At 33.0% G+C, this 70,096-nt stretch overlaps 12 protein-coding genes and 2 long non-coding RNA genes across 16 annotated transcripts in view; 10 read left to right on the top strand and 4 right to left on the bottom strand.

Annotated features, from left to right (window-relative positions):
- Positions 1–1,219, bottom strand: part of LOC125576550 — a 1,874-nt gene extending 655 nt beyond the window's left edge. The window contains exons 1-3 of one of the 2 annotated variants that reach the window (XR_007314984.1): positions 615–1,195; positions 158–383; positions 1–80 (exon numbers count right to left, since the gene is read on the bottom strand). The exon at positions 1–80 is cut by the window's left edge and continues 655 nt beyond it. This is a non-coding gene — a long non-coding RNA (uncharacterized LOC125576550). Of the gene's footprint in view, positions 384–614 lie in introns of both variants that reach the window. The other variant, XR_007314985.1, reaches the window with a different exon arrangement.
- A 10,009-nt stretch (positions 1,220–11,228) lies between these two features.
- On the top strand, positions 11,229–13,177 carry LOC106356593 (LOB domain-containing protein 11-like). Its single transcript, XM_013796329.3, has 2 exons — positions 11,229–11,758; positions 12,511–13,177. Exons 1-2 carry the CDS (start codon positions 11,444–11,446, stop codon positions 12,895–12,897), a joined length of 702 nt encoding a protein of 233 aa, XP_013651783.1. The 5' UTR covers positions 11,229–11,443; the 3' UTR covers positions 12,898–13,177.
- A 10,278-nt stretch (positions 13,178–23,455) lies between these two features.
- On the top strand, positions 23,456–25,622 carry LOC106352587 (vicilin-like seed storage protein At2g28490). Its single transcript, XM_013792210.2, has 5 exons — positions 23,456–23,832; positions 23,915–24,096; positions 24,205–24,279; positions 24,541–24,942; positions 25,078–25,622. The coding sequence occupies exons 1-5, from the start codon at positions 23,523–23,525 to the stop codon at positions 25,507–25,509; spliced, it is 1,401 nt and encodes a 466-aa protein (XP_013647664.1). The 5' UTR covers positions 23,456–23,522; the 3' UTR covers positions 25,510–25,622.
- A 567-nt stretch (positions 25,623–26,189) lies between these two features.
- On the top strand, positions 26,190–27,808 carry LOC106356618 (aspartic proteinase CDR1-like). The gene has a single exon (XM_013796349.2). It carries the CDS (start codon positions 26,300–26,302, stop codon positions 27,548–27,550), a length of 1,251 nt encoding a protein of 416 aa, XP_013651803.2. The 5' UTR covers positions 26,190–26,299; the 3' UTR covers positions 27,551–27,808.
- A 1,503-nt stretch (positions 27,809–29,311) lies between these two features.
- LOC106356620 lies at positions 29,312–31,311 on the top strand. 2 transcript variants are annotated; one of them, XR_002653175.2, is made up of 6 exons: positions 29,316–29,670; positions 29,759–30,004; positions 30,121–30,343; positions 30,421–30,575; positions 30,714–30,983; positions 31,058–31,311. It is a non-coding gene; the product is annotated as an uncharacterized LOC106356620 (long non-coding RNA). The 2 variants fall into 2 exon arrangements; XR_001272125.3 differs by having other exon boundaries at positions 29,312–29,670; positions 30,421–30,983.
- Positions 31,312–32,928: 1,617 nt separating this feature from the next.
- Positions 32,929–33,856, top strand: LOC106355423 (uncharacterized CRM domain-containing protein At3g25440, chloroplastic). Its single transcript, XM_013795376.2, is given in 2 exon segments — positions 32,929–33,405; positions 33,482–33,856. Coding segments are annotated over 2 exon segments (762 nt in total). The 3' UTR covers positions 33,767–33,856.
- An 8,043-nt stretch (positions 33,857–41,899) lies between these two features.
- LOC106352588 (beta-galactosidase 8) lies at positions 41,900–46,752 on the top strand. The gene is made up of 20 exons (XM_013792211.3): positions 41,900–42,072; positions 42,164–42,535; positions 42,655–42,750; positions 42,839–42,951; positions 43,065–43,131; positions 43,208–43,300; positions 43,399–43,542; positions 43,625–43,713; positions 43,793–43,898; positions 44,022–44,109; positions 44,213–44,331; positions 44,426–44,590; positions 44,663–44,865; positions 44,946–45,055; positions 45,152–45,252; positions 45,335–45,448; positions 45,531–45,632; positions 45,716–45,927; positions 46,021–46,363; positions 46,445–46,752. The coding sequence occupies exons 2-20, from the start codon at positions 42,350–42,352 to the stop codon at positions 46,550–46,552; spliced, it is 2,559 nt and encodes an 852-aa protein (XP_013647665.1). The 5' UTR covers positions 41,900–42,072; positions 42,164–42,349; the 3' UTR covers positions 46,553–46,752.
- Positions 46,753–47,107: 355 nt separating this feature from the next.
- LOC106352589 (zinc finger CCCH domain-containing protein 24) lies at positions 47,108–51,083 on the top strand. Its single transcript, XM_013792212.3, has 12 exons — positions 47,108–47,701; positions 48,200–48,292; positions 48,375–48,575; positions 48,678–48,750; positions 48,824–48,956; positions 49,052–49,205; positions 49,290–49,496; positions 49,584–49,763; positions 49,858–49,992; positions 50,075–50,170; positions 50,272–50,558; positions 50,656–51,083. Exons 1-12 carry the CDS (start codon positions 47,183–47,185, stop codon positions 50,900–50,902), a joined length of 2,325 nt encoding a protein of 774 aa, XP_013647666.2. The 5' UTR covers positions 47,108–47,182; the 3' UTR covers positions 50,903–51,083.
- LOC106352590 (putative uncharacterized protein DDB_G0290521) lies at positions 51,031–51,818 on the bottom strand. Its single transcript, XM_013792213.3, has one exon. It carries the CDS (start codon positions 51,801–51,803, stop codon positions 51,060–51,062), a length of 744 nt encoding a protein of 247 aa, XP_013647667.3. The 5' UTR covers positions 51,804–51,818; the 3' UTR covers positions 51,031–51,059.
- A 3,300-nt stretch (positions 51,819–55,118) lies between these two features.
- Positions 55,119–56,075, top strand: BNAC04G15780D. The gene is made up of 3 exons (XM_013796350.3): positions 55,119–55,297; positions 55,410–55,529; positions 55,716–56,075. The coding sequence occupies exons 1-3, from the start codon at positions 55,277–55,279 to the stop codon at positions 55,830–55,832; spliced, it is 258 nt and encodes an 85-aa protein (XP_013651804.1). The 5' UTR covers positions 55,119–55,276; the 3' UTR covers positions 55,833–56,075.
- Positions 56,076–56,393: 318 nt separating this feature from the next.
- Positions 56,394–57,278, bottom strand: LOC106356622 (glyoxylase I 4). The gene has a single exon (XM_013796351.3). The coding sequence runs from the start codon at positions 57,048–57,050 to the stop codon at positions 56,493–56,495; it is 558 nt and encodes a 185-aa protein (XP_013651805.2). The 5' UTR covers positions 57,051–57,278; the 3' UTR covers positions 56,394–56,492.
- Positions 57,279–57,387: 109 nt separating this feature from the next.
- Positions 57,388–57,895, bottom strand: LOC125576548. The gene has a single exon (XM_048736878.1). The coding sequence runs from the start codon at positions 57,893–57,895 to the stop codon at positions 57,548–57,550; it is 348 nt and encodes a 115-aa protein (XP_048592835.1). The 3' UTR covers positions 57,388–57,547.
- Positions 57,896–63,178: 5,283 nt separating this feature from the next.
- LOC106352591 (vacuolar fusion protein MON1 homolog) lies at positions 63,179–66,656 on the top strand. Its single transcript, XM_013792214.3, has 14 exons — positions 63,179–63,686; positions 63,793–63,872; positions 63,956–64,027; positions 64,098–64,137; positions 64,406–64,507; positions 64,593–64,714; positions 64,907–65,039; positions 65,120–65,211; positions 65,295–65,376; positions 65,463–65,527; positions 65,596–65,871; positions 65,962–66,053; positions 66,136–66,200; positions 66,327–66,656. Exons 1-14 carry the CDS (start codon positions 63,285–63,287, stop codon positions 66,420–66,422), a joined length of 1,719 nt encoding a protein of 572 aa, XP_013647668.2. The 5' UTR covers positions 63,179–63,284; the 3' UTR covers positions 66,423–66,656.
- A 3,206-nt stretch (positions 66,657–69,862) lies between these two features.
- The window catches only part of LOC106352593 (double-stranded RNA-binding protein 2), a 1,881-nt gene continuing 1,647 nt past the window's right edge, over positions 69,863–70,096 (top strand). The window contains exon 1 of the mRNA XM_013792215.3: positions 69,863–70,096. This exon is cut by the window's right edge and continues 257 nt beyond it. The gene's annotated coding sequence lies outside the window, so the exon portion shown is untranslated.

Here is a 70,096-nt window from a genome sequence, read left to right as displayed (position 1 = left end):
ATGCAGATTTGTGACTTACCGAGACCAAGAATTGTAAAGAGGTAAGCATAAGGATTGAAACTGTGATAAGCGCCACCCTTCTGCAATAAAGAAGATGACCTGTTACACTGTTTTCAAGATTTAACATAAGGATTCGTAACAGATGGGTTGTTCTTACACGGAATTGAGAACGTCTCTTATGTCATTGGAGCTATAGAAGAATTCAGTATCTCTCCAATCTGCTCGATTTCAGTTTGGACATTTGCAGGTAGAGACACCTGAAGAACCTCCAAATGCTTTGCTGAAGCAAGTTGCTCTGAAATAGCTTTAAGCTGAGAAACCGTGCTATCCGCTTGTCATATGACATTTGCTAAATTTAACCGCAGAGCTGAAGAGAAATCAAACTGAAATCAAGAAAAGAAAACAAAAACTGTAAAAATGTTGAAACTTATTGATCATTTCTCAGATTTTTTTTTTTATTTTGGAATCAAACTTGGGGTTTATCATTTTCATGAAAATTAACAAAAAGAGAATGTAGGTGAAGAAGAAATAGATAAAATGTCGAAGTTTCACTTTGCTTTCCCAGAAAAAAAAAGCCTACTCAAGAACCAAAAAGTAGAAGAAAGAAAGTTAACCTGTGGGAGGCTGAGTAGGTGCGAGTTGGTGACTACGAAGTAAGCTGTGCGGCTTCTTTGTGGATATAGAGCGGATCTAGATAGCATGCTTCTGAGAGGATTGGATTGAACTGATGAAAGAGTTACCTATTTATACTTGAAGATTCACGCAATAGAAGTAATGGGGATGCATTCAATGACAGATCGTGTTGAGAAGTGGAAAGTTGTTGTTAATGATGGCGTGAATTCAACCGACTTTGATCGTGTTGAGAAGTGGAAAGTTGTTGTTAATGATGGCGTGAATTCAACCGACTTGCTGTAACGTATCCAAATTTTTCTGACGGCAGTAGAGAGAATTCAATAAAATACCGGTTTGCGTTCAATTAGGGTACGCTGGTACTCAATCGACTAACAGAACACGACTGTGAATCCATGGCGGTAGCATGACCATGATTAGGACGACGGTGAGAACCTTGACTTCGAGACCATAAGAGAGACAACTTTAGGTTTAGAGATGCAAGGCCCAATACATTTTCTATTCAGGCCCTTTAAGCATATAGAAAACGTGCCATAAAACGTGAATTAAAAAGCCCATCAGAAGAGGAATAAATGAAACGGTGAGTTTCAGTCGTCTGGGACAGGTGTCGCGCGTATAGCATTTGAATATGTGACCTGTCAGCTGATGTGGATAGCCTGGGAGGGATACAAACCCTTCTTTATATATAAAGATTCCTCATATTACCTTCAGACGATTCCAACGTGCTTGTTATTACTTTCTTTTCTTTTACCGTGCATGCATATTACCTTCACATGGTTCCAATATGCAATCCCAGTTTTTTCTTACAATTAACTCATTTATTAAAATAAAAATAAATAGAAAACAAGTGTTTTCTCCTTTGGAAGTATCACAAAGGTCCACGCGCATTAGATTTGTGAGTGACAACACACACAGTGACAGAGATACACATCTATATGTGTATATTTTTTGTTTGACATACACTTGTGTTTTTCTACATGTGTGTGGAAAATATCAGCATATATGCAAAATATAAATGGGTGGTAATATAGTGGGGGTAGATGGAGACTATGGTCTATGGTATATAGTACATCTAATTAACTACTGCCACCTGAATCCTACATTTGACAAAAAGAAAGTTTCTGCTGTTTCTTCTCTTATTATAAAATGATCTAACAACTAAGAAAATGGAGAAATAAAGATTTCATTCTTTACCTTTGAAGAAGCCAATAAACTAATTTGACACCGATTAAAAATCAAGTTACGCAATCAATCAACTTTAGTTTTGGATTCTACAAATAAGAAACAAAGTTTCTGGTGATTTTATCATCAATTCTAAACATCTTCTTTATATTATATAATTTTGATATATAAATCAATAGAAAATAAGATCAACAACACTAACTCATAATTCCTAAATATAAATCGTATTTCGATGTGGATTGTGAATATATATAGATATTGTGTTGAATTAGTTAATTAGTTAAGTTATAGGCATTTGAGAACTTATGTTGATTTTGATGGTACTAGATTTTGCATGCGCTTGGCAAACAACCTTGGCATGGTCTGTTTCAAAACATTCAATCTATAAACTGTACTAATCACGAAAACATCAAAGCTTTATGCACTTTCGGTTTATCTAATTTTTGGTTACTTTTATATAAACAAGAGACTTGCATGTTATACGAAGAAATCTAATTTTCTACTAGTTAGAAACTTGGGAGTTTTTGGATTGGAAGACTCGAAATGATTGGATAAGTGTTTCAATTCTTCTAAATATATGTCTTAGGTAAAAGTTAGTAGTTTGACAATATCGACTCATGTCTATATTTAGTCAAATATCAATTTTAAATGATGCATAATGCATGGGAAACATATAATACACTATGCTTATTGTTAATCTTAAATTTCAAGGCAGTGACACCTACATGACATCTATATAATATACTTCTAATTTGATAATAATTTCGTAAATTACCTAACTAAGTTGCGTTAATTTTTTTTTGCTAAAGATTACAATGCATGTTGACTCCTAATTAATGAGTTATTCCCCCGTAATTATATTAATTTTTTCAGATATATAAATACAGCGTATTAATTAGTTCAGGAAGAACTATAACTATGTGAGTGTGGCCCATGGAATATGGTTCTCAAATTATTAAGAAGAAAATTCATTTGTGAATGGGTAAAGGCAAACCAAAAGATACTTATTCGTTACCAGAAAAAAACTTTAGTTAGTACCTAAAAAATCAAAGAAGCCTTTTTTCTTACTCAATATGTCCAATGAGCTGACCAATTTCCACCAAACTTATCCCTACTATGTCCCCCAATTAAGTAATTAATTAACTTCTGCTAAAATATGAGCTAACATTATCCTTCAAGTCTTTGACAAAAAAAAAATGAGCTAAAACCAAATAATAAACATCTTTACAAGAACATGAAGAAATTGGAGTTAATTTCATTATGGGACACAATTTTCTCTTTTTTGACATTTTAAGACACAGTGTGCTGGAGGCACACTTTCACAGTGTACGAAACATCTTTTTGACTCATATGCCCTTTGCTCAACGATAGAAAAGAGTGATATAATTGTTTTAGCTAAGCATCTGAAAAGTCAATTTGTTATATAGTTAGAAAAAGTAACTTGCAGATGTACTTAAGTACGTGTATATAAGAAAGTGTCCACCATTTTATTTTTTATTTTATGCTATCGTTGTTTCTTTTATTTCACTTTTGTTTTCTTTTACTCTTATCTCAAAAATTAAAATATATAAAATAAATATAGTTAACATAATAAATTATACATAAGATTCTTTATCTTTCAACATCCATTTCATATATATATAAACATTTATATAAAAATGTGTGGACATGGACATGAACCTAAATTTTTTAAAAGCAGACGTTCTCAATCATAAAAAATAAATTTGTGGATAAAAAATGGTGGACAAAGATCTCAATAAATATGATAAATGTAGGATATATAATTTGTTGTATAGAACGAAGAATTCAAAAATTGTAAACATAATAATTTATTGTTGTGGAGAGAGAGACGTGACTAAATCTGTGGACATGGACATGGATTAAATTTGTGGATATGGACGGAATCTGTTGATAAAAATTTGTAGACAAAAACGTTTTCATTACTTCACAATAAAGAGATTCGTCTAAAGGAGAACCACAGAACCAGACTGTCGTACATATATATTTCGGTGGAGGATTCTCGAGAGTTCCCAAGTCGTGTAGATGAGATTACACAATCAAACTCGCGGCGGACCTCTGGTTTCATGGTGTTCTATGGAGAAATTGAAGATGAAGAAGAAGAGGGTTCACGGAATTAGGGTTAGTAAACGAAGGGACCATCAAATTGGGGAAAGTAAATCTGAATCTGAAAAAATAAAGTTGGAGAGAGAATATAGATTGGTTTTTGAAAACTCAAAAATCAGAAACTGATCAATCGTTTTTTTAAGAAGAAAAAGTGACAGCTTAGTTAAGAAGGATTGTGGTAGATTGAGGACATATAGGACATTGCATAAAGAGAAAGTGTGCCTCCAGCAACAAGTGATCTATTGTGTAATTTGAAAGACAAAAAGTGTCTTAAAGAGTAAAAAATTCAAGAAATTGATATGGTTGCGAGAAGTAGAAAGATAGCCTTGTCTTTATTGTCGCAGCAGATATGGACTTCCTCACTCGATCACTTATCACGTGTCGTTCTAAGCCTCTCGGACGACTGGTGGTTGCAACGTGCATTTCGTGATTTTTCTTACGTAGTTGACGTGTAACTATTATCTATATTTACCAAATTAGATTTTTTTTTTCCATCTACTAATTTATTAAGGGACTAAGCCTAAACGGATCCAACAATAAAACAAAAGCCCAAACGAAAAGGGCCAAACTAAAAAAAGAAACAATGGGCGAAGCCCAGCCCGTTAACAAAACGGCTCCAACCTCCTCCACGCGTCCAGAAAACGCGTGTGGACGTCCACGTGTTGAAGCCCACCCCTTCCGAGAACACGCGTCACCTGGTCACACCACCGCGACCGACACCGAGAAGACATCGCCGGCGAAGACGAAACCACCTATAGTTTCGACGGAGCACGCCGGAATCTGAGACCATCTCACCCATCTGTTTCGCCTGGACTCTTCAACGGAGAGCTACATCGAGACTAACTCGAGATCTCCTATAGAGCCATCGAAACCACCGCTAATCGAAGAACCACATCCAACTCATCCTCCTTCACCACTTGGAACCAAGGGTATCAAATCGACATCAATCGAATCACAACTGCGAGATTCAAGAGTCAATTGAGCCAAAGAAGTACAGAAGGTCTTGATCGGACATAATCGGAATAAGCCGGAGAAGGCGAAAACAACCGCCTCCCGGAAAAACAAAAAGCCGGCGAAGAAGAACTGGAGAAGCTTCTTCTTCCCAGAGACAGAACCCGATGACCGGAAAACAACTATACCGGAGAAAATCCGGCTAACCAAACCCATAGCTTCTCTCTCCTCTGTGTCGGATATGAACGAGAGAACAAAGCTGAGAGAGAAAGTTTTTATATAAATTCATGTTTATTCAGTATTCGTTTTTTTAAGTTTCTTTTCTATTTATGTCCATACATATGATATATAAGAAATTGGGCTGTATGAATATGAAAAAAAACACTAATTAATTATATACCAATTTTCCTAGTACGTTTATACCCGGCTTCATTTTGATATAATAATTCTATTTTACCCCTTAACGTAACTGAGGAAACTTGAAGAAAATAAAAACTAAAACTTTCTAATAATTACCTGTCAAAAGTTATTTGTGGCTCTTTGATATTCATCCATCTTTTGCAAATATTTTTCTTTTATTTTGAGAAAGGTGAATCTGTTCCTTCTTAGATTTGTAGGATTGTTGATGAAATTATCTATGTAGGATTTTTGGAAATATTTTATGATCGAAAAGTTTCTCCCAAAATTCTAACTTTTCTGTTTCCAAAACCGTCCGTCGCAGTTACAGCCGATGCGGCGAGGAGCATCACCTAGGCCAACGACTTTGCGGCTCTGTGCATCCATCTTCTCAATTTGAAATTTTTCATTGAGTGAAGACGAAACGTGAAAATTTGTAAATTTTGATTTTGCGTTCGAAGACGAGGAAAGAGATGTACAAAGAATGTATTTCTATACTATTTTATGAAATGGACTAGATTGTCTTTTCTTCAAATTTGACTATTCTCTTATTTTTCATGTTTATTAATATATAATGTATTATTTACTATGTTATATTTCATTCGATGCTTGAAAAAGAGGATTCAATTTTCTTCGTTGTTGTTTCATGTTCTAATAATATGAGCTTTGTATTGATGCATGTACGTGTTTTATATTGATGTGTAAAGAGAAATATCATACTAAACATAAATGGAATAGAATTTATTATAACATCAAATAAAACATAATACTATGTGATGTTGAATATAATTATATTCATACAATATTGTCTTTTCCATCTCTTTTCTCTAATGTCGTTAATTTTCATTTATTTTTCTACAGTCAATCTTAATTTGTGGTCATCATTAACTTCTTCTGTGCAATCATAGACATTTTATCATTTCACAAATATGTATTATTTTATATTGATTTTGTTCCATTCTATTTGAGTTTAAGATTTATACTTGAATTTGAGGTTTATAACTGGGTTTAGTGGTTAAGATTTAGGGTTTAGTATTTGGAAGTTGGAAGTTGATATTGAGGTTATCATTAACTTATTTCATGTAATTATAGTCATTTCATCATTTCACCAATATGTACTATGCTACTATTTATTTTGTTCCATTTAATTTGGGTTTAAGGTTTATATTTTAGTAATGCTTCATATCATGTACTATTCATATTTTGATATTTGGGTTAGGGTTTATATTTCCTTTTGAGATTAGTGATTAGTTTTTTGGGTTTAGTTTATGTAAGGTTTGAGATGAAGTTTAGAGTAAGCACTAACTCATTCCATGTAATCATGGACATTTCAAAATTTGAATAATATATGCTATGTTCTTTCGTTTGTTACTATTCTATTTTAATAGTGATTCATATATACAATATGCATATTTTGATATTATAGACGAATGGGGTTGACATTTGGGGCCAACATTACCACAATTCATGAAACCATAACCATATCAAAATTTGAGGTAGATGATAGATTGTCTGTAGATTGCAACTACATTTTTAAGTTTTCTATTCTACATGCATCATGTAAAATAGAAATGTATCTACCTAGTATTTTGCAATTTGAGTTTAGTTTATAGAATATTTGAATTGACATAAGATGAGAGTTTATATTTTCATGTAGAGTATAATGATTATTAAATATGGTTTAGTTTATGGAAGATTGAGATTGCAGTTGTATTATGGTTCATATGGTTTATTGATCAGTTGATAGAGTTTTGTTCATATTCAAAGAAATTGGGGTTTCTATTGATGTTGGCGGTTTAGGGAGTTGTGTATGCTTAATTTAAGGAAGTTTTGGGTTTACATTGTATTAGGGTTTACATTTCTGTGTGGTGTTTAGTTCTTAGTTGATGGGGTTTAATTTATTTCGGGATCTATACTGTTTTTTCATATAGAATAGCAAGTAACTTCTCTTGTCCGTTATGTTAACATAAGTTATGTAACGCATATAACTATATCTACTCGTGTTGCATCATTTTCTTACATCTTGTGTGTTAATCAAAGTTGGACTACGCGCACGTATAGTTATATGTCACAAAAATAACCACGTCACATATTTTAGGAACTTCAACTGGCAACCCTTAACATGAAAGGACATAACCGGAGAGAATGTGATCAAAAACTGACATTTAATTATGTAAAAATCAGTGCTACTCACTTAATTTTACACTGAAATATGGTTGTTTCGCTAATAAACCCATATACATTGTATTCATTTGGACTGCGGGGAAGTCACGGCCTATAGGTGGATACTAACGTATTTTGCAAATAGAACATCAGTGTATTTTTATACAAGCATCGGAAAAAAGAAACGAGAATTTTTATACAAGTATCAGAAAAAAATATAACTACAGTAACCAAGAAGGGACACATAGCCTTAACTAATTATTACAATTAAAATTTTTATAGTCACAAAATCATATATCAAGGCAGATATTAATTACAATTAAACTATGTTACGAATTATATAGACACATATATAGAAATAGACGCATAGATATTAAGGTTCTAGTTTAACGAAGTGGTAGTATTCTAGTGGCAGTTTTTTAGGCTTTGGTATATATTCACATCAGTTTTAGATTTGATTTCCTAGTAGAAACTAAATTATCATTACTTAACCAGTCTAAATTTGAGGTTCAGCCCAAGTAGTTAAATTATCATTACTTGACCAGTCTGGACTTGAGGTTCAGTCCAAGTAGTTAACAAGATGGATCGTAACAGATGATTTGTTCATCCACTGACATTAGTCGGAAGGTTCCAAACTTGAATCATGTAGTGTGGTAGCCGATCCATTCTATAGCAGCACTAAATGTGTTTCTTCCGAATCAGGTTAACCAATGGAGTATATAAAAAAATATTAGTCATCAATGATTACAAATAAACTATTTCATATTTTCCATACCCAAAATATATATAGGACCATAAATGACCAAGTTGTAGTAAACAGAATGTAGCCACGTATAAATATCAAGGTATATGAGTTGTCCAAAATCATGAATAACTATTCATACTCATTAATTTGATCATGCACAGACCATTTATGGACGTGTTGTTACAATAAGGTTAATGTAGCCACATTTAATCCAAGAAAAATAGTTATTTAACAAAAAAAATGTAGCCACGATTTATAAAGTCACTTTGATATAAGTATTCTAAAGCTACGAGCCTAATTAAGACTAAGCTAAGCTGAAGTCTTTCCTAAATACTTCAATTAAATATGTTGTATCTCAATGAAAAGAAAAACGTTCAAAGAAGTGGAGATAGGTCTATAATTCACATAGTAAAGAGAAGATCACTGTATGCAAAAATTCTTTTCTTTCTTTTTCTTTGTCAACTTAGTCCAAAATTCTTAAATTATAAAAGAAAAAGGGTTATAAGAGAAAAGGGTTCATAATAGAAGACTATTTTCATTCGGATATTTCCTACCACTTACATAGAACTCATTATTTCAAACATAAAGTCATACAAAATGTTTTACCAAAAAAAAAAAAGTCATACAAAATTATACAAACCCAAGAATATAAGTAAAATTAGGAGTTTTCATGTGTAGAGACAATAATTTTAATAGTTATAATGTTTTTTTTAAATTTAGTTTACATTTGATATTATTATTTTTATATTTTCATTTTATCGGTTTGAAAAAATCCTAAATATATTTTTTGTATTGTTTATCTTTATTTGGTTTAACTCTTTTATTTTGAGTTTATTTAAATTTCAATAGAGTTTACATTACATTTTATTAAAATAACTTTTTGAATTTATATTATATTATATTCAATAATTATTTCTTAGTTTAATATGCTTTATTCTAAGTATATAAATTTTAATAAATTTTAGATTTTTTTTTATTTTAGTTAAAATATGTTAAACGGGTAAAAATAATATGTTATATAATCTAATAAACAGATAAATTTCAATAATTTTAATCACTAACTATCAATTTTTTTTTATTGCGACGCTAAAGAGAGTAACTATGGATCATGGCTCTGGCGCAAGTTGTGAAAACTTAGACCCATTGCTTATGATTGTTTCAAGTATGAGATTAAAAATGAACATTATGTTTTCTTTTGATCTGATAACTGGTTAGGTTTGGGCAGACTTATAGAAATTATAGGGGATGTTGGGACAAGGTATCTTGGAGTGAATCAGGAAGCTACTCTCTCAGAAGCGGTCCACAACGCAGGCTGGAACTTGAGAGCGAGAAGCAGGAGGGTTTTTTCTCTGATTTACCAAAAGATTTAAGCATTGCCAACGCCAGACTCTCTGTCTGGTCCTGATATACCATTATGAAAGCATAGAACTGATGACTATAGACCAGTTTTTTCTTCTGCAAAGATATGGGAATATATTTGCATAAGCAAGGATCATCTCATGGCACAACCTCGTTGGTTTTCACAGAGTATTCTTCGTCAGTCTTTTATGGTTTGGTTGGCAATTAAAGACAGGCTGTCTACTGGTATTAGGATGAAACTTTGAAGAATTATTCAGGGTTGTATCTTCTGTGGCGAGAGAGATGATGATAGAACATAAATAATTTATTCTTCGCCTATCCCTTCACCTTTGCTCTCTGAACGAATGTTGCAGGAAGACTGCTTGGGACTTCCATTACTCCGGATTGGAATGATACAATCATAAGACTGCTGATTCGCTCTTGGAATAATCTTAACACATACCAAAAATGGTTGAAGATGGTATAATTGTATCGGAACAGTTAAATTTCTATTCAAAACCTTTTTTTCTTATAATAATAGTAAAAGTTCTAAAAATATATAAAATGAAGAAAATATTCTAAATAAGATAAAAAAATATGAATTCAAAAGAAATTACATAACCTTACGTTTTATTCACGTATAACTCACATTACTTTTTATCTAACTTTTATATATTTCTGAGGGAATTTTATGTTTATAATATCAAACATATTAAAAACACATATTATGATAAATTAAATATAAAATATATTTTTTGAAAAAAATTGAGAACTTGAAAAGAGTTAAATCTTTTTTCTTTTTCTTGAAAAGACTTAAATCTCATCGAAATGTTTGTTGAAAATAGATTTGGACCGACTCTTTTTTTTTGTGCACCGACTCTAGGTTCATCTATACTAGATGTTTAGTCACGGAGACATACAAAAGATATCTACTTGTCAGATACCAAAGGTAACAACAGAGAAAAAAAATCGAATGTTAGTTTGATGATATACAGATTCACTGCTTACAATTCCAGAAGCATAGACGAATCTTGTCTCAAGCTATAAACTTAGAAAGAAGACATAAGCATAACTGCCTGTATATATATTTTTTTCCTTTTTTGAAAGCTTTTGCCAGTATATTTCATTTTTGTAATTATCGACATTTAATTTTTTGGTATTCTCTCACAGGTCACTAGACAGTGAAGTGTTGTTGTAGGAGAATCCATGTCGAGAGTAGCTTGGTTTTCACATTGAAAATCACTTTAACTCGTTCATGCCAGCGTGCAATAAATTTTTTTTGTTTCAAATTGAGTTGGAGACAAAACTAGTTAGGAACTCAAGTTACTCAACAGTGTCATTAATTCATATTTGGATGGTTTGGACCCTAAAACAAATCAAAGATAATAAGGAATGAATTTGTACTTTTCACACCGATTAATAAAATAAAAATATGAGTATATTAGGGAGATGTGTAAACGGGGAACTGATTACTCCCTTTTAAAGACTACTTTGAGAATAAATTTTTTTTTTTGTCAACACTTTGAGAATAATTTAATTTAAACAAAAGAAGTGTTGTCTAAACGCGAATGTGGAAATAATTTAATTGAGCTGCCTAAGTCAATCAACCGTTGAAACGGAAAAGCTCAAGAAGAATTTAGCAGCCACTGTAAAGGTAGAAAAATAAATTATTCCAAACATTGTTAAAAATAAAGTTTAGTCCAAACGAAAAAATTGAGTCATAACTCAAATATATGACGTCAGTTTATCATTCTCCTCTGTATCTCTCTCCCTATATATACACCCACAATCTTCATTACCATAAAAATCACTTCACTCCACACTGAACACTTTCGCTCATAAACTATTTCTTTTTACCTGATTAACCCAAAAGAACATAAATTTATCAGTTTAGCCCCCTAAAAATCAAGAATCATGCTAAAGATGGAGATCAACGGTAGCACTTCGACGGCTACACCTACTGCCTCCGCCGTCGCTGTAGTCTCCGCGTCAGAAACCACCACTCCCGTCAGCTCTCCTTCTCTCACTTCTTCACCTCCGCCGTCTCTTTCGCCGCCGCAGCCGCCACAACCGCAGGTGGTGCTAAGTCCTTGCGCGGCTTGCAAAATTTTGCGACGACGGTGCGCCGAGAAATGTGTATTGGCTCCGTATTTTCCTCCGACGGATCCGGCTAAGTTTACAATCGCCCACCGTGTCTTCGGAGCTAGCAACATTATTAAGTTCTTGCAGGTACTTTTCTTGTTTATTACTTGTCACACGGGTGTATTTCCTATGTGTATGTCCATCACACACGTGTGTATGAGCAGATATTTCACACTGGGTTATTAGTATTTACATCAAAATTATGATGAGGAAAACTAACACAAACTATATCTTGTGGTAATTAATAAAATAATAATTATATAAAATCCGTTTTATTTTCTTTTAGTAGTTAATATTAATACCAAGTGATTTGTTCTTTGTACAAAAATAATTAACTTACATTTCTCAATTGAAAAGAACTCTGTTTTTCAAAATGTGAAAGGGATGTTAAAGTTGTTAAAAGTCTAGTTGTTGAACAATAATGGGTTCATAAGTCATGTGCCCGGAACCAGGCCCTACAATGGGAATGAAAGGTCAATAACAACCATTCCTCAAAGCTACATGCAGCCTCTCACTATAATACATATGTTCAACATAAAAATAAACATATCTTTTTTTTTTTTGAGCAACAAAAATAAACATATCTAACCCTTTAAAAAAAGTCGTATGTATAATTTGCATGTCTATCTCAACAATTCCTTTTCATTCACCTTTGTAAAAGTCATGTACGATTTCTTCATGGTCAAACACATTAAAATAATAAATATAAAAATTCAAATATCCAACATTTATGCTACAATCCACATTCCACAAATATCCAGGACTTTTGTATCCCCTTCTTGGAAATCATGTTTTAGTGAAAGATTATTTGATTTATGTTGTTCTGCTTTTGGTATCAGGAACTTCCGGAATCTCAAAGAACAGATGCGGTTAATAGCATGGTTTATGAAGCTGGCGCTAGGCTGAGAGATCCGGTTTACGGTTGTGCGGGTGCAATTTACCATTTGCAGAGACAAGTGAGTCAGCTTCAAGCACAACTTGCTAAAACTCAAGTAGAACTAGTGAGCATGCAACTCCAAAGATCAGATCTGCTAGAACTGTTTTATAAAATGGAACAAACGAAGTTATCAGCCCAAGAAGGACAGCAGAATATGTCTTTTGAGAGTTCATTTGATAGTGGTGACGAGTTCATTAGTAGCCCCGATGAAGTGACCAATGATTTGGTATTCCTTGAGGACACCAACAACAATAACTCATCAATGTCGTGGTGGGATCCTCTTTGGTGATGATCATAACTTATGGTATTATTAGCTCACTCTAAAGCGCTTTAGTGGTGACTTCCATATTCATATTAAAGACTTAGGATATGATATGGGAAGTTTTAATAATTTGTCTAAGTCAACCTATCATGTATAAGCACGTAAGGGAACTGCTTCAAATTTGTCAAACATGTTACGTATTAGTATTATGAGGGATATTTGATAAAAGAGAGGTTGTATTGAGATTCAAAGAATCTTCTCTTAACGCTAATGAGAAGGAGTTAATTGAGATGCATTTTAAATTTAATGGCTTCAATATTTGTTAAATATACTTTTTTTATAATTTGTTACTGTTTTTGTTCCACCTGAAAAGAGACTACATTACAATAAAGAAAGAAAAAGTATGTCTTAAAAGATACCGAACCACCACCGAATGGAAAAATCCAGTATATAAACAAACCAAAGTTTTACCGAGAAATATAACGTCACCAGCACAATGCTAAAGTTTCGGTGTAACGAAGAATTTGACATTTTACGAATTCTTCAATCAATAATCATTATTTTTCTTCAGCAGGGCCATCTAATTAGGAGACAATCAGTGCAAGCGTCCCAGAATCCACACTCATGTTTCCTGTATTTTCATAGTTAAACGGTCCGACTTTATTTGTATTTTATGCAGAAATTTAAATATATAATAAATTAGATTGATTGTAAAATTAACATATATAATTTATGTGGACAGCAAAATTATATGACAGCAGTACATATTTGAAGACGTTAGTTTTACTAAAAATAGATTTCAAAATTGTCTGTTTTTCACGGGTGTAAAACCAGACAGTTGATTCATTAGGCTAGATACATATAGAGTATTACGTTTTGCTGATTGTTCTATTCATGTCTGGATTCTCATACCATATTTTGTTTGAGTGATAGAATGATTTTTAAATTTGATCATATTGTCGGTTTGGAAATCAGTAAAAATATGTCCTTATAATTTATCCTAAATTATAATTTATCCTAAATATCTGGCATGTTGACCTGGAACATAATTTTCATCGTCTAAATTAGTGCTTCTAGCTCTATATATGTTCAAAGGTAACAAATTCTTCTTTTGGCTTTTAACCCTAATAGCTACCCATTTACTGATTCATCTTTCTAAACTCATTTATATTTGCTGAACTATGCGCCAAAAATCCATGGTTCATCCAATTTGTTTTGTAAACATAAGGTTTGAGTTTTCATTGGATGTTGGAGTCTTTGTATCTATTTCAAAATACATTTTGCATTCACCCTTAGCATGTTCTACTAGCTTTAAAAGGTCTTTGGTGTTATCTCATATCTGTAAATAATTTATCATCACAAGCTTTTCAAAAGTACCTATGAATAAAAATCTCTATTTATCTCTAGATTTTCTATATCATTTTTTTCTAGAACATGTAGTCCAAACTAGTACAATTTTTTTGGCCAGAAAAAAACATGTTGTCCAAATTAATTAAAAAATAACCGTTTAAAGACTAATTTTTATCTTAAAACCCCTAAAAATATTGAGCTGGCCTGTGCGTAAGACTGAGAAGGTCCTTGTTTTCGTCTAACATGCAGTATCATTTTCGTCTGACAAATGTTTTGTTTTGTACTTTATGAATTATATTAATACAAAATTCGAAGTTCTTGAAAGCATATATATAATGTGAAAGGTGAAAAATCCATTAGCTAAGGAAACGACGAAGACATGACAAGTCCAGTAGACTATAGCGATCGAGTACAACACTACGCGTTTTGCTCCATGTGACAGCATGTACACATATGTGTATGATCTTTTTATACGCACTCATGTATGTGTGGACAAATAAAATGTCAATAAGGTTACTGATGGAATTAACTAACGACCTCGATGTTAAAAAGAAAATCTAACAGCTTTAATGATTGTGTTTCAAGGGTAAAAATTATATGGACTATTGACCATAATCATTGTGTTCCGATTGTCTCCAAAATTTCTCTTTCGATTAGAGTGATGTGATTCTCGGTATACTTTATTTTAATTTAATACATTTCAGCTACCAATTGAAGACCAGTATATCATTCTTTCTTTTTGGCATAAGAGATAAGACGCATATTTCTAAAACTCACATTTCCTATTAATCGTTTACGTATAACCAAAAACACAAAATGTGTTTGCCGACAGTTATGAATGGTCTAATTAACACTCAACACTATTCATATGATTGGTCTAATTAAACACTCAATCAAAGAACAAAATCAATAGTGGTCGAAAACTAATGTATGCATTTTACCGACATCATGTGCATCACACGTGACTGCCATGACAAGCAAAACAATAGTATGTGTATCGTTAATTCGTTATTTGTCGGCATGAAGTTGATATGACTAGTTACCACTATGAATTATTGGCTAACAAGTAAATAAACAAAATTTAATCTGATCTATTGAATTCGACCAAAAAGTAGTATCACAATGTTTTGTAATTTAATAAAAGTATAACATTAATTAATCAATAGTATATTATTTCCAAAAAGAAATTTGGAAGAATGTTTTCTGAATTTAGCTATTATTATTTATTATTATAGTGTCAACATGGTGGCATGAAAAATGAAATAAGTTTGTATACAGTAACTTTGACCCATGAAAGAAAATAGCTTCATACCGCTAAAGATCTGTGGTCAAAGCATATATAAACAATTTAAAACATCTCAATTTTGTCTGATTCTCAAATCTTCGAGTGAAACACATATTATTAAACCATACAGGGGAGGGGTAGTCTGGTGTTAGATTGATTTTGACTCCATGTTTGAAGAACCTCACGACATCAAACATGTATAGCCATGCAAACATATAACATATTTGAAATATTATTTGAATAACCACATTGTGGTGGTGTAGTGGCATCTGCTAGAGGATGAGTTGTCATGTTGGTCTAGGTCTGGAATAAATTTTCCTCTAGTGCGAAATTATTAGTTTCATATATACCGACGCAGATATGGACTCATTGCTTACGGTCCATTTAAATATCTAGGAGAAAATTTATCTATGGACTGCACTTCCCATCAAGAAATTAGGTATTATTCTTAAATAGATCTGAATTTAAAATTTTAAATTCAAAAAGAAATATTATTTAAATATTTGGAAAAAGATTCCATTTATAGACTGTTTTTTTTTTTCTTAAAAACTAATTTGAACGATTTTGTAAACTAGAAATATATCTAAACTATAAATATATATATATATATATATGAATATCCGGGAAAAAGTTCATTTGTGGGTTGCACCTTCCATCTAAGGGTTAGATTTAATTCTTTAATAAACATGGATTTAACTTTTTTAAATTAAAAAAAAAATTATTTAAATATTTAGGAGGAAAATTCATCTATAAAACTAGTTTGAACGATTCTGTAAACCAGAAATATCTAATATTAGTCATATATATATATGTTTATTAGGCTTAAAGAATTATATAGCTAACATGGGTTGAACTAGTGATTACATCAACATAAGCTAAAACGTAAGCACCTAACAGGTTGTGAAAATGACTTCTTTAGAAGAGACAGTTTATTCAAAGTCCAAACAATAAAACTCTCACTTTTGTGAATTTTGAATAAGGGTTTGACTAATAACCACAAAAAACCTTACAAACCACTCTATACCGCTCTAAAATCTCTCAAAATCAAAAGTTAATCACATCTATCGTTTGCAATTATGTATGATTACACGCTGGTAATAAAAATAATTTATTTAAAGGAAAATTATATAAATTTAAAAAATAAAATAAATTGAAATAATAAATATATATTGATTTATATTATAAAATTTAAAACAAAAAGCATTTGCTATAATTTTATAGACATTAATATATATGTAAATATATATAAACCCACAAATCATTTTAAAATTTAAAACTACGATTTTATAAATATGATTTTTATATCTATTATAATAACATGGGTTTTGACGTTTTTATAATTATATAAAATTTTAATATTATTAATTTATTATTCAATTGATGCTGCATTTAGTAGTCAATCATTCATAATTATCGTGCAAACACATCATTTTTTAACCGTTGTATCAGTCGTACAAATCACTTATTAACTCTTAAAATCGCAACCATCCACATCCGCAAATTGCGTTTATATTAATCACACCCTTAATATTTTAGCTTCTTGAATTATATTGGGAATATATGGGATTAGGTTCAAAATTTACAAATTGTTGATATATATACATGAAAACATTTTTTTTCCAAAAATATGATTTCTAAATTATCAGTTTATATATTTTTCTCGTTAAAAAAAATGTGACAATCACCGACAATCAATTTTTTTTAAATGACTATAAAGTTCTGAATCCGTCAATAGGATGAGGCCTAAACTATAGAAAATTACCTCTTTTTATATACCAATTCAACACTATCAGTTACTATTATTTAGATTAGGTTTGAAGGCAATCAGGGTATATAATTGTAATTATTACCCTTTACTTTATGTCTAGTGCCTTTGTTATCATAAGCAGCCGAAAGGAAAAATAAAGTACCTACCTTGAGTCCTTCCAGTTTCATAATAGCATCAGTTAGAGAACCTCTTCATCGGATTTTATAGACTTTTATTCTGAAATTTGTCTGAGCGTCCAACTCATGCTATTTCTTATCACTAATTCTAAACCCAAAATATTATTTTTAAAAAAAAGTAAAATATTAACTAAAACTTCAAAAAAGTGAATGAGAGTTTTCTAGTTCGACATTCGATAACAAGCATGGATTAATATAAACCAGGTCAGTGTTGGACATGGATTACATCTCTAAGACCAGACCCATCAAGTAAATAGAATGTCTCCCAATTAAACAGAGTTCGGTCTAATTGTTCAAAGTTGGCTAGGGTTTGTGCCGACTTGAAAATAAAAAAAGCTAGAGGTCAAGTATATAAAGAGAAAGGAGGGGAATCGCAGAGAGTATTGAAAAAATACACTTTTGGAACAAGGAATACGGTTTCATCCTTCTAAACGTTCATGCCAAAATTATCTTCTTTTTTTTTTTTATAAATTCTCAATTTTTTCCATTGCAATTTGTCTCTTGAATTATCAATAAACGTCTTTCAAATAATTCACTATCGAATTTGTACCTTTTAACTCATACATGCTGAGTTTTGATTAAACAACTGACCTTGACTATTAGAAAGTGACACCAAAAAATCAGTCATCATGATCATAGACAATCTAACCGGCAAATGGTAGACTTGGCGGCGACAATCTAAGTATTTTAAGTTTTAATTATATAAGATATTTTCTATTTCTTTTAATTTTAAATTTATTAAATTAATTTATTACAAAATTATTATTTAAATATATTTGTAATAATATAGTTTATAATAACAGTGAATTATATGCGAGCTCGTTGTTAAATTGTTGCTACTTTAACAATGAATTAACTTTGGATCGCTATTACTTTGTTGTTATATTAAAAATGAATTAACTTCGTTTCTTGCAAATTTTATGGCAAACTTATGATGATATTTTTACGACAAAGATATGTTTCTTGCAACATAACAAAAAATTTACGATTATATACCCATTACGACGAGTAGTTATTCATCATCAATTTACTGCAATTCGTCATTAATTCACTGTAAATCTTCTATAACATAATTAGCAACAAAAATCGTCGACGTTAAGACTATGTTTTCTTCTAGTGAACGGATCAGCATGTCGCTTTTGAATAAAATCGGATTCACTATATAAAATAAAAGATATAATAATGAAAAAAATTATATACAAAAACTCCAAGTATAATGATTTTTTTTTTTTTGGTAAACAGTAAAATGATATTTGATTGAATCTGGGTAATTATATCACAATTATCGCCTAAGAAATGGGTTTGGCAACCTTAGACCTTAATCGAGAGGTATGGTTTTGTGAATGGACTAGCTTTGGTTTTAGATTCGTTATAGGATTAGGGATGCACAGTTTGTAATATATGATTTTAGTACATTTTTTACATCAAGCCAAAAGAAACATGAACCTAGTTATAAGAATTTTATTGATAATTGAATGAAAATAACTGAAGTATAGTAATGAGTTGAGTGAGATTTCTCTTGTCCTCGTCCAAACATGCAACAAGTTGACGTGATGTATATATGTGCGCACGTAGTCACATGTGCCGCTCATTTTCCATAACTACTTGGTCGGTATTTCCGGTCAAAAAATTGTTGCTAATCAGTCGTAATTAGCGACAATTTTTGGAAGTCACTTGTGACGGATGCTAATAACGAATAGATCCAAATGAATTAATATATCAATTGGTAGTCAATATATCAAATAAGGAATCTATCTTATTAAAACTCAAGTACAAAATTGGAGTGTTTGGAGACTTGAATAGGACTTTTAAAAATTTGGAGTGTTTGAAAACATTGATTGCAGTCTTTTAAAAAAAAATATTTTTGTTTGAAAACAAGTATAGTAGTATTAAGAAAAAAAGTAATGGGCTTATGTTTTTTTAAAAAATTGAAAGTTATCTAGGCCACTTTTAAAATATACCAAAATGGGTCAATCTAATTCCCTAAAATTTTTTTTTTCTAAACTAACCATAAAAAAAAAATTTAAACTTTATATACATATTTCAAATCAAAATAATAATTCAAATTTGATTTATATCAAAAATTGATTCAAAAATATACATATATTCAAAAATGGATTTTTACTAAACTATTTTTCAATAACCATTATAAAAAAATATTGTCAATATATATAAGAAAAATATAATACAAAGCCCAATTTGAAATACCAACTCAAATTATGGTTTTCATATTTCATATTAAGTTTTAAAAATATAATATATGTAATTATTTATATGATGGTATGTATAAAATACTATTAATTATATGATTACTTATATGATGGTACATATAAAATACGATTAATTATATGATGATAAAATACGATATATAATAATGACTAGGGATGGGCTTTTGGATACCCATACGGGTTTAATTCTGATCGGTTTGTATTTTAGGTTTTCGGGGTCAAAGATTTCAGCCTTATTAGAATGTTTCTAAATTTTGGTTTGAGTTCGATTTGGATCTTTGCGGGTTTGGTTTGGGTTTGGATAACTAATTTAAATTATTTTTAAAGTCTTAAATCATTATATATTTTAAATTTCTCAAAATGTATAAATAAAATAATATATTACGTATAAATTTGAATAACATATGTCATAATACTTAAGCTTAACATATCAATTGACTTGATTTAAAATTTTGGATACGAAATCAATAATTATTTTAAGTATTTTTGGTGATTTGAGTATACTTTAACTATTTCAGATATTTATTTTTGACTATCTATATATATTTTCAAGTATTTAAACCAATTTAAAAGTATCATTTTTGATGTTTTATATACGTTAAATCTAAAAATAATTAATATATATAAGTATATAAATCTATTTTTAGATAAATTCGGATACCCAAATACTTCGGTTCGGATCAGATTCGGTTCTCTAAATAACAAAATTTTGAATAATTAGAATATTTAATCAATTTATGTTTGGGTTTGGTACTATATCTTTGGATCGGTATCGGTTATGTTCCTCAGATTCATTTTTCCAAATCCTAATAATTACATGAAAAACAAATATCAACATATTTTTCAAAATATACACCCGCGCGCCTGCGCGGGTCAAAATCTAGTTATTTGTTAATGGTCGCACCAAAATCACAATGACATGTTTTTCATCGCTATTGTTTTTTTTTTTGTCATCATTTGTTTTTTTCATATATCTGATTGCGAATAATTAAAGTTTTTGATATATCACAGATTCGTAACAGTTCTCTCTCATGTTAATTTTTTAAATGATTTGGCGACATATGAATGACTGAACTGTGACAATATTTTTAATAATGTATTTTAAAATTTTGAAATTAATTTTATAAACAGTGGAAAGTTTTCAGATATGTATTTTCACAAAATATGATATCTATACTATTATTTGAGAAGTAAATTTACTGATTTATCATACTCTCTATAATTTTAGGTTATGTATATTTTATGCTCACTTATTAATTTAATAAATAATTTTAGTGATTCAACTGATAATTTATCATTATCTTGAGAATAATTAAAAAATTATAACGATAATATCATAGTCAAATTTATATTATATTTATTTTGTAATATAAAATATTATATATATGTTTATATTATATTTGGTTTAGTAATATTAAATCGACCATATTTTAATATATAACACATAAGATCTAATGAATCATCTATTTTTCAAGATAAATTTCTTAGGAAAACCAAATCACTAAAAGTGATAATTTCTGAAAAAAATTGGAAAACTATTCAAAAATATATATACTATTATTTGTGAAGTATTTTTTTTCTTACGTTAAAAATGAGAGCGTTTAAAGTCTTATTGCCTTTACTAAATAATTATATTAGATTTGTTAATAATTACTCATAAATTAAAAACAAATTTTATTATTTTGATAATCATCATTATCTAAATATATTATATATTATGTTATTAAAAAATATTTTGCATCCTAATATTTAAAAAAATATAATCTTTGTATATAATTTTATGTATATATGAATGTTTTCAAATTTATTTTAAGTAATAAAAATATTTTATTAAAATAATTTTTTTATCGTATATAAAAATTAATATATAAATGATTATTAAATATTTCAAAAGTATAAAAATAACTTATTCTAATGGTTTCTGGATTGATAATATAATTATTACAATTTTTTGTAGAATTTTTAAGTCTACAAGTGTAGAAAATATCTAGTATATTTTATTTAAGAAAGATCCAGTCATTAAAGTAGTGATATATAAAAACATGAGACATGGAGATGCAGTATGACAAAAACAAATCAATAAACTTATAAAAGACAAAACAAGTACCGATATATATTAATTAGTTATTTTTACTAAAAGCTGGTGGCTTGCCCGATTGAAAGTTTGAAACGATATATAGTTTTTAAGAATCTGTTAGCAACTTAGCATGCATGAAGCACCACGCTTCATTTGAACTCTACCAATACAAATGAGACTCTTTTGTCAAAGATTTCCAGAAACCAGCTTGATAAAATAACAAAGCCTTTTCAGAGCCATAAGTCGACAAAGTAAACATAACTCCTCGGAATCAAAGCTAGAAACAACAAAGAAAAACAAAACTAAACATAAACCGATAAATGAAGCGGCCAATAAGATCTCAATGAACACATGGATAAAAATGTGAAGCCGACCGATAACAGAAGGCATAATGAACGTGAAAGCATAGAAGGTCCAAATTATTTGAGATGAGATAAGAACTCCACAACGAGTTCCGATAAAGAACTACGAGCCAACGCCTCTAAAGAACAATCTTCATCTAAATGAAGCATAAGAAGACGAATCTTCAACTCGAGCAGTCAACAAAGAAGACGTTGACGATCAACTATTCTAAGACCGAACGCGATTGATCTAAAGCTACAACCCCTTATTAAGATATTCGGAGAACCCGTCGGTTTAAACCGAAAGGACAGCATACTTCACAGCATTGGAGCTTCACACTTAACAAACCACCAATAAGACCACATGTCGAGCAACAAGACCATATCGTAGACAGAGAACGATCAGCGACTTGTCAGCAAAGAGGACAAGTAACAGAGCATGGACCAGGAACTGGGAACCAACCCAAAGATCCTAAATAGCCACAATGCTTCATTGCCTCAAGACCAAACCAGTTCCAAAAGATCAAATAGAGCTGAACCACATTCCAATCACAAATCAAGCAAATCTAAAATGCGACCAGCCAAAACTACGGGAGCCTGCGACAAAGACAAAACTATAGAGAAAAGAAAAAGATATCAAATACATACAATCACCTGAAAAAACGCCTCGCCAGTTTTGATGGAAAAAGTAACAACCCACATCATAGAGCTTATTTATGCACTTCACACCAAAAAAACAGATTCAAAACTAGCAAAACATCCCAAGCAAACAGAGAAGGAGATATAGAGCAACCCGACTTCTCCTCCAAGAGCACCTCCGGAATAAACATTTTAATAGAGGTGGAGATTCTCTACCGAGCTACTTTAACTTGTAAAATAATCAGTGTAACAAATTTCGTTATCCATTAATTATATGATTATTTGATCTCCAATCTCAAATAATTAATATTTATCCGCTAAAATCATCTCCAATGGTTTATTCTATCTTTTACTCTAAAATAGAGTAACTCTATAATAGAATTTGAATTTGCTCCAATAATACTCTATTTTAGAGTAGAAAATAGAGTGATGAACAAAAAAAAAAATTATTTTATATTTGGAGTAAATCTATTTTTATCTATTATAGAGTGAAAATAAAGTACTAATAGAGCATTTTTACTCTAAACTCTATTTTAGAGTGAAACATATAGTGGAGTTGGAGATGCCTTAATAAATCCAAAAGAGTTAACGAGGCGAGAGGTGATGGAAAGAAAACGTTAATGTAATAAAAGAAACTGCGTGTATAGACACGAATGCTCCAAATGTTTGCATGTGGCCCACGTGTCATCATCCTTCTCCCTACTTATTACACATACTCGCATGCATTCTTGTTGCAAACATAGTTAAACATTTCTGAACCATCAGAGAGACAGATCGAGAGTGAGAAAATGGAGAAAAACAAGAGAATTTTCACGTTTTTGCTTGTGATTATGTTCTTCCATGGAGTTATGATGATGAGATCAATTGGGTATGAAGGAGAAGAAGAGCAGGGAGGAGGAGGAAGAGAAAGAGGAGGGTTCATGATGAAAGAGTCGAGACAGGTGATCAAATCAGAAGGTGGAGAGATGAGAGTTGTGATATCTCCAAGGGGAAGGATCATTGAGAAACCAATGCACATTGGGTTTCTAACAATGGAACCTAAAACCCTCTTTGTCCCTCAGTATCTTGACTCTAACCTCCTCATCTTCATTCGTCAAGGTCCCTCTCTCTCTCCCTCACATCTCCCTTCCTCTCTATAATTCATTAGTTTCTCGCTCTCAATATACATGCTTACTTGCAGGTGAAGCAACACTTGGAGTGATATGCAAAGACGAGTTCGGAGAGAAGAGATTAAAAGGAGGTGACATCTACTGGATTCCAGCTGGTTCTGCCTTTTATTTGCTCAACACAGGTCGAGGCCAGCGCCTTCATGTCATTTGCAGCATTGATCCATCGCAGAGTCTTGGTTTCGAAACTTTCCAAGTACGTAACTTAGCTTTGACATTTAACTCGAGCTAATCAAAGTCACGTTGATTTATAAATAATTTTGATGTATAGCTAACTGCCTCACTTTTTGCTTCTGTGTAATAGCCGTTCTATATTGGTGGAGGTCCATCGTCTGTTCTCGCCGGCTTTGATCCAGACACTATAACTTCAGCACTCAACGTTAGTACAATTCCAATCTAAATAATTATTATATATTCGATTTTTTTTCCTGCGTTTAATAATAACAATATTCTTTTGTTTCGGCATTTACGTTTGTGATTACATCTTTCAGAATTATTTTTTAACACTGAAATATTTTCTTTTAAAAAAATATGAATTTTATTATTCATTTTTTGAGGTAAACATAGAAACTTGTGTTTGAAACTCTCATATTAGTCTTGTCAATTTCATTCTCGTATTGTTCTTTGTACTTATGTATAGGTTTCTCGACCGGAGGTGCAACAGCTGATGACGAGTCAAGTCCGTGGCCCAATTGTGCACATCACGGAACATGCTCCCACAATGTGGACCGACTTCTTAGGGTTGAGAGGTGAAGAGAAACATAAGCATCTCAAGAAACTTTTGGAGATGAAACAAGGAACCTCTCAAGAACAAGAATTCAATCCATGGTGGTCTTGGAAGAATATAGTAAGCTCGATTCTGGATGTAACCGGAGAAAAGAACCGGGGTTCAGGATCTTCCAAGTGCGAGGACTCTTATAACATTTATGATCTGAAAAACGATTTTGAAAACGACTATGGGTGGAGTAAAGCTCTTGATTATGATGATTACGAGCCTCTCAGATACTCAGGCGTTGGTGTTTATCTAGTAAATCTCACTGCGGTATAGTTCGTATCTCTTAGTTGAATACTAGACTAAACATGATTAGGAATATCAAAATTATGGTTAGTTAAGTTAGTCCAGATAAAACCAATTATAAACCGGAACTAACCGTTGGAATTTCAAACCTTGTTTCAGGGATCGATGATGGCTCCCCATATGAACCCAACAGCTACAGAGTACGGCATCGTTTTGTCTGGTTCTGGAGAGATTCAGGTCGTGCTTCCAAATGGAACTTCTGCTATGAACATGAGAGTCTCTCCAGGCGATGTGTTCTGGATCCCTCGCTACTTCGCATTTTGCCAGATCGCATCTCGGATCGCACCGTTTGAGTTTGTTGGATTCACAACGTCGGCTTACAAGAACCGGCCTCAGTTTCTTGTTGGGTCCAACTCGCTACTGAGGAGTCTCAATCTGACGTCACTGGCGATGGCATTTGGAGTGGACGAAGGGACGATGAAGAGGTTCGTTGAGGCACAGAGAGAAGCTGTTATTCTACCCACCGCATCTGCGGCACCCCCACACGAAGGTGAACCTGAGCGTTTCGGTTCTGATCACATATTTACTTGAACAAGGAGAATGTGACAAACTTGTCTTTTGTATGTAGTAGACATATGAGTGTGTGATGTCGGTATGTTTTTCTTTTTCTGAAAATAACAATAAAATGGTTATGATGTTATCTTTGAATTCGTAAATTAGGTCTTTAGAAATGTGAAATGAAATTTAAATTAGTCGTGTAGTTATTTCAAAAAGGAAATTAACTTTAAACACATTGACTGGACATCTTTCATGTTTGTAAGTTCATGATTTTACAAATGTATACTTCAAATTATAAACGGAAAACCCGATCCACAAACGTAAAACATTAGTAACTAAATGTAAACAAAAAGGATAGTACCAGGACCCATATTCATTCATCATACATGTTGGGCGTTTTTATCATAATTGTTATTGTCCTGAGTTATCAACTTTTTTTATCCCACGTTGACTGTGATGGAAATAAAAAAAATGGGATAACGAGGTTGATCAATCAGGAAAATTAACAATTATGATAAGTAAAACGCCCAACATGTACGAATATGTGTATGCATGAAGGTCATTATCATCGTGTATCAAAACTAAAACTACTAATTGGCTATTTCTACAGGTTACCGGCAATATAGCATACAATGAAACCCTAACGCAAAAAGGTAAAACATTGTAACAAAATGTAAATTAATTCAACACAAAAGAAAAAGTAATGTAAATTTCCCACGTCACAAGACCGTAATGGAATAACAAAATAGGAAGACGAAGTTGACAAAATCAGGACTATTAACAATTACGACAAGACGTCCAACATTTATAAATATGTGCATGTATGAAGAACATTATCATCGTGTCTCAAAACCAAAACTATTATTCGATCATGTCTCCTACAACCACAATGATTTTTCTTTCTCTTCAACTCATTACATCTTTTCTCTTTACCGCCATTGCCTCATCATCACCTCCCGGTGGGTTCACCATTGACGTAATCCACCGTCGCTCTAATTCATCCTCTTCTCGTTTCTCTAAAACAGATGATGATCAGCTCGGATCACCCTACGCCAATACTGTCTTTACCACCTCCGAGTATCGAATGAAGCTACAAATCGGTACTCCTCCTATCGACATCGAGGCCCTCATAGACACGGCAAGTGGCATCGTATGGACACAATGTTTGCCTTGTCTTAGCTGCTACGACCAACAAGATCCCATATTCGACCCTTCAAAATCCTCAACCTACAAGGAGAAAATATGCGACCAGGACCCTAACAACCCTTGTCGTTACGAGGTTACCTACGCAGACCAAAGCTATTCCAAGGGAGCGTACGCGACCGAGACGGTCACGTTCCAATCGACTTCAGGACAACCCTTTGTGATGGCTCAAACAAACATCGGTTGTGGCCACAACAACTCGGTGACTTTATCTCCTGCCGCTTCGGGCATTATTGGTCTAGATCGGGGAGCTTCGTCGCTCATCTCGCAAATGAGCCAAAACTTTTTTAGTTTTTTCTCTTACTGTTTCTCTCGTAAAGAAACTAGTAAGATCAACTTCGGAAGTAACGCTGTTGTGTCGGGAGACGGAACTGTATCAACCACTATGTTTAGAAACACGGAGAAACCTAACTTCTACTACCTAAACCTAGACGCGATAAGCGTTGGAGAGAACCGGGTTGAGACAATGGGGACACCCTTGTACTCCTTAGAAGGGAACATTATCATAGACTCTGGAACCACTTACACTTACTTGCCCGATAGCTTCTGCAGCAAAGTGAAGGATGCGTTGGATAGCGTCGTGAAGGTGGAGCGAGCAGCTTTTTCGGGGGATATGTTGTGCTACAATACTGCCGACATAGATATATTTCCGGTGATCACAATGCACTTCTCGGGTGGTGCGGATCTTGTGTTGGATAGATACAACATGTATGATAACACTGGAGATAACTATTGTTTGGCGATTTCGTGTGTTGGTCCGACGGAAGATGCAGTCTTTGGGAACAGAGCACAGAACAACTGGTTGATTGGTTATGATACTTCTTCGGAGCTTGTTTCTTTTAAGTCCACTGATTGTTCTGCGTTGTATTAAGAGAAAATAAACCAAAAGAGTTTCTCTGTTATAGTATTTAACTTCAGTATGTAGTAGTCTTTTTATTAAAACTATACACAATATGCTTATGGTTTAGGGAACGAACAACATGCCAACGTCATATGTCCTAGAACTAATATACAGAGAGCTTCATGTTTAAATGTCTCCTCTCAATCACTTTTTTTTTTGTCTTTTCAAATGATGACTATTGTTTAAAATTATTTAAATTCTCATATCAATCTAAATATTAGATGTAAGAGCATGATGCGCACATCAGTGGCAGAAAATATGAGTCTCTAAACATAATTAATATACTATTAAAAAAAGAGACAATGTGTAGAATATCCCTAATTAAGGTCTAAATTTGCTGAATGCCCATAATTATGGATAACTTAAAAAAGAGTAACCTTTTGACACTGTGCGGACGAAAATGCCCTTATGCTTTGTCGAAAACAAGTAACTCTAGATCTATCAGCTAAATATTTACATAGCAGGTAATAATCTATATACCAACTAACATATCCGCTAATAATTTCAGTATCATCTAACAATCTATGTATCAAACAAATGTATCGACTAACAAATCATATATCAGTTAATGAAACTATTAACAATTACTTAGTTATCTATTGAATAGCTCCAAATCTATTTGTAACAGCTAACACTTCATGTATCGATTAAGAATCCATTAAAATCTAAATAATAGCAGGTACGTAATAAAATATCTACTAACATATATATTATCTAAAAGTTGATTGTGATTCGAAATGGGAAACATTGGAATTGGGGTGAAATAATAAGATTAGCATTATGAGTGTTAAAAGAATCAGAATAAAAAAATAAAGATTTGTGTTGAATTAAAAGATGATTTGAAGAATTTGTACGAGAGATAAAGAGATTAGAACACATAAAAGGGAGAAGAAAGAGAGATAGAGATAAGGGTATTATAGTCATTAAAAATATTAAAAAGAAATAAAGTTATATGGTAATTACATGGGTTTCTGGTTGCATCTACGCCAATTACTCTTAAAAAAAATTAAAAAGGATGAGAAAGATGTAGAAAAAAAGCAAGGACGCTTCTTTTTTCATAAAATTGTAGAAAAAAGCAAGGAGGCTTCTTTCTCATACGAAGTTTTTCTGCCATTTAGCAATTTTTGAATGGTAGAATTTCTTTTTAACATTTAAATTTAAATACTCACAAATAATCATATTTAAATACTAATATAATAATTATTAGAGACTTAGACTGAGAGACTATACATTAATGATGCTCTAAACTGATGTAAAAAACATTACATAAAACAGTTAACTATATTTTTGAAACATTCATACGAAATCATCATAACCCAGTTTTTTTCAAAATTCAAACAACTTTCGTTTCTAAGAATTAAAAAAAAAAGTCTTGTTCATTGAATTGATTATATGCAACACTGATTTTTACGATGCATTACTAAAAGTGTCATGCCAAATACAAAATTATCATAACCATAATAAGTTTTCAAAACTTTGAGTACTGTTTTTTATTTGATTAAAAAAAGAGTATTGTTTCTATTTATTAAAAAAAATTCTCTTGTTCATTGAATTGATTATGTAAGCAACTTTGATTTTGTAAGATACAATAATGTGTCATTACTCATTAGTTTAAGATCTAATCTTATATAATAAATCAGAGTTTTCTCTCACCTCCTCTAGCCATGTCAGCACGGAGAGAGGGGCTTTTGCCGATACGTGTCGCTCAGCCAGTCCCCCGTGATTCTTTTATTTCGGCTGTTCTGTATTAATTTTAGTGTCTTAGAGTTGGGCTTTTATTTAATTGAATAGTTTTGGCCCGTTTACAGACCCAATTGGTATTAAGTTTGTCGCCGTCTTCCTCTTTCTGAAGCGACATCGACGATGTAATTCACCAACTTAAACCATCGATCCAAAATCTGAAACGCCTCGCGATCCATAAATCATTTCTTTACTGAGTTTTCTTAATTAACCCACTCCGTCTACATGAATCAATCAATATACCTCTTCGTTTTCCACAGTAAATGGTTTAAGCTTCATGTCGCTCGCAGATGTTTTGGGAGGCGAGAAACATGGAAACTGATGAGTGTTGACATGTAGCTCATCGAAACGTAAGCACAATCATCTCATACTAACCTTCTAAACAATTTCATTTTTTTTCCAATTTATGAATATTTTGTTTTTTTTTGCTTCCCTCAGTCTGGATGGTGCACGGAACTGTTTCTATATATGCTTCGCCACTCCAGGTTCAGAAAACCTCTCACCGAAGGCTCTGTCTACAGTCTAAGAATGTGACCCGGAGCAACCCCAAATTCCGGTTATCTGAAGGGCCCGTGTCAATACGTTTCAATGATAAAACGGCTTTTGATAAGGGATCAAATAATCAGGGATAGACCCTACAATGGTATCGCAAAACTGAAAAACAAGTGCAGCTCTTCCTCCGAGGTAAGAGCCTTCCATTTGTTTCTGTTATTCTCCGAGTGACATTTTCTACTACTAGCCTCATGTTCTCAGTTCAGGTATACATGAGTAACATTCTCTGTTAATTTCTTTTGATATAGTGCAACTCAGAGCCATGGGTCAAGTCTTATCTAAGGCTATGATGCAGTTATATTACTCCGAGTTGGTTACTTGAAAGCTGAAACAATGCTTCAAACTGCCGATGAACAAGTCATGACCTTAAAGAAGCATAGTGCTTTTCTGGCTCAGTTAGCAGCAAAAACAAATCAATATGCAGAGTCAGTTAGCAGAAACAATCATATCTAACACTTGATTCGTGCTCAGGTCTGTAAGTTTGCTTTGTTTACTGAATTTTATTTTTTCTGAGGATCCTTCTAACCATGTGTTTCACCTTGTGACAGATAACTCAATTTTGGAACAATTAACATGTGGTTCCTCCTTAACCCACCTGGAAAGGCAACCATTCATGTGGCAAACGTGTATTCTTTAATGCAACATATGAGACTCAATTCAACTTCGTCAATGAGACCTGTGCTGGTTATTGGTTCCTCGACAAGTAAGATGCTCAAATAATAGTCTGTTACTTACACTTTCATCATAGACGCCTACTCAAACATGACACATTATTCACCACATGTTGTGTTAATCTAATGGTCATTGCTTCTCAAGTTCTTCGATGTATGGATGTGTTCAGAAAATATAAACAGTAACGGTGCCAGAGCTTGATTCATCACCACAGGTCAATACCGTACTAGGTTCTTATTTTTAAGCATGACCCGAGTGTGGAGGACCCGTTGCGATCTCCCTTAATGTCTCCCGCATCTCTGCTGTCAGTAGAGCCTACACTTTTCAGTTGCAGCCGTCCAAATTCAAATTCTCTTCCAACTATCAGACATTCACTATCTCCGCTCTTCGATCGCAACTGATATAGACACAGTAGTAGCTATCTAACATTGGGATACACGTAAGTCCATCGTTATCAGAATGCCTTTTCATCTATAATCATCTGAAAAGTGACATTAAATGGTGTGTTGATAGGGAGACAATCACAACCCTGACGATGATATACCGGGAGCCACATATGTTTTCTGCAAGAGTTCTGAGGGAATGAAGCTCATTGGTAGCTACTGGCCTTGCTCACATCAGCTCGCAAGTCAAAATGACAAAAACTTCTCAAGTTTCAGAGATTACGACCCTATTTACTCGCAAGTCTTGATATACCTGCTATGTTTTCAAATAATGCGCACAATAAATTCGTACTTTGCACTTATTCAAGACTTTTGCTTTGCTTATTCGCTACTTTTGGTCAGCTTACTAACAGAAAACAACAGTGTCCTACAAACTTAATGAAAGGGTGATGTTTTCTCCATCCAAGTCACCTAAGTATGGTCAGAGAAGAGAAAAAACACAATAGTAGCTATCTAACATCCAACCACAGATTTACATTGGAAGTCCATGCAAATGCACGCACACGATGGTTTCGTTCTTAACATATTTCCATCCTAAAACTTAACAATGTTACTAATAACTAAAATAAATATATATATATATATATATATATATATATATATATATATATATATATATATATATAGAGAGAGAGAGAGAGAGAGAGAGAGACTGCACCAAAGAGTCAAAAAAAATTCCTATAGATAAAAGCAAAAGACTTTTAGACAAGTACATGCATGCAACTCAGAGAAAAACATATTTTCCTTTCCTCTAAAGTCATTTTGAGAGTTCATTGAATGAACAATTAATTTCCATTGTTTAGTTTTTCGTAAAAATATAAATCAACAGTAACCATTTTTTAGTATCGGTAGTGAAATATCTCTAATAATTAGGAATCTAGGAAGCCAAAATATGAAAAGATATATAATAGTAAAACATAACTCATAATGTGAAAGTGAACTTACCATTAATCATCAAATAAACACAAATACAAATATATCTGAATTGAACAACACTAAAAAAAATAGAATGGGAAATAACATGTCAATATACTTAACATAAATGGATAGTTCCAAAGTTCACAAAATCTTGTTTACTCCCCAACCCTTCAATTTCACATTTGGCTCATGATTTCATATTTGAGACTTTATTTTTAATTGTCGGGCTACTAATTTGACATCTATCCATTCAATGAATTCGTCAAACGGCACATTGCCTTACTCCTAACATTGTTGAAGCCATAATGCTAAATCTAATTTACATTGATTTTGTAAATCCAAAGGACCTCAAGTCGTCATTCAGTTGATGTTGCTGTTCTCCTTTACGTTCCACAAAACTATATTTCTACTATGAAAAAATAAATAAACAAACAAACTGATTATCTTTATATATAAAGGAGAGTTGTCTCTCTCCTTAGGCTATCCAGCTCAGCAAATAGGGAGCGGCGTTTTCCGCCACGTGGCAGTCCAATATTTAACTTGAAAATCTATTACACTGAACTTTTGTTACGCTGGCCCGAAATTTAAAACCTTACAGTCCATTGGGCCGTCCTTTGCAATTTATTGACCTAAAAGAAGCCGCTGCGACCGTTGGTTTATACAACACCGACGGCCTTAGGCTATCATTCAATCGCCCAATAATGATCGCATTTACGTCATCTCCCCACTTCCTCCACTCCCTCACATTCAATGGATAAATGTCAACTGTAGGACACGACTGTGATTTGTTTGTATTAGCAACCTGAGAACATAACTGTGGGAATGAAATAAGTAAAAAGAAATCTTGAAACATATGTTTAACAATAATTGTTACATATCACACCAATATAAATATAAATTTATACCATTATATTTTACAAAACTAAACAAAGAATAACAGAGAATAAAACATACGAACCCGGCGCTACGCGCCGGAATACCACTAGTAATAAAATAAAAAGAAATTTAATCATATAAAAAATAATGCAAGTGCGTTATAGTATTTTCAAGTACAAGAAGCTCAATTTGACGGCGTCACCATATCGGCTCCTCTTTAACGCAGGACAAAGACACCGTTACTTGATTGAGAAACTGAAACGGTACGATGTCGCTAAAGCGGAGGGACCTGAGGTTAGACCCCATGAGATCACCGGAGAAGAGCGTTTCTACCTGAAGAAGATGGGTCAGAAAAGGTCTAACTACGTGCCGATTGGGAGGAGAGGAGTGTTCGGTGGCGTGATTCTAAACATGCATTTGCACTGGAAGAAGCATGAGACGGTTAAGGTTATCTGCAATAACAGTAAGGCGGGACAAGTGCAACAGTACGCGGAGGAGCTTGCTGAACTGAGTGGTGGTGTGCCTGTTAACATAGTCGGCGATGATACGAGCATATTTTATAGAGGGAAAGGTTACGTTCAGCCAAATGTTATGTCTCCTATCGATACATTGTCGAAGAAAAGGGTGAGTACTCAAACTCTGTAGATGAATAGGAGGTAGAACCTTTACTTGCTTAACACGTTACTTGTTTCCTTTGTAGGCATATGAAAAATCAAAGTACGAACAATCTCTTGAGTCGGTGAAACACTTCATAGCAGTTGCAGAGAAGGAAATTGAACTATACTACAGGCATGTTGCTCTTTAGGATGACCCGATTAACAGGAATCCGCTGTCTATCTTGGATGATTCTCCATCGGAATCAGGTGGTGAATCATGTGATCACCACCGAAATAAGCTTGATATAAGTTGTTCAGACACTGAAGATGAAGAGCTCTGTCAGTTAGACACTGGTTCTTATGAAGATTTTTATGAAACTGGAAGGTAGTTTGGACTTCTTGAAACATTGGTTTATAGGTCTTGTCATAAATAAAATGAAATTTCTCGTTGAGAAAGTTGCTTAATTGAAGCGGTTATGTTTATGTTCAATCCGGATATCGGTTCGGTTTCGGTTCGGTTATTTTCGGTTTTCGGTATTTCGGTTAGTAAAATATAACTACCATTCTAAATCCATATTTACTTCGGTTCGGTTCGGTTTATATACCGTCGGTTTTCGGTTTATTCGGTTTTATACCAAAAAACATAATTATTTTGTTTGAGATCATATTATATGAATTTTAGAGTCATATTGTGAACACCGTCATTTATTAAAAATATATTACATGTTCAAATAAATGAACAAAAAAATAAAAATGCTTCTACCATCAATAAAATAATCAAATCTATAACTAAAATCAAAGCTTGAAATTTTGAAAAAAAAAATGAAACAAAACAAAAACATAAAAGAAAAGTTTTTCCACTCTTCCATATTTAGTATTCATTAAAGTCATGCTTTTTCAATTGAAAATTTTCCATTAATTATTGTCCATCAAATTTATAATCTTCATATTAATTTAGTGAAGACTAAAATAAAGCAAAAAAATAAAAAAAAGACTTAAAAAATAAGATATCTGAATTGCGATGTATTGTTATTTAGTTATAGTTCAAGTGTTCTACAAATTAAGGTTTTTTATTACTATAAAATTATGGTAATGGTTATTAACACAAATTTAACTTATGTAACAAATATATTTTCATGTATTGTTATAAAATAGATACATATTTACATGTTTCTACTTTTAATCGGTTTTGTTCGGTTTATTCGGTTTAATCGGTTATATACCAAACCATATCCAAATCCTACGGTTTTTATAAAATTATATCCATTCGGTTTATATGGTATATACCAAAACCAAACCATATTGTCTATTTCGGTTCGGTTCGGTTCGGTACGGTTCGGTTTTACCATATTGAACAGCCCTATGTTTATGTTACAAACTTCTAAAAAGGTTCAAAAGAGTTTTCTTCTATGGCGTATCAATCAAAATAAATCTTCCAAACTTTCTTTTTAACGAAATTATTTGGCAGCATCCAAAATTTTGCAATACGAGAAATAGCGTGGATGAAAATCAAGTTCTCTAGTAGAAAAATAAACAGTTAGGTGTTTTGTTGTTGCAACATGTGTGGGATAACTCTATTATAAGTGGGTATAAAGCCCAAAACTCTCTTTTTGTTGCTAATGACTATTGATCCACTGAAGCTTTAAAACAAAACGAAAAATGCATGGAAAAAACATCAGATTTGTCAGTATTTATTCCTAACATCAATAAAAATATTAAGTAAGAAAATCAAAATATCAAAAAGAAATTAGTATGTTAATAAAATGATTTAAATATGAATTCAACCCTCACAGAACTTATATGATTACGGCACTCACCCTGGATTAGGTGGATAATTTGCATACGAATGACATGGATGGTATACAAAAATAAATAAATAAAATAAACTGTTAATATAAAATGAAAAAAAAAATTATCAAAAAATAAATATATATATATATATATAAAATGAAAATTATATGAAGTAAAAATAACGAAAATAGAGTGAGCGACTTGTGAGTAAATGGTGAGAATGAGGTCGCTGTGCTCATAATCGTACCAAACACGGACGATTCATGGAAACGCGCGTCACATGTTGTTGTTCTGTTGAGACAACGACAATCATCCCCAACGCTCACCATTTATAATACTCCCTTTTATCTTATTTTATATTCTCTTCTAACAACTTTATTTATTTATTTATTTAGGTTACTGAATCCCAATTCGTTTGGTTGATGACCAAAAATCCTAACTGATGACCAACAAAGTGTGACAATTCTATTTTATTGCCTATCGAACCACTATGCTTTGTTTGGCGCATGTACTAATTAATAACATAAATCATATATATTTCTATGCTAATAAATGGTGCTTATTGTCTATAACTTGTAGTTTAGTACTTCGTGGTAGCATAATATTGTGTCATCAACTAATTCAAATAAGCATAGCTGATGTTATTAATAAAAAATACTTAATTGTCGCATAGGAATTGAAAACACATTAAATTTCGTTTTTGATGTACTTTTTATCTGTTAAACTAGATCTTGACTCGCGTTTGCAAAGCACATGATATTTTATAATTATTTTTTTACTAATGATTTAACAAATAATTTGTTAATTTATAAGAATTTTGAGTATTTAAATGAGTGCTTTTAAATTTGAACCGAATCCGCAATCAAACCGGTTAATCCGGTGATCCAATAATTCAATTTAGGTTTTTTTAAAAATATCCATATTTAAAAAAAGTCACTAAAATCCGAAACTAATCGATTGAATCGATGGATGACAAATATGTAATCTAATTTGATTTAAATTTTATATTTTCATAATTTGTCACCTTTTAATCCAAATTTTAAATTCATTATTTTGCAATTTTATGAAATTACAATGTTTCTACAAAAGTTTGATATAGAAAATGATAGAAAAAATCATTAAGAATTATAAATATTTCTTGATCATATTACTCCTTTTATATAGCTTAATTAATTTTATTATGATTTTTTATGTAATTTATTTTGTTAAAAAATTGGTTTATATTATAATCGGTTTAAATTTGTTGTTAACAATTAGTGTTAAGCATTTGTTAGATAAAATATATTTTGAACAAATTTATAATTAGTTTTGTTATTATATTTATTGTACAATGTATAACCATTATATATATATATATATTTATGTAGTGGCTACTATTGAATTATTGTGTTACTTAAATAATTTATATAACCATTATTTAGAAAGTATAAATAAAATAAACCATTAATTTAATTGATTTATCATTGACTGAAATGTTTTTGTAATATTTAAACGTGTAAAAATAAGTTCTATTTACTTTTCGTTGTTTTATAAATTATTTAATTTTTTAATTATTTAATCTATCTAAATAATTATTTAAAAGATGATATTTAATATTTATATTATCTGAATACAAAATTAATTATAATATTGTCTGGAAACATGAATAGTAATATAAAGAAAATAGTACATTTTTTGGAAACATGGATAATAGTGTAAAAAAAATTAGTGATTTAGTGTAGATTTAACTATAAAGTAGAAATGTGTATTCAATTTAAAAAAAAAATTACAAAATAAATGTTAGGTCCAACATAATAGATGCATTCTCTTTTTAACTTTCATTCTTTGTTTTTTCATGACTCATATTAATAGGCAAATATAAACATTTATCGAAACCAACCTAATAATTAGACACCAGCATTTTCATTATTAACAAAAAGGAATAAAAGGCGACAAATATTAATACTAGTAGACGCACCGACAGATATGAGATATCTCATTTATTGACGTGTTGAAAGTCGATTTACCATGATTTTTTTCATTTATAAAAAGAGAAAACAGATTCCAGTGGGTGGTGAACGCAGTGGTCTGACTCTTAGCTATTAGTGCATCACAGTCTTTTTAAGTCGTTGGAACCAACATTATCTGATGGCGAGGTGATATTGTCATTTGTCACCACTCACCAGTAACACTACACACAGACACGATAAGCCTAAAGTTTATGTTATTTTTCTATTCGAATTATGACCTGATAATAACCAACATTTATCATTACTGGGATTGGCTTCCTTATCAAAATCTTGTGATATATTGATTTGTCTTGATTTGTTTTTGTTTGACACGTATTAAAATTTTAATAAAAAGAACTAAAAAACATAAGAACGTGAGTTGATCAACTCATACACCAAAATGATTTGAGGTGTAAACGCATGGACTGTGACATGGTATCATAGTCACGGTGTTACTTATCTTTCATTTATGTAAAATTAGAACTCTTCGTATATGGTCTATCTATAATATTTGGTTTTATTAGAAATAAATGATGGTAGATTTGTAACTATTCATAAAAATACAGTGCATACAAAATATAGTGCAAGGACAACTAAACTGAAAATATAAGTGTATGCACTAGATAAAACAAAATAAATGCATTAGATAAAAATAAAAGGGAAAATCGCATAAAAAACCTTAAAAATGTCATTTACTAGCACTTTAAACTTTGAACTTTTTTCACTAACATTTTTAACCTTTAAAGTGACATTTTTATCATAAAAAACTTCCAAAGAAGAAAAATAACTGGCTGAACAGGTTAAAAATAGTTTTTTTTTTACAAAAAATAATTATTTAATTAATAAATAAACAAAAAAATTAATAAAAATCGAAAGATTTAACAAAAAACTCATAAATTGAAAAAAAGTGAGAAAAATAAATAAAATTTTAGAAAATTAAATAAAAAATAACTAAAAATTAAAAAATAAATAAGATCAAATTAAAATAGAGAAAAAGTAATAATAAATTTCAAAAAAATTGAAAATTCAAATTTTTTTTTTCATTTTCAAATATAATGTCGGAAATTATCATTGGAGATATGTCGAAAATAACGGTTTTTGGCATATCTCCAATGATACGGTTTTTGGCATATCTCCAATGATAATTTCTGACATTATATTTAAAAATGAATGTTGATAAAAAAAATTCATTTTCAAATGAATTTTTTTTTTTGAATTTTCATTTTTTTTGAAATTTATGATTTTTTTTTCTCCATTTTAAATTGATCTTATTTATTTTTTGAATTTTTTAATTTATGAGTTTTTTGTTTAATTTTTCAATTTTTATTAATTTTTTTGTTTATTTTATTAATTAAATAATTATTTTTGAAAAAAAAACTGTTTTTAACCTGTTCAACCGGTCATTTTTCTTCTTTGCAGGGTTTTTATGATAAAAATGTCACTTTGAAAGTTAAAAGTGTTACTGAAAAAACTTCAAGATTTAAAATGCTAGTAGATAACACTTTCAAAGTTTTTTATGCGATTTTCCCAAAAATAAAATGCAGTATGACTGTTAGTGCATACAACAATAGTCAAACTTTAAATCAACATACTGCATGTTGTTGGAAAAAAAAACATTGGTAGCAACTTTTACATTTAGGGTTTGATCGGTTAGTACTAGCGTTACTTGGAGTAAATAATTAAAGAGAGAATGAGTGGAAAAACTAAAGAGTAAATAGTGTAATAGAAAACAGGAAAAAGTTAAACACAGCGCAATGCTTTTTTTACTCTAGAGCAGGAGGAAAAAATAGAACATTTTTTAAACAGTAAGGAGCGATAAAGAATTAAAACATTTTCAACTGATTGGATTAGTAATAGCTGAAGTCAAAGTAAATAATTTTTTCACCTAAAATATTATCGCTATAGCGTACATACAGTCACAACCTTATATTTTCAACAAAACTTCTAGTTTAAATTGGATAAGAGACTCTTATGATCTTATCATTAGAATTTTGTAAATCACATGTAATACTGCAAAAAATGGAATTAATGAAACAAAAAAGAATGGAATGATATGAATGAAATACTGCAAAAAATAAAATAGATTTCATTCCATTTATTCATAAACAAATTTGTTATGAAATTTTTTTTTTTATATTTTATCTAATTATTTTTGGAAAGTGGAATGACCATTTCATTCCATTCATAGCAAATGAAATTTTTTTTTGTGGAACTAATGAATTCAACCATTACACGTCATTTTATTCCAAAATATTATAATTCAGTTACACCCTAAATTATCTAAATATACAATAATAACCTGCAAATTTGTTGATAAGAAGAAAATAAAAACCTTTAAAACTCGGAATACTTCGAATAGTCGCCTTATTCGAACTCAAACGGGAAAGGAAGGCCTCGTAAGTCATAGTTAACATTTTTCTTCGTCCCATCATTTTCTGGTGACTTTCTCGACCAGTAACCACCACGTGTCTCCCTTCTTTCAAACTAATAAATCATGGGTCCACTGTAACAGAGAACTCTGAGAAGCACTCGATCTCTGCCACCCTCCGCTCTCTTTCTCTCCCAAGAACGCCTTTATATAACTTGCTTCGTGCCTAGGCTACTATACGCGCGTCTTCGTCACTCTACAAAACCTTAATCCTACTATATAAAAGGGACTAAATTCAAGGCTTTTGAGACTATCCACCTCAGCCAAAATATTCTCATCAAAAAAGAATTAGAAATAGATATCATTTAGAAGATAATTAACTAACATATGACTTTTGATATTTCTAGAAATTTCAAATTTGTAACTGCTAATTTATTAATAGAATCATATATCTATATTGAATTATGTTATATTTTTAATCGTGAGACTTCAAGGGTAAATAAATTATTAATTTATAATATATATAGTTTATAACTTTATATTGTAGTTATAAATAAAGAGAAAATAACCGGGAAGGGTGAAGAAGCTCATGTAAAATTATGTAACTAAAATGGTAAAATGGTGAGTATGATGAGGTGAATCTAAAAAAATTTATTGTACAGATTATGGTGTTTTCTTTGTCCATTATAATGATTTAAAATAAAATATGCATTCACATAAATAAGTCAATATTTATTGTTTTTTTTTGTAAGATGTTAAGATTATCATTTTCTAAAAGGTTACACTATTGTTTTTAAACAACTTATTACAACATGGAAACAAAAACAACCAACAACAACTCAAGATAAAAAAAACCTTAAGGAAGTCTTATACAAGAAAGATAAAAAGAAGTAGAGAAGAGGAGAAAGGAAAACTTGCCGGGTAAGAGAGGAGACGGTCACCGCATCATACGGTCGAAAGAGGCAAGGATAACTGATGAAGGTGAGGAGTCAGCTGTGAACACACGAGCATTACACTCTTTCCACAGCAGGTAGATGGCTGACTGAAAGTAGAGCTTGATGACTGGAGTAGCATGCGCATCTGCATTGACGCGAGATTGATTGATCCAGGCTGCAACAAAGTATAGATCAGCCGGAGGAGAAATCCAAACTTCAGGAGCAAAAAGCTCTCATATCAAGCGAGAGAAAGAGCATTCAAAGAAGAGATGATGGTGAGTCTCTATTTCCAGATTACAAAGGACGCACGTTCCTGAGACAACGCCTCAAGCGATCCTTGGTTGGCAGTCTTCTCCGCAAAGCCAGCCTTGATATAAACACATTAAGTGGAATATGTTCATTGAACCAAATAGTTTTGTGCCAATATTTGTTGTTGATAGTGTTTATATTCTTTTCTGACATTAGTATCCATATTTTTTAGTAAACTGATCCAAAGAGATTAGTTTATGGAGTTAACCAAACGAAGATTATAGTGTTTACTTTAGAAAAAGTAATAGGTTGAATGATAGATAGCGTGCATGCTTTTTCACATGGAAATCTGTACATATATTAAAATTGTAAGATTTGAATCATAGAGAAAATATAGTGTATATGACTGAAGTTGGACCATTCTGAAACTAAAGATGGCTAAAATTCTTCTTTGTCAAAATGCATAGATGTGAATATTATATGAATAGAGTTCTCCATTGCTTATAGCAGTGTAATAAACTCCGTGTGTAAAGGAGAAAAAATGTTATATAAGTGAAAACAAAAATTATGATTTTTTTTCTTGTGCCTATATGCTCTTCGCAATTTGAAGAAAGAACATATTGTGTGAAAATCTTTGGCTCGGTCAAATTTTATCCAGTTGTTTATAAAACTGTTGTTATCTGATTCATGTAATTTTTCAGTGTTGATTTAAAAGCAAAAAAAAACCATCTATACTAACTTTTTAATATATTTTTTCTGTGATTTGAATTTAAAAAGAGATAAAACTTTCGATAAGTTATGTAAACTCAGAACAAGTATTTTGCTTTAGAAAGCATTTACATGTTTCAAACTTATAATATATACATATACAATGTTTAAAATTATGCATATAAAACCTGTATAAAATGTGCCTAAATATGTTTCTCTTCTTTAATGTGTTAATCGTACTATATATAATATTATTTTAAAATTTCAAAAAGTTTATCACATACAAAAAACCATCAATAAAAAATATAATTCTCCATCTACAACAACAAAAATGAAAAATTATAAACATATAAATTTAAATTAATAAAAACTAACATTAGAAAAACAAGAAGTTAATGTAAAAGAAAAAAATTGACAAATAATATTATAAATAAAATAAATTTATAAGACACAATCCGCGCGAAGCGCGGAAAAAATCTCTAGTTAAACTTTAATAACTACATTACTAATCCCATTTTTCTTATTAAACCTCCCCTACCCCGCCATTATTCTCAAAGAAAATCCAAACGACGACGACGAAGCAAAACGTATACGCATAGCTTATCAGTCACCTGCGTAACGCCATTTTTTCTTCCTTAGAATAAGCAAACAATGCGGTAATAATCAGAGCTTATCCATATAAATCATCAAGAAAGCAATCCAATGTCTATCTTCTAATCGAATATTTTTTTTTATAAATCTGTGTAGTTGATTGTCATCGGAAGCAAGAAGTTGAAATTGCGGTAACACAAAGCGGCAAAGCAACAGCTGAAGCAAGAAAAAAAGAAAAAAAAGCAAAAGAGGATCCTTATCTGTTTCTTCAAGCCATTTCTTGCTTATATATAGATTCCAAAAGGAGTAAATCAAGACATCTTATCGATCTTGAATAACTGGATGATGGTAATTGCAGCGAAAATGGTAAGAGGAAAGAAGGTAGAGATTGTTTCTCTACTTATTCTTGTGATAGTGATGGCGGCAACGGCGGCGACCGTGACGTATGACCACCGTGCTCTTGTAATCGACGGGAAAAGGAAGATTCTGATATCTGGCTCAATTCACTATCCTCGTAGCACTCCTGAGGTAACTACACTGTTACACACCTATACATATATACGGCTACGTATATACAGAAATGTTACCAGTTACTTATAACAATATATTTTTTTTTCTGAACCTTTATTTTTTGATATTTGTGGTAGATGTGGCCAGACCTTATACAGAAATCAAAGGACGGTGGCTTGGACGTTATAGAGACGTACGTGTTCTGGAATGGTCACGAGCCTGAGAAGAACAAGGTCGGTTCTGTTTTGGGTTTTGTGCTTTTGGTTCTTTTGTCCGAACTCTATTTTTTTTAATATTTTTGGGGTGAAATTATTTTTGCAGTATAATTTTGAAGGAAGATATGATTTAGTAAAATTTGTGAAGCTTGCTGCTAAAGCTGGTCTCTACGTTCATCTACGAATTGGTCCTTATGCTTGCGCAGAATGGAATTACGGGTAATAAAATGTGGTTTTCTTCTGGATACCACTCTGTTTTTGATTAATTTTAGGGATTTTATTATTAAAATATCGGATGATTAATTTTTGAAATGGTGGACTTTGTGGAACAGTGGTTTCCCAGTGTGGTTACATTTTGTTCCTGGAATTAAGTTTCGAACTGACAACGAACCATTTAAGGTATGGTTTAGGTGAATGTGTTATTAAATTATCATGTGAGAAAATGTATAATGTTTTAGTCTTTGTGTGTTTGCAGGCGGAAATGCAGCGGTTCACTGCCAAGATTGTTGATCTGATGAAGCAAGAAAAGCTATATGCATCACAAGGAGGCCCAATCATTCTCTCCCAGGTTTGTTCTGTGAAGAATTTTTGTTCACATTACTAATTGTAACATTTCTCAGGATTTTCTCAATTGTTTTTTTTTGTTTTCATGATTTTGGATGTCAGATTGAGAATGAATACGGGAATATTGATTCAGCTTATGGTGCTGCTGGTAAAAGTTATATGAAGTGGTCTGCTTCTATGGCTCTTTCACTAGATACTGGAGTACCCTGGAACATGTGCCAACAAGGAGATGCTCCTGATCCCATTGTCAGTTTCCTAAACATTCCACTACTTTCTTTAAATAGGAAAGTGTTTGATTGAGACATTCTTATTTTTTTTTTCTTGGTAGATCAACACATGCAACGGTTTCTACTGTGACCAGTTTACTCCCAACTCAAACAACAAACCTAAGATGTGGACCGAGAATTGGAGTGGATGGTGAGTCTCTTGGTTCTTTTACTTTACCTAAATTTGCATTTAACTCATCACTTTCTTGTATATCATCTGGGACGACTAGGTTCCTTGGTTTTGGAGAACCGACCCCTTACAGGCCAGTTGAAGATCTTGCATTTGCGGTCGCACGGTTTTTCCAACGAGGTGGAACTTTCCAGAACTATTACATGGTAATTAATTGAAACACAAGAAGCCAATTGTTTTTTTTATTATGTTCTACTTTCTTGTTGCTATTGATTAATACTCGAGCTTTTCTTACAATATTTTTATTTTTATTTTGGTATCTTGTTCAGTATCATGGTGGAACAAACTTTGAAAGAACAAGTGGAGGACCCTTAATCTCTACTAGTTATGACTATGATGCTCCCATTGATGAGTATGGTGAGGACTCTCCACCACTGGATGTCTTTCTTTTCTTCTTGGATCTCTAGTTGTCTGTGAATTTACTGAAGAGACGTTGATTTATTTTTTGTTGTTGTTGCAGGACTTCTGAGACAACCAAAATGGGGACACTTGCGAGATCTACACAAGGCTATCAAGCTTTGTGAAGACGCCTTGATTGCTACAGATCCAGAAATTACTTCGTTAGGTTCAAATTTGGAGGTAATAACAATAAAACTTCAATGTCACTCCACTTCTTGCATGCAACATGCTTTGATTTTTAATCATTTTACATATATGATTTGTGACTTCACAGGCAGCTGTATACAAAACTTCATCTGGATCATGCGCTGCTTTTCTTGCAAACATCGGCACACAATCTGATGCAACTGTGACTTTCAATGGCAAATCATATCGCTTGCCTGCATGGTCCGTTAGCATCTTGCCGGATTGCAAGAATGTTGCTTTCAACACAGCAAAGGTCCGTTTCATTAGCATGTCTTTAAACATTATTCCCACATGGCAACAACTGATACCAATATTGAATATGTAGATAAATTCTGCAACGGAGTCTACCGCATTTGCTCGTCAATCATTAAAGCCAGATGGTGGTTCGTCTGCGGAACTAGGATCACAATGGAGTCACATAAAAGAACCTATTGGAATATCCGAGGCTGATGCATTGGTGAAACCTGGATTGTTGGAGCAGATTAACACTACAGCTGATAAAAGCGACTACTTGTGGTACTCACTGAGGTATATAGAGTATACCTGAGCTGTTTCTTTCTCTTCTTACAGAAAGCAGAAGTCTTACCATGTGTTTCAATCTAAAACAGGATGGATATTAAAGGCGATGAGACTTTCCTTGATGAAGGATCCAAAGCTGTCCTTCACATCCAATCCATAGGCCAAGTGGTGTATGCTTTTATAAATGGAAAACTTGCAGGTATATATATATATATATATATATGTTACTCTTTAAGTTTTCACAATGAGATGAAGTGAATTTTGCAACTGAGTAGCATTGATTCTTGGTTTGTAGGAAGTGGAAATGACAGGACAAATATTTCTTTGGACATCCCAATTAATCTTGTAACTGGGAAGAACACAATTGATCTTCTTAGTGTGACCGTAGGGCTTGCGGTAGGTTCTAATCACCAAAACATTACTAAATGTTTATATAGGCATGATTAACTCAACTAATTAAGCTAAACTTAATCCTCAGAACTATGGAGCTTTCTTTGACATAATTGGAGCAGGAATCACCGGTCCTGTGTCACTTAACAGCGCGAAAACTGGTAGCTCAATGGATTTGTCATCACACCAATGGACTTATCAGGTATGTTGCATTTTGATCAACGACAAGAATCTCTTGTCATACCTTCTTACTTTTTCAAGTTCTAACGGCGGTTGATTTATAGGTTGGACTCAAAGGGGAAGACACAGGTTTAGGAAGTGGAGATTCTTCTGAATGGGTTTCAAACTCTCCTTTGCCCACTAACCAGCCACTAGTTTGGTACAAGGTGATGATAATCTCTTGTTATGTTTTAAAGAACTATTGTCTTTTCTTGTCAGCCTCTTAATAATATCTTGTTATGTTTCTCAGACAACATTTGACGCTCCTTCTGGGAGTGAACCAGTAGCTATAGACTTCACAGGCACAGGAAAAGGCATTGCGTGGGTGAACGGACAGAGCATAGGTCGGTACTGGCCGACCAGTATTGCACGAACCGATGGTTGCGTAGGGTCATGCAACTATAGAGGAACTTACCGCAATGACAAATGTCTCAAGAACTGTGGAAAACCTTCGCAGACATTGTAAGTACTACTAACCATCTTTTACATCTATCTCAGCTGATTCGTTAAACCTGAGTTATATAATAACGATATGACCATTGTTGGTTTGTACAGGTATCACGTGCCTCGCTCGTGGATTAAACCAAGCGGGAACACTCTTGTTCTGTTGGAAGAAATGGGTGGAGATCCGACAAAGATATCTTTTGCAACTAAACACACAGGAAGCAACTTGTGTTTGAAGGTGTCAGAGTCTCATCCAGCTCCTGTGGACACGTGGACTTCGGACTCCAAGTTCTCAAACAGAACTAGTCCGGCGGTTCTTTCCTTAAAATGCCCTGTCTCCACTCAGGTGATATCTTCTATAAGATTTGCAAGCTTCGGTACACCCACAGGTAGTTGCGGTAGTTTTAGCCACGGCCGTTGCAATAGCGCCCGATCTCTCTCCGTGGTTCAAAAGGTTTGGTTTCATTTATTTCTGCTCTGTCTATGACTTTGACTGCTTCCTATTTATAGTTGGAGTTTTTGTCATGTGTGGCAGGCGTGTGTTGGATCAAGGAGTTGCAAAGTTGAAGTCTCGACAAGAGTCTTCGGAGAGCCTTGTCATGGCGTCGTCAAGAGCTTAGCTGTGGAAGCTGTTTGTGCATGAGTGACATGTTCCTTTTACCTCCGCAGATTTGATATGATATGTAATTGTTTTAAAATAAAGCAAATGAAATGGATGATAATATGAAGTCGTCAATTCAAATAAATTTGGCAGGAATTAAAAAAGTTCTCTTTTTGTAGCTATTTGTTACTCTTAGAGTGTAGACACAAAAAAAAATGTTGTATCAAGATACTTTTTAGCCATGACTGATCACTACTTGAACTTCATGGCAATCCTTTTCTCATGGAGTTAAGAGCAAACAACATTAAGAAAACCCAAAAGGCCAATTTAGCTCAAAAATAGACGGCATAACATTCGCAAATCTAAACGACAAGCGAGAAAAACTGAAAAAAAAAATCATGAGTTTCGATCAAATCTGAAGAAAAATAGACACTGACAGGAGCATAACCTTATTGGCCCTGCCCAGTGCCCAGTCTTGTTGTTGGTTAAAGTCACCTTAACAGAACTAGGGTAATTAAAAGAGTCACGGTTGGACCGGTCGGTTCAATTCAATTCGATTTTCTAAAAAAGGGTTTAATGGTCTGAATCTAATAACATTTGGTAACTCCTCTCCTCCCACTTCTAATTAAAAACCCTTACCGTTTCTCTATCGTCTCTACAAGCCCACTCCCAATGACGTCATCTTCACTCGACGAGCTCCCTTCCGCCGCCGAAACCCTGACATCCCAGATTCCCTCCGACACCGCTCCCATCGACCCAATCCCATCTTCCAATGACGCCGAAGCCGTGGGGGAGAAACGTAAGCGCGACGACGACGAGAAGACCACCAATCTCGAATCCTCCACTCCTTCGCCGTGGTTCAAGACCAGCCTCTGCTCCTACTTCCGCCGTCAGGGCTCGTGCAGCCACGGAGCCGCGTGCAAGTACGCTCACGGCGAGAATGAGCTCCGTCAGAAACCGGATAACACGTGGGACCCGACCTCCGAGCGGGGTAAGAAGGCGAAGATGATGTCGGAGAATGCCGTGAAAGAGGAAGAAGAAGTGGGTGACGTTATGTTCACGGAGGAGATGATGGATGATAACGATGGTGGTGGTGATGGAGGTGTTCATGATCTGTCTCTTAGTAAATGTTTGGTGCATTTGCCTACAAAGTGGCAATCAGATGATCTCAAGACCTTTCTCCGAGAGCAGGTAAAGTTTCAGTCTTTAAGATCCCAAACATAACCTTTGAGATTAGTTCTAAGTTTTAGTCTTTAATGTCTTAGGATCACAAACATAACCATTGATTAAATGTCTAGAGTAAAGTTTTAGTCTTTAAGGTTTTAGGATCATAAACATAAACACTGATTAGTTTTCTAGAGTAAAGTTTTATTCTTTAAAGCTTTAGGATCACCATTATAACCATTGATTAGTTCTCTAGAGTGAAGTGTTATGCTTTAAGTTTCAAAAATCTCAAGCATAACCACTGATTAGTTCCCTAGAGTAAAGTTTTAGTCTTTAAGGTTGTCGTATTTGTAACATAACCATTGATTAGTTGTCTAGAGTAAAGTGTTTTAGGTTTGAAGATCTGGGACATAACCATTGGAAAGATCTTTAGAGTCTTTGGTTTAAGTTCTAGGATCATGTTAGTGTAGTTGAATCTACCTTTGAAATTGAATAGATTGAGTGACTGATTCATTCATTTCTCAGGGAGTTGAATACAAGTTTGCGAAGAAAAGACGAGGAATGATGGTTGGTTTCCTGACTTTTGAGAACGCAGAACAATTGAAAAACGGCGTGGAGGTGCTTTTCTTTCCTTTGTCGAGTTTTTTCGATATGAGATACCTCTCTTTCTGTTGTCTGAGAGTCTGTTGAATATTTACAGATTTTGGAAGGCAAAAATGTGAATAACAAGAGTTTGAAGATGGCTGATGTCCTTCCCCGTACATTCGACAAGAACGGAGCGAAGAATCCGGCTGCTAAACTCAAAAGTGCCCGCGAAGCCGTGACTCCCTTGGCAGACCTGTCTTACGCGGACCAGCTTGAACAGAAGAAGGCTTCTATCGCGCAAATGCTTAAAAAACTTGTCAGGAACTTTCTCATACTCTCTTTCATATTTTCCGCGATTGCTTCTAGTATTCTCAACTTCAACGGAGTGAGTTTTGTTGATAATGTATTTTATTGGCAGACGAGGAATGCGCGTAAAGCTTGTCCTAATGGAAAATCACTTCCAGAATGGGTCCTTCAGTCTAGAGAAATAGGTAAGAACACTATACTTTTGATCTCCATTTTGATTTGGATTAGTCTTTTGATTCATATATTAAACCATTTCAGGTGGTCTTTCATGTAAGCTTGAGGGGATTATAGAATCACCGCTTGTGAACGGTTACAGGAACAAGTGTGAGTTCTCAACTGGATATTCCGTTGAGGGGAAGTTAACTGTTGGATTCATGCTCGGAAATTTTAGGTATATACAGTACTTTCTTCTCTGAGACTTGTGTTTACTTTTTTTTTTTTTTTATCATAGTCATGGGAAGAACTAATGCAAAAATCTTCCACCAGTGCGGGTGTAACAGCAGTGGAGGAAGCTGTGAACTGTCCTAATATCTCGAAACTTGCTTGCCGTTACGCTTCAATCTTTCAGAGTTTCTTGGAAAAATCAAGGCTCCCTGTTTGGAATAGGTTTAAAAGCTGTGGCTTCTGGCGACAGTTGACGGTATGTGTATTGCTGTTATGTTGTATAGCTCTAGCATGACTTACCTAATTTAATATTTCTTTTCACCTGGCTCAAACATCTCAGGTTCGAGAAGGGAGCAAACCTGGTGTGGTTTCAAGTGATGAAGATGCCGATTCAAGAATTGCAGAGGTTATGCTTATGGTTCAGGTTTGTACTACGGATACTGACGAGGCTGAAGTGGCGACTGAGTTTGAAGAAATGGCAAAAGCATTTGCTGAAGGAGCTAGAGCAAGCTCTCCACCTCTTCCTCTGACTGTATTAGTTGTTCAAGTAAATTACTTATCCTCGCAATTTTCTTTATTAAATCCCAAACAAAAATTGTATAATATTAAAAACATCTATGGTTTCTTTGCTCAGGATCACGTAGGGATATCAAACGTTGCACCACCAGATTGTCCACTACGGTTGCTGCCTATTCCAGTGTCAGATAATGGAACAACACATCAGGATCAGTCCACCAATGTCTTGACTGAAGCTCGGATTCACGATCACATCAACAACCTTCGGTTCAGCATATCCCCAACAGCATTCTTTCAGGTGATAATTGAATCTTCAGGGTCGATGCATCTTTAGGATAATTTGGTGAAAGTGGTGTTGGTTGTTGTAATAGATTTCAAAATCGTTGATCCAGGTTAATACATGCGCTGCGGAGAAGTTGTATTCACTTGCTGGAGATTGGGCTGATCTTGGTCCTGACACTTTGCTCTTTGATGTATGTTGTGGAACTGGAACAATCGGGCTTACATTAGCACATCGTGTTGGCATGGTAAGAGTCTGCTACTTTAACACAATCCTTATCGTTTTTGATGATTTGGTTCGGTACTAAACCTCTTAGGCTCTTCTTACAGGTGATTGGCATAGAAATGAATGCTTCGGCTGTATCTGATGCGGAGCGGAATGCAAAGATCAATGGCATAAGCAACTGCAAGTTCATATGTTCAAAGGCATGTGTTTGATGATACCATACCCTGTAGCTGGTTCCATTTATCTTTAATCATATGGGTTCTTCTTAATGGTAGTGATTCGTTGGCTTTAATTTTTACAGGCAGAGGATGTGATGAGCTCTCTACTTACAGAATACCTAGATGTGTCTGAAACTGAAGAAGCCAAACCTCCAAGTGATGATCTCGACAAACAAAATTCCTCAGCAGAAGAAATCTCAAACTCAGAAGTAGAAAACAATGAGCAGAAGGACTCCTCCTCCTCTGAGCCGGAACGATCTGCAAAACCACAATTCAAAAACGTAGTTGCTATAGTGGATCCACCTCGTCCTGGACTTCATCCAGATGTAATCAAAGCCCTGAGAACCCATCCACGGTTGAAGACGCTTGTGTTAGTTTCGTTCTCCCAAAACACTCAACACAACTCAAGTTACTTTGTTTATGTATCCTAACACCAGATTGTTTTTCAATGGCATTGGTACTAACAGGTACATATCGTGCAACCCTGAAACACTAGTGGCAAACGCGATAGAGCTTTGCACGCCGTCATTCGAGAAAACGGGTCAAGAGAACAAAGGCTACCGAAGACAAAGCAGGATGGGAACCGCCGCGTTGGCTCGACACAGAGCCAAGAAAATGCCTGCTTCTGAGCCTTTTAAGCCTGTCAAAGCCATGGCCGTTGACCTTTTCCCTCACACCGACCACTGCGAAATGGTAATGCTACTCAATAGGTAATAAAACTCTTTTTTTTTTATAAGAGATGACAAAGACTCAATCATGTATCACCAAAGCAAACATCTATTGTCGTTTTTTTACATTAAAACAAAACACAATGTAAGGATTTTTTTTAGTATATGTTCTTTTTTTCCGGAAAAGACAAAAGAAAGGAGGTTTAAAGAAACTCTGATTGGTTGAAGTAAGTGTAACGAGCTCTGGCTAAGTTATCTTTTCGTTTCTTGTAAACAAGAGCTCCTATTGCAATGGCTCCTACTCCAACTATTCCTCCAATGGCGATCCCTGCTTTCTTCCATCCGCTCATCCCGCGGTCTTCATCTCCGTCTTGCTCGAATTCACCATCCTCGCTTGCTTTGATGTCCTCTGGATCTCCCTCTTCTGCCGGCGCAGGAGATGGGGTCGGAGAAGGGAAATTCTCTGTCTCCTCTGAATCATCATCAGCATCATCGTCCGATGGAGCAGGAGCAGGTGCTGCTGGTTCAGGAGTTGGAGAAGAAGATGAAGATGATGATGGAGATGGAGAAGGAGGTTCCTGCTGAGGAGATGGTGGTGGAGAATCTGGTGGTGAAGCTGGTGGCGGAAGGGGAACCGCTTCTGGTGATGGTGATGGTGATGGTGATGGTGATGGTGATGGTGATGGTGATGGAGATGGTGACCGTGATGGAGATGGTGACGGTGACCGTGATGGAGATGGTGACGGTGACCGTGATGGAGATGGTGAGGGAGAGGAATGTGATTCTGGTGAAGAAGAAGACGGTGGTGGAAGAGGAGAATGTGCTGGTGCCTCACGTTCCGGTGAGGTAGCAGGTGATGGAGAGTCCTCCTGTGCACGCGAGAATTCCACATTTAGGAGACACAATGATAGAATGACAATGAAACATAGCTTTTTAGCCGTGGCCATGGCGTTTTGATTCGATCTTTAATCGTTTTTTATATAAACTTGCAAGTCAGTTTTGGTCGTATCAAGACGTCTCTTATAAAATGCCGTTGGGAGAATATGTTTTCTGGCTTTGTATGCCTCTTTGAGAGAGGGAGAGAGCTACGGAGAACCAGGAGAGGGAGAGAATGAATGGGGGAGAAGATGCATCAATACATGTTCCTGTCATATTATACAGCTAACAAATCACTCAAATAGATGTATGTATGTATTTTGTTGATGTCATTTTTAGATTTTGTTTAATTAATAATGTTGCTACCATTTCGAACGCATTAAGCTGCTTCAATAATATTCAAAATTGGCTGCATGTCTTGTTTCATTATAAAGAAATCACTGGTGCATGTATTTATGCAACTTAATACGCTCATTCGTTTTTAAATTTTAATACATCTTTAATTCGTTGATTAAAAAAAAAATCGTGAATGTGTGTAGCCTGATAATTTGTAACCCAACTTTGTAAGTCTTGGACCAGTGTAACTTGTTAGTCCCTCCAAATAAATGAGAAGTTTGGCCTCTTGTCGAGGTGAAAATAGATTGAAATACTCACAAAAATTCAACATATCTCAAATTTTATATCAACTAAATTGAAGTATTTGGCAAATTATTGATCTATGAGTTCCACTCCATTTTTTTTTAATAAATTATATTTATTAAAGTAGTTCCTCTCCATTCATTCTTTTATGTATAGAGAAATTTGTCAAGAAAAAGTTTTCTCTCCAATTTTTATTTATTTATCTAATTCTTCAAATAAAACTTAGTTCATTATTTATTTTTCTATCCATCAAATGGTCATCGATCAAAGTCTAAATCTGAATCTATTGGATTTAAATCGGTTTACGAAAATAATAACAAAACAATTTAATTAATATTACAAAATAATAAAATAAATTTAAAATTTCAAAATTTTAAACAGAAAATACCATATAAAGTTTTAACATTATTTCTATTAACACAGTAAGGCATATTTGTAAAATATCTAACATAATAATTTTTGTAACGATTTGACTTTAAAAATAATCAATACTATTAAAACAGAAACATGCCCCATTGATAATAGTTGAGTCCAATTAAAAAAAATATACATCATCTACATAAAACTGCTTATATCACTTTATCAATACTATTAAATTTTCACGGCAGTTCTAGCAATTCTAAAATCCTACTTTTCAGGAAAATTTGATTGCCACTTTTTAAATAAAACGTAAACAACAATAACAAAGCAGTTCCATAACCACTAATGTCCTATTTTTAAGGACTACAAACATATAAAACTTCTATTTTTCAATTAAAAAATCTATTCTACTAAACTCAATTAAGAATTTTACGTAACCACCTTACACAACCAATTAAACTCCTATTATAAAGGCAACAAATTTTATAAATGACAACAAATTTCGTGAAATATATATACAACTCCTATATCTAACTCATTATCCTGAAATATATGTACTCCTGTGACCCCAAAATTTAAAATCAACAAACTTCCATATCTAACCAAAATCCAAATTGTCACTATTTATTTAAAAATTTTATTTTTCTAGATAGTTTTTTTATAAGAAAATTAAATTATTTAATCCATCTATTCTATTAAATTAGGAACATGATCAGTTGATATTATTATGGAAGTATTATTTATAAAAATATATTCTACGGGTTTTAGTTTAACGGGTTTTAAATAGGTTATTCGATTAAAAATATTTGTTAAATGTTTAGTGAAGACCTTATTAACCCATTTACATATATATATTTAACAAAATATATTAAAAATTATCTTTCAAATATTTTTCAAAACTTTTGTTCGGTTTTCTGTGCGTGTTGGATTTGATATTGGTTTTCGGATATCTCTTAAGAACCATTCAAGTATATATGCCAAATCTAATAGATTATGAAACTTTGATTTTTGGGTCGATTCCGAGTCAGATTTTTTGGATACGAATATTTTTCTTGACTAATTATGTTAGGTAACTACTAAGAAAATATAATATGTTGCAAATTTTAAAAATAAAGTTTAAAAATAATTTTTGATATACATATGACATATAATTATGCAATTTGACATATTTAATATAGTTACCAAAAATTATATTAAATTAAATTAATACTAAAAACAAATATGATTACAAAAATAACACAAATACAAAAATTAAATTTCTCAAAAAAAAATAAACAAAAAATAAAAGGGCGGGTCAGAATCCAAATTGTCACTATTTATTTAAATCCAAACGCAGCTTTTGCGGTTGGTAGCGGTTGTCGGCGGTTTGCAACAATCACTCAAATCGCTATAAACCGCTTCAAACCGCTACGAATCTCATAAATTCAAAAGCTGGCTCCAGCTAACGTTTGCGGTTGCGGACGGTTGCGGACGGTTGCGGGAGGGTAAAATTTTTTTTTAAAAAACAATATATATACAAAAGTAAAATTAATTAATAAAAAATTTAAAATTGAGATTATGAAAATATTAAAATATATCTATTATATTTTAATTAATATTATAAAATTTTATAATAAAAAAAATTTCAATAAATTTTCAAAAATTAAAATTATAACTTTCTAAATATAAATTTTATATTTATTATAATTTTATGATTTTTGATATTTTTATAATTATATTAAATGTAAATATTGTTAATTTATTATTTGACTGTTACCACATTTGGTAGTTAACCAGTCATAAGTAACCCGTAAACGCACCAATTTTTAACCGCAGTACCAATCGTACAAATCTCTTAAAACCGCTAGAAACTGCAACCGTCCGCATCCACAAACTCCCATAACCGCAACCGCAACCGCTGCGTTTGAACCAATTAAGCCAATTAAGACGTTGTCGCGATTTTTAACAATTCACGTGGCCCTGGATCAAAATTTACAAAATTCGTATTTAACGTCATGGCAAATTATTATGTATAATTATAACATTATTATAATTATACATGAAATAAAAAAAATGAAAACCATATAATTTTAACGATAGCACATGTAGAGTATCCAACATCACAAATTCAATCAAATTATCAAAACCTCTTACTAATAGTAATTAAAAATTTAACACATATGATTACAGAAAAATACAAATATCATTACAAAGAAAAATATGAGACAGAAAATTAATATTTTACAATAAAATAAAACAAAAAATATACCCGCCCTTTTAAGGGCGGGTCAAAATCTAGTTTATCTTAAAATGTATCTAAACTATTTCGACTCTCCGTATAACTTTTTTTTTTGATATGTTTGGACTTTAGAGAAGCTTTAGTTGCTTAAAATCATATCGGGCTGATTGATAAAATGGGCTACGGCCCATACCTGGCTCACTCAATCTGCCTACCTGGTGTTCCTCGTCTCGTCTTCCTCAATTCTTTTCCTTCAGGAGAGAAACTAACAAAAAGAAAAAACCCTTTTCCTTTCCGAGCAAATCAAACACGCGATAGAGTTTCAGCATGATCAGCATTCTCGCTCAGGTTCTCCTCTTTCATCCAAGATTTTAAAAGGAATCGATTTCTATCATTTCGAATCTATTCGCTCTATTGTAAATGTGTGTGTTGACATTCGTATCTTCTTCGTGTGTATAAGGAGCGTCTTCTCGGCTTCACGCTGGGTAGCGCCTTGACAGGGTTCATCGTTCTCGAGCAGCGAAAACTCATCCATGAGTCCGTCGCCGATCGTAAATCTCAATCCGTCGATCAATCTCAGGTTATTTATCGTAATCAATTTTGAGTCGAGAATCTATTCCGTCACAAATCTCAATTTGTGGATTGATGAGAATCTCGGTTCCGGTTAAGCAAACCGATTTTGGAATTGGAGAAGGCTGAATGTTGGTTACAGTTAATACATGAGGTTGCAATAGGAAGTTAAAAAAACGTGGGATGTGTTTTGCAGGTGAGAGAAGGCATATTCGGGAAGAAATATCGGATGGAGTTTGCGTCTGTGTGGAACAAAGCTGTGGACCAGACCTTTGAACCTGCCATTCAATATCTTAGCTCTCGTAAATGGTAGAGAGAGAGAGAGACATGGATGGATACCAACATTACGTTTGCTCAAAAACTTTCCACAAGACTATTGTTCCCCCTGTTTCTCTACTTATTGCTGGTTATTCTTTTCAGTTGTCTTTGAATACACTAGTATTCCTGTTTTGCTCTACTTTTCTTGAGCAGTGTTGTTGTGTTTACTGAGAATATCTTTTCGTTTGTTATTTTGGCTGTTTGGCTTAATGATTGCTGTGACAGTTCGTTCCTCCCATTGGTTTTGTGTTAGATTTGATTTATAATTTGGCAGGTTAATGAGGATCATAAACAGTCAAATAAAACTAGAAACAAGCAAATAATAATCTTGAATCTAAGCTATACGGTGGCTCTATCATGATATCAGCACAAAAGCCAGGCTGAAAATAATTGGCGTACACTTGAGGTTATGCTTATTGTTTGTGTTTGTGTTTGTCTTGGTTCATTAACTGAAATGGTAATTGATACTTTTTGCTAGCCCGTGATCATCAGTTCTTGTTTTGATTCTCATTCCTGCCAGTTCAGGGTTTGTTCTTCTGTTTGAAGAGATAGCAAAAACTCAAACAGGGTTTCTAACCGTCACGACATTAACTAAGAAAGCAGTAACTTAGGACAAAAACAGGAACAAGTACAAAAAAAGAAGTCCCAAGTAGTATTAAGAATTGGTCTGAGGGAGCCTAGTATCATCTGCATGGTCGGACGAGCCAGGGAGAGAAACAGGAGGCGCGTGTCGATCACCCGGGAGACGTATAGCATCAGCTGAATCGCGCGGTTTAAGCTCCAGATTCTCGCAGTTACAGATCTCGACCATGAAACCATCGGGGTCATTAAAGAAGAGCTGGTCGATAGCTGCGTCTTCCTGCTCACCGACCGTCCTCTTGATGTACTTCACATCCACTTCCTTGAGCCTCTTCTCCAAAGCTTCCATGTCTTCGCACTGGAACGATATGTGATTATCCATCGGGTCCAAATGGTCCGTGTTGGAAGGTAGCTTCTCTTCGTCTTTAGCCTGCACCAAATGGATCCCAACACCGTAGTTGAATAGCCACGCACCGTCGAAGTCTAGGGACGCGGGTCGCTCTGTCTCCACGAACCCTAACACTTTGGTATAGAACTCGAGAGACTTTTTGACGTCTCTGCAAAGTCTTGATACATGGTTTAACGCCATCAATGGCGGCCTTGATTCATCGCTTTTGTTCTTCTTTTGCTCCATTAGATTTCGAGGGAAAAATGCTTCGTGTATTTAGAAAGAACTACCTTAATAGCGGGAGCGGTCAAGAGGGTTGAAAGAGGGACACGTGATGGGCGGCTGAATAGCGAGTTTGCACGTGTCAGCGAACATATGCTCACGTGTCACACTCTTCGGTTTCAGTTTAGAATTGTTTATGTTTTACTATTAGCAAAGCTTACCATCCGCTAAAGGATTTGATATGTTTTTGTTAATAATTATAAGATATTATCTTTTAAAAAATATATATTCCAGACTTTAGACCAATGTATCTGAGATCCGTAGCCATGGTTGCTTATACTCTCAACGGGATCTGACGATAGACAGTCGAATACTCTCCTATTAACCAATGGATATGGAAATCTAAATACAAGCTTCAAGAAAAGGTGAGGAAAAAACACACATATCAACTCAAAGTCTAGCTATATAATCTATCATAATTTCAGTTTAAAACACTAGGGGTTGGATGGAACTAGAATGGTTCACATCACCATGGCAAACGCAATTCCAAAGATGATCCCGACCACACCACCAGCTCCCATTCCGCTTCTCGAACCAATTGACATTGTTGCTATCTCGCTTTTCTGTGCTTTTTCAGAAGCTCCTTGAACCTTTGCAGACACTGGGAGAGGCGAGCAGCCGGATTCAGCGCAAGGCTCTGAAGTTGCATCATGGTTTTGTGGTTTCGCGTGAAAGAAGTCAAATGCAGAAGGTGAAAACGCCACTGGGGTCTCATAAGCCAACCCGTGAGGAGCTCGGTCTTGCGCTAAGGCTATGTTTGTGATGATTAGAGAAGAGAAGAAGAAAACGAGGCAAGTCTGTGTATTCATTTTTCTCACTCAGCTTCAATTTGTTTGATAAAAAAATGTAGAAAGGCTATAGGTCGCTGAGCAGGTGGGGACTAGTTTGGTGTGTTTGTTGAGAGTTTGATATAATGTTTGGTATTTATAAGGTGATTGCGAAATGAAGTGGTTGTTGCTTGGGATTAGTTTTGGGTGGTGAAAAAGATAAGAAGACATTTACAGTAGGGAACAATATGATTTCTCATGATATACCTTACCTTTTCCTACCTTTCTATGGTCCTACAATCTTTTGGTTTTCTTTTTTCTGTACCCAAAAAGGTCTCAAGATTTTTGTCAAAACCAATCTTGTTTTTGATCCCAAGATTCTTGTGTGTTGTGAAAACAGGCTGACTTTATGCTTTACATAAATTACTAATTAGAAATTATGAGATAATTTGGTGCCATGCATAAGATAATTAATTATTACCATTAGTTGGTAGCATCATCTTCTTTTTTAATTAAGGCATAATTAGTAAGTAGGAGCCATCATTAACCTTATGCATCCTATAATTAAATTCAACTTATTCTTCCCTTCAAGGATTAGCAACAACGTTTTTGTTAAATTAATTCTAAATTTTATAAGCAGTGTTATATGAGTGAATGAGTGTAATAATAACACACCTGCCTTAGAACACAACATCCATCTCTTCTTTATATAATAGTGGCACAAGAGGGGTCAAGCATGCATCTCTTAGCTTCACGCCTTCAATTTATGTTGTGAGTTTTGTGCACGAGATGGAGTCTTCTATCTTACGTTTATTTATTTAATTTGATTGGGGTTCTTATGAAAATTACATTTTTTTCATGAAATAGAATATGTTCTCATGTGCTTCCTGGATGGTGAGCTTGTTCATTATTCATTGTTAAATATTTGCATTGATTACACGGTTTAGGCGGACGCCTAGATGGTGTATAGGCATTACACGATAATCAACCATATCGTTTTCATGTTTTAAAGTGTTTCATGCGAATTTATATAGTTTAGTTTAGATGGTTTTTTTGCAGTCTATGTAGACGTTAGGTAGATTTTAAACATTAATGTTAAAAAACTAATTAATATTATATTTTACTATTGCTATTATTTATACTAACTGTTACTTATCTTATGTATTTATATGACTATATTAATTATATTAATTATTTGAAAAATAGTTTTAAATTTAGAAATTTATCATTTTAATATATTTAGACATGTTTTAAGTTTTATACTTTGAAACTATTTCATGCTAAACTATATTTTTATACATATAAATTATATGGGAAATATATTATGTTCATTGTTATAGAACTGGTGTGTATATATTAATTTTATATTTATATTTTTAAAAATATATATATCCAGTTTCTTTGTTTAAGCGTCCGCGTATGTGCTTAGGCACTAGAAATTTATTTACCGTTTAACGAACGTTTAACGCGTTTTAGAACATTGTTCCACCAAATTATTTAAAATTTAAAGTTGATGTTTTATATTTTGAATGTAGAAATGTCTTTTTTTCTCTCTAATTGACTTTAAGAAAATAGATATAAAACTTGGCACATGCATGACTTAAAAATAAACATTTTATTCAATTTTTTAATATATGAATTTGAAGTAAAACTATTGTTTTAGAAAATATTCAGCAAATTTCTTGATCGTCATGATATTTTCATGTTATAGTTTTCTATTTCTATTTCTATCATTTTTGTTTATGTGATCAGATTTGTATTTTTCCCTTGATCACTTTGTATACATTTTATTATTGACTTGTCACTACTTGATATTGTCTCATAACTGGTCCTGGAGATGAAAGTAAGAATGAATTGTTTTCTACAGTTTCATGTGACCGGAGGGGAAGATTAAATTGGGTGTAGTTGCGTTTTTAATTGCTTCACATGTATTGTCACGTGACTCTTCAGCTTGAATTGTTCACCGCTGCTTGTTTATTTGTTCACAGGATTTTCCCTCCTCATTAAAGTCATTTTTTCTAATTTTTGTCGCTCATCGAATTATGGAGCACGATAGAGAATTGTTTTTTTTTTTCCAGTATTTTCACTAGATAGCTTAATTTGATATTTAGCAAATGAAATATCTCATGAGCTAAAATGTTGGGTAATATTTCACAAGTAAACTATAAGCTGATAAAAATGTTTTGTGGAAAATTTCTAGATGTGAAAACGAAAAATCTGGAAACCATAGTCCATTCAAAAATTCACAAATATAAATGGATTTGAGTATAATCACGTCCTCTCTATTCAACAACCTGAATAGATCTAGAACCTCTAGTTAGAAAAAGCTGTCTTCAGCCCAAGATAAAAACAACAAGAGAGCAACACAAGAGCTTCAAAACAAGCAGCCACAAAACAACTTCAGATTACAAGGATTTCGACAACCAAAAACTAATCTCGTACAAATCCAAGATGAATAAATCAACAACACCTCTGCTATATCTCAGATCAATCATAAAAGATCTCACCGTTGGATTTATTAACATTCAAGATAGCACTACTAAAAAACTGTGACAACCACCAACTTCACTAAAATCTCGATAACAAAAGATTCAATTGTTGAATTCTAAATCGATTCGATAAATTTCTAATCTACTGACTTGATAAATTTCTAATCTACTGAGTTGATAAGCTTCCCACAAAATATCAGCCAGATCATGATTCTTTTGATCCTCATGCCATGAGACAAGTGAGACATGAATATGAAAGCTTCCACTTTCAATCTCTTCTCCCATTCACTCTTCCTCGTGTATTTATTTTACTATTTATAATCAATATAAACACATATATACATAAATATTTTCTCATCTTTACAACAAATATCACCTTTTAGAAGCCTATGAAATAAAAGTATTAATAAGGGCTTATTTGTGTAATAGTAAAAAAAATCAATTAATTTTGTAGAGACAAAGTAGAGAGAGATAGGAAAAGAAAAGAGAAGAGATAATGTGTTTTTGGTTACTTAGCAAATTTAGTTTTTTTAATGGTTATAGAATGCAATTTCTGTAAAAACAAATGATCCAAAGTATCCGAAATTTGAGAAGAAATCTTACTAAATCACCAAAAAATTTTAATTTTTCCATATCCAACATATACAACTGAGATTTCCTCGCTTATTGTATGTATGATTTACATAATATCTGAATACAAATCTATTGGATAAATCATTTGTATAAATATTTCAAAATTCTGGTTTATTGTAAAATATGGATTCTTTCAACAAAAGCTATCAAATAGAATTTGGCGAGATTGAAAAGATAATTTATATTTTTGAAAAGTCAAAATACCATATCCTATGATTCTGTTTGAAACTTCATAAAAAATAAAATTTTCTTTTACTTCACTTTTAAAAAAGTTAAAACTTTTGAAATGATAATTAAACATTATCCCAAAATAAAATTTGAAGTTTTATATATATATTTTATATGTTAAAAATGTAAATAATTAAAATAGATTTATTAAAATATAAATTATCACTTTAAAACCGTAAAAACACTGCAAAAAAGCATTTTCTTGTCAAAACCATAAAACATATATTTTCCGGCAAAAACACACTTTCCCACTAAAACAGATTTCACCAAAATCCCCAAAACACATTTTCCCACCAAAACCAAAAATATATTTCCAACAAAACCTAAAAGAGCATTTTCCCGACAAAACCAAAAAAAAATATTATTTTCCTGCCAAAACCATGAAAACATATTCTCCCGCCAAAACCGTGAAAACGCATTTTACCGCCATAACCGCAAAACACATTTTCCACTAAAACTGCAAAACGCATTTATGCCAATATCACAAAAATGCACTTTCCCGCAAAGCGTTTTCTCGCTAAAACAACAAAATCAAATATTCTGGCGAAAATGTATTTTCGCAAAAATCCCAAAATTGTATTTCCCGCCAAAATCATATTTTTTTAAAAAAATTATATTTTAGATGATAAGTAAAAAAAACAAAATCTTTCAAAAAAAGATAAGTAAAAAATAATATGTGAACAAAAATATTTTTAATATAGTTCAATAAAGATAAATTATGATTTAATCAACATAAGGGTATATAAGTCGTTTGTTTACTAAACTTATCTAGATGGATATAGAGATGAACAAACGAACATAAGTTCATTTGGATGATCCATCTAAATGAACTATCTGGATGGAAAAATGAAATGTCCCGAATAATATCCATATGGATCATTTGGATGAATCACCTAAATAGATCATTTGTGGAGATGATAGAAAGACAAACGAACAACACCTTAATCAATAATTAAATAATAGATTTTATACAATAAAAAAATGTTGTTCAAAGGAATCGAACATGAGACCAAAGCGTCGCTTGTTACAAACATAAACAACTAGACCACTTACAATTCTGATGACGTGTATAAATACTAATAGTTAATATTATTATACCTCCAAATCATCTTCTCCCAACTTAATTCATTTATGAGTCTAATAAACTCCAAATTGTTTATTCTTAAAACCTAGCAGAATCGAAATAGAGATTTAGGATGGGAGAAGATGATTAGGTTCAAATTCACAATTTGTAGTTTCCAATTCCTACCAAGTTATAACCTTTAGAAGCTGAATTTGTCACAAGCAAACAAATTCTGGTTTGGTTTTCGAATTCAAAACCGACTCATCACCGCCAGATTCATCATATTCTCGTTTCTTAAAATTTAAGGGAAATGAATTAAGGATTTAGTTTGGGAGAAGATGATTTAGAGGTATAATAATATTAACTATTAGTATTCATACATGTCAACGAAATCGCAAGTGGTCTAGTGGTTTAGGTTTGAAATAAGGGAAGCTTTGGTTTCATGTTCGATTCCTTTGAAAACCATATTTTTTGAATTCCAAAACGACGTCGTATGAATTTAACAGATAGCAGAGACGAAGATAAACCATGTTAACTCAATCTGTTAACCATTTTAACGATGTATTAAAATTAGCTTCGTCAAACTTAGTTGAGGCCTTATATTGCTAATTACGATAAATTGATGTTTTAAATGGTCAACGGTAAATTTCATGTTTTTTTTTTCAACCAAATTAGAAAGTTAATGATTTAAATGACCATTTTCCCAAATTAAAATACTAAATTAGCTAAATTGAATGAGCCGAACCCAGAAGCAAAAATAGTGAGACATGAATACTGTAATTGGTTTTGGGTTTCACTATTAAGCAGAAAATAGGCCCATACAAAGTAGTGAGCCCAACGGGTCACTAAGCGGGTCAAATATATCCGACTAAAAATCTGGATCAGTTGTTGGTGATGAAACGTGAATCATATTAATAAAAGTATTTCGCAGAGATTCAATGAACGACACGAGTTGCCGCTGGAGGAGACCGTTTTAATCTCCTCTCAGCTCTCTCTTCCCTGAAAGGATTCCTCCGCAATGGCGACTTCAGATTCGAGCTCCTCTCCTTCTTCTTCCGGCACCGATTTCGCCGATCCGAACCCTAGCACCGATCCCGATACGAGCTCCGATCGCGTTCAAAGTCTGTTAGAGTCGCTGAATTTGTCTCAGCCAAGCGAAGTCTCCGACGGAAGCCACACCGATTTTACCGGCGATGGTGATGATGATGATGAGGAGGAGGAGGAGGTTGTACCGGCCAACGGTTCTTCAGTGCGTGAAGAGGAAGTAGTGGTTGAAATGGAGGCGGGGGAGGAGCCGCCGAGCCCGACGAGCAGCGGATACGATGGGGAGAGAGGGAGCAGCGGCGGCGAGGGTGGTGAGATTCGGGAAGGCAATGCGGATGAAGCCGCGTGGTTGCCTGGGAAACGCCACGTGGAGGAGGTGAGTTTGAATTGATGTAGTAGCTTAGCTTAGCTCGGTTCAATAACAGTCCAAGCAGAGCATTTGCAGCTCAATCAATGTTTTATGATCGGAAGCTTCTTTGCAGGACGATGGTTCCATGTCATGGAGAAAGAGGAAGAAACATTTCTTCATTTTGAGTAACTCCGGCAAGCCCATTTATTCCAGGTTTTTCCTTCCTTCTTTTTTTTTTTTTTTAAATTCGTTACTCTCTCTTCTTGAACTTTCTCTTTTTTATTATTATCTTTCAGATACGGAGATGAACATAAGCTTGCTGGTTTTTCAGCTACTCTTCAAGCTATTATTTCTTTTGTTGAGAACGGGTACAATTATTATTGTTTTTTTTTTGTTTTTTGTCTTTATGGTTTCATGCCTAACCTATTGTTTCTTCAGTGGCGACCGTGTCAATTTAGTCAAGGCAGGAAAACACCAGGTATTCATAACTCCTTGCGTAATCATTTTTTTATTGTTAGGTGGTAGTCTCTATATTAGCTTAGGTGTATAGAGTTCAATGGGAATATATAAATAAGTGAAGAATTTATTTTTATCCTTTGAATTTTGTTGTCTTTTCTAGTTTGAATGAGTGGAATGCTCATTCCATTTCTTTCAGCATATATGGTTTGATTTCAACAAAATGTTTTGTTCAGTTATGTTATTATTGTTATTGAGAGTAAGTCATGTGTATGGATGGTCAAATTCAGGTTGTCTTTCTGGTGAAGGGGCCAATATACCTGGTCTGCATCAGCTGTACAGATGAAACATATGAATATTTAAGGGGGCAGCTGGATCTTCTATATGGTCAGGTAACATCTGATTTCTGCTGCTCTGTTTCCTTTGTTTTAAAACTTTCTCGTGTTGAAATGATGAAATGTAATGTTACTGATGCAGATGATACTCATTTTAACAAATTCAATAGACAGATGTTTTGAGAAGAATGCGAAGTTCGACATGGCACCCTTGCTTGGTGGGACTGATGCTGTCTTCTCATCTCTTGTCCATTCGTTTAGCTGGTTGGTTTGTCTCTGAGTTATTATAAGTCAAACTCCTTTCAATTATCAAAGTATATAGTTCGATGTCTATGTTAACTGTTAGAATGCTGGAGTCTGTTTATTGTCCTTTCCAAATCTATAAAACTGTCTGCCGCTAAGCTTTAGGTAGAAACAGTTCTAACAATATTGGAGATGATTTTTTTTCAATTTTAGGAATCCAGCTACGTTTCTTCATGCCTACACTTGTCTTCCCCTTCCGTATGCGTTAAGGCAAGCTACAGGGACAATATTGCAAGATGTTTGCGCATCTGGTGTATTGTTCGCACTACTAATGTGCAGACACAAGGTAGAAGCCCTTGTCCAACAGATCAAAATATTTCAGCCTGGAAAGGCCATCATAGTTGATGACTGTATTTTAACTTGCAGGTTATCAGTCTTGCTGGTGCACAGAAAGCGTCTCTTCATCCAGATGACTTGCTACTACTCTCAAACTTCGTCATGTCATCAGAATCATTCAGGCAAGTGCCAAATGTTTTGTCCATATACCCACAGTGAACCAAACATTTGTTTGTGTCATTTCATCTTACGTCTCTGGTAGCAGGACATCAGAATCTTTCTCGCCAATCTGCCTACCAAGATACAACCCTCATGCCTTTTTGCATGCCTATGTGCACTTCTTCGACGTGAGTCACATTTTAAGACTTGTAATTTGTAAAGAGCTTTTCAAACTCATCGACAGTAGTGATACATTAACGCAACTGTAATGTAGGATGATACATATGTAATTTTGCTTACCACACGTTCAGAGGCCTTCCATCATCTCAAAGATTGCAGGTACAAATCGCTTTCATACTTGAATATATTTGTGACTGTATTGAAGTCCACAAACTTGTACGTGTTAGGATTCGCATTGAGGCTGTTCTTCTGAAGTCGAATATTCTAAGTACGGTTCAAAGATCAATCGCCGAAGGTGGAATGCGGGTTGAGGATTTGCCAATAGACCGCCTGCTTCGACAGAAACAATCATCTTCTTCTAATCAGAGACAAGATACAGGTGTATCCTTGGGAACAGGAGGTCCCTTTGGACTTTGGCATTTCATGTACCGCAGTATATATTTAGATCAGTACGTTTCATCCGAGTTCTCACCTCCAGTAACTAGCCACAGACAACAGAAAAGGTAAAGTCATGATTCTCACATGGGATTATTACGCTAACCAAATTGTAAAATATTTGGAATGGAGAAGTTACTGATGTGGTTATGTCGCAGTCTATATCGAGCATACCAGAAAGTCTATGCTTCAATGCATGAGAAGGGATTGGGACCCCACAAAACTCAATATAGACGAGATGAAAATTACAGTAAGTATGAATTTCAACAAAAATACGAAAAATCTTCTTGCTGCGAACTGACAAAAAGTTTTTTTTGTTGTGATGATTTCAGCTCTTCTATGTTGGGTCACACCAGATTTTGAACTCTATGCAGCTTTTGACCCACTTGCAGACAAGGTGAGATATTTTTTAGCTTTGAATACTCAAAAACAAATTGCTAAATGCCATGAGAAACTTGCAAAATGGGATCGTTATGACATCGATAGGGCTTTGCTTGTTTCTAATGATGAATTTGTGTGGCAGGCGATGGCGATAAAGATATGCAATCAGGTTTGCCAGAGGGTAAAAGATGTGGAAAATGAAGTGTTCTTGCAAGGAGCTAGCCCTTTCTCTTGGTGATATATTACTTCTTAACTCTTTTAATAGATATATGTGCTTCAGATCTTTCTACTATTATGTCACATAATTACCAAATCTTGTACTAGCGTATCACTTTCCTTTGTTTCTTAAATAAGTATAAGGCAATAATTTAAGTTTGTCGGTGTGTTGTACCCTATTGCCTTTTGAGAAAGCTATTTACCTTTCTTCTGTAAGCTGTGAGCTCTTTATTGTTGTTATTAATCAGATTGAATAGTCAGACTTGATAATTATAAAGACATCAACTAGTTCTTTTCAAAAGCCTTCTCAGGTTTTGATAGAACGATGGGTACTGGAGTTGGTAGAGAAGAGTGTGGGTTGTTATGTTATGTGGTTTCAGATTTAAATACCCATCGATTTCAATATGTTATCTTATATAGTTTACATAATATTACGTCCTAAAGTTCCAAGATAATAAAAAAGTTTATTTTACTGTTTTATTGACAAATACCAACTTCTCTCTTAACTTGCTGGAGAACCAATTATGGAGAGTCTAACAAACTATGTTCATCCCCAAATTTTTTTCAAGTGTTTTATTCGACTTGTTTTAAAATATGTTCGTACGAGACTTAACTCTTAAAGCGAATCCAAAAAAATCGACATAAATGCACTTGAATTTGTTTTATCTTATCTAGACATTACGGATGAAGGAGGGTTAGTATAGTGTTCCTAATTAAATGCTCTACATAAATGCCCCTCTTTTTAATTACTACTCCAAGGTAAACATATAGTTACACCTTAATTACCAACGAAATAGATTCACTTTTTTTTTCCAATCTTTTTGTTCTCAAGAGCAGTGCATGGTTCGGTTCCCATTGGAAATTAATTGACCCTCTCTCTCTCTTACTATATATACCCCATTTTTCTCTAAAAGGCCAATGATTAAAATACATGAACATGACAGTATCATTGACATATAAAAAATTGCCACAAATACCACTATTTTCATGTTTACACTAATTATTTTTATTTTCAGTTTTAGTGAAAGATAAAAAATACTTATACCCTAAGAGTTAACTAATCTAGACTTACGGTTTAAAGTTGAAGGATAGAGTAAAATTTTTGGAATGTGAAATTTAGGATTTTAATAAATATATAAATAAATATATAAATAAATATTTTAAAAATATAAAAACAGTTTTAAAAATAGTTTCAAACAAAATTTTCGATTTTCAAAAAGAAATTTTGAAAAAAATAAAAATCAAAAAAAGTTCGAATTTGAAAAAGTATAAATTCGAAAACATTAAAAAATTATTTTTTATTATTATTATTTTTTATTTTTATTATTTAAATAATAATTTATTATATATATAGATAACAAGGATATAAGAGTTTTTTGCCACTTAATGAAAAAAATATTTTTGAAAATGTTTCTTTAGTGGTGGTAAAGATGAAAAATGGTATCATGAAAGTGGTAAACATAAAATTTTCTCTTGACATATTTGTTCTTTTTGATCGAACACAAAAATTTTAATTGTCTTCTCTCTTCCATTTCTATTTAAGTCAATTTTAATTTTTAAATTTTATACCATCTCATTTTGTTGACAAAGGTGTTTTATATGTGAACAGTCAACGTTAAATCGATTTAATTGTTAACGTTTAGTGCTTCTTGAACGGATCGGTCAACAAAAAATGAAGTTCTTAACATTTAGACCAAAAAAAAATGAAGTTTAAATAGAAAATTTTAAGAAATTTAATGTTAAATAAAGATCCAAATTTCTAGTGAATTTTTCTCTTTTAAAATAAATAAATAATATTTTACTAAATTACTTCTTTAAAATGATCTTCCATCAATTTTTTTTTTTTTGTAAAAATCTTCCATCAATTATTATAACAAATATTTATCTAAAGATACTAGTTTCCAGATGACTGAGTACATGAGACATCAACAAAACTTAAGACACTATTAAAATAGTTTGTCTTCTTGATTTTTTTTTTTTTTGAAAATTGGTTATATTATCTTGTAAGCTTAATATAACTATTTTTTAAATCATAATTAAAAAGAAAATTATGTTCAAAGCACGGCAGTAAAAAAGGACAAGTACGTACAAAGTTATGAGGTAGACTAGTGGTGATGTGGTGAACGAGTCAAACTTCATCAAACTTTACGAGAAACTAAATGAAAAAAATCAAATCAAATTATAAAAGTTAACCTTGGTCACTAAGCTTAACCATGGTCCATGGCGATAAATCCAACTTCCTGTTACAGCAAGACACTCTAGTACTTATTTACGAGACTGCCCCTTAACTCTCTAAACGAAATAGGCTTTTTGGTAGTTTCACGGCTTGTCATTTGCTGCACGGTTGCACCCATTGACCTGTGTGGACATGTTTCGAAACTAGATCAGAAGCTAACATTATTCTATAGAGAGGTGTGTAAACATATTAATTCAATATACGAGAAAAATAAGGCAGGCAATACTTTTTAGGTTCGCAGCTATTTTTTGTTATTAAAATTGTCAAAAATTGTCGGCAAATCCTACACGGAAATAGATTCTCAAAGAGTCAAAGACATAAAACGAATCAAAATGTTCTAACAACAATTTGTAGTGCTAGTTGAACCAAACAAGTTAAAATAAAATTCAACCGAACTAAACACAATTCAAAGACTTTTTTTTCTGTTAAGTTTTAAGAAAAATTCTATATAAAAATTAAAAATTATTATGGTCTACACAAGTATTGTAACATGTAGAAGAAAAAGATAGGGAAAGAAAAAAAATTGTGAAAATAATTTTTGATCAGACACATCACAATTCACAAGCAAAAAAGACAAAAAATATTGAAAAGAAAAATAATAGCAATAATAAAGAAAACAGAATATTCTTTTTACTTATATTTCAGTATATTATATATTTACTAAAAATATCAAAATTGATATAAAATATAAAATGTGAAAATATCTATATCATATTCAAAATTTTGGCAAATTTATACAAACGGAAATAACCGGCGGTCTAATTTAATCATCCTATTAACAATTTGTAACTGATTTTAAATATGGGATTTGTAGAAATCCAACCCAACAACAAATCTAAAACCATTAGATTAGCTGAGGATGTAAGACCATCTTCAATCCAAACTTTTTTTTATATATAAATTTCACTAAAATAAAATAATTTTACTATATAGTAAATCATTGGAGTAAAATTTGTAGAGGAAAAAGTAGATCTTGGTTGGAAATCCCCTAAGAACATATACTTATTTCGTATAATCTGGACCAAAACAAAATATTTTCGTATATTCAGGTAACATGCTTTTTTAAGTAATGTACAGTCTCTAATCTGAGATACATACATTTTCGTATAAGGAAAAAAAGATAAAAAAAATACAGAAAATTATATAATATAGATATATCACATCCATGCAGACTAACGTTCAGTTGACTACCAGCAAATAAAGCAGATAATAAATTCTCCATTAATTACCTTTCATTTAAAACAAAAAACCCCACTCACACCTCTCTCTCTCTCTCTTCTCCCTCTGCAAAAACCCTAACTTTTCCTCCGATTTCGCCTTCTTCAATCTCCATCCCAGCCATTTCGCTTACCAAGCACAAACCCAGCTCGGGACTTTCAACGATTGGAAGAAGAAGAAGCCGAATCATGGAAACGAACCCCTAAAAATCGAAGCTTTGACTGATCTACAGTAGTTTCCAA

The sequence above is a fragment of the Brassica napus genome, chromosome A7 (assembly GCF_020379485.1).
Source record: "Brassica napus cultivar Da-Ae chromosome A7, Da-Ae, whole genome shotgun sequence".
Classification (NCBI taxonomy): Eukaryota; Viridiplantae; Streptophyta; class Magnoliopsida; order Brassicales; family Brassicaceae; genus Brassica; species Brassica napus.
This window is presented reverse-complemented; position numbering and strand designations above follow the sequence as displayed.

Coding starts and splice junctions, on each gene's coding strand:
- LOC106352590 (XM_013792213.3), bottom strand. CDS start 51,803: ATGGCCACGGCTAAAAAGCTATGTTTCATTGTCATTCTATCATTGTGT.
- LOC106356618 (XM_013796349.2), top strand. CDS start 26,300: ATGAAGAACATTATCATCGTGTCTCAAAACCAAAACTATTATTCGATC.
- BNAC04G15780D (XM_013796350.3), top strand. CDS start 55,277: ATGATCAGCATTCTCGCTCAG. Junction 55,298..55,409: donor TGATCAGCATTCTCGCTCAG/GTTCTCCTCTTT, acceptor CGTGTGTATAAG/GAGCGTCTTCTCGGCTTCAC. Junction 55,530..55,715: donor AATCCGTCGATCAATCTCAG/GTTATTTATCGT, acceptor TGTGTTTTGCAG/GTGAGAGAAGGCATATTCGG.
- LOC106352591 (XM_013792214.3), top strand. CDS start 63,285: ATGGCGACTTCAGATTCGAGCTCCTCTCCTTCTTCTTCCGGCACCGAT. Junction 64,715..64,906: donor CTTGTCCATTCGTTTAGCTG/GTTGGTTTGTCT, acceptor TTTCAATTTTAG/GAATCCAGCTACGTTTCTTC. Junction 66,201..66,326: donor TTGACCCACTTGCAGACAAG/GTGAGATATTTT, acceptor TTTGTGTGGCAG/GCGATGGCGATAAAGATATG.
- LOC125576548 (XM_048736878.1), bottom strand. CDS start 57,895: ATGAATACACAGACTTGCCTCGTTTTCTTCTTCTCTTCTCTAATCATC.
- LOC106352589 (XM_013792212.3), top strand. CDS start 47,183: ATGACGTCATCTTCACTCGACGAGCTCCCTTCCGCCGCCGAAACCCTG. Junction 47,702..48,199: donor AGACCTTTCTCCGAGAGCAG/GTAAAGTTTCAG, acceptor TTCATTTCTCAG/GGAGTTGAATACAAGTTTGC. Junction 48,293..48,374: donor AATTGAAAAACGGCGTGGAG/GTGCTTTTCTTT, acceptor GAATATTTACAG/ATTTTGGAAGGCAAAAATGT.
- LOC106352587 (XM_013792210.2), top strand. CDS start 23,523: ATGGAGAAAAACAAGAGAATTTTCACGTTTTTGCTTGTGATTATGTTC. Junction 24,097..24,204: donor TTGGTTTCGAAACTTTCCAA/GTACGTAACTTA, acceptor TCTGTGTAATAG/CCGTTCTATATTGGTGGAGG. Junction 24,280..24,540: donor CTATAACTTCAGCACTCAAC/GTTAGTACAATT, acceptor ACTTATGTATAG/GTTTCTCGACCGGAGGTGCA.
- LOC106356622 (XM_013796351.3), bottom strand. CDS start 57,050: ATGGAGCAAAAGAAGAACAAAAGCGATGAATCAAGGCCGCCATTGATG.
- LOC106356593 (XM_013796329.3), top strand. CDS start 11,444: ATGCTAAAGATGGAGATCAACGGTAGCACTTCGACGGCTACACCTACT. Junction 11,759..12,510: donor ACATTATTAAGTTCTTGCAG/GTACTTTTCTTG, acceptor TTTTGGTATCAG/GAACTTCCGGAATCTCAAAG.
- LOC106352588 (XM_013792211.3), top strand. CDS start 42,350: ATGATGGTAATTGCAGCGAAAATGGTAAGAGGAAAGAAGGTAGAGATT. Junction 43,132..43,207: donor CTGACAACGAACCATTTAAG/GTATGGTTTAGG, acceptor GTGTGTTTGCAG/GCGGAAATGCAGCGGTTCAC. Junction 45,449..45,530: donor CACACCAATGGACTTATCAG/GTATGTTGCATT, acceptor GTTGATTTATAG/GTTGGACTCAAAGGGGAAGA.